At 44.2% G+C, this 72,089-nt stretch overlaps 1 protein-coding gene across 1 annotated transcript; it reads right to left on the bottom strand.

Annotated features, from left to right (window-relative positions):
• Positions 1 to 12,869: 12,869 nt before the first annotated feature.
• PLVAP (plasmalemma vesicle associated protein) lies at positions 12,870 to 64,455 on the bottom strand. The gene is made up of 5 exons (XM_073661061.1): positions 63,964 to 64,455; positions 36,499 to 36,565; positions 21,329 to 21,912; positions 18,937 to 18,981; positions 12,870 to 18,233 (listed from the first exon to the last, which is right to left on the bottom strand). Exons 1-4 carry the CDS (start codon positions 64,339 to 64,341, stop codon positions 18,943 to 18,945), a joined length of 1,068 nt encoding a protein of 355 aa, XP_073517162.1. The 5' UTR covers positions 64,342 to 64,455; the 3' UTR covers positions 12,870 to 18,233; positions 18,937 to 18,942.
• Between the last annotated feature and the right edge of the window lie 7,634 nt (positions 64,456 to 72,089).

Here is a 72,089-nt window from a genome sequence, read left to right as displayed (position 1 = left end):
GAGCACTGTTCCTATCGATTTGGGCAATTTTTAGGCCCTCTGAAGACCGCCGGGGGGAGCCGCCAGAAAAATGCTCGAGTTTCCCATAGACTTACATTGGGCTCGTTACTTGGTCCGAGCACTCGGGCATTCCAATTTTCTCGACCCGAATAACGGGTACCCGAGCATTTTAGTGCTCACTCATCACTAGTCTCCATCTATTGGGCTGGCTGTAGTGGAAGAGATGTCGGTCCCCATTATATTACTTATACTCTGGTGAAATTGATGCCACTTTGGTGGTTTTAGGCTTAATTGTTTTCAAATGGGAATGGGATGCTACTTTGTTGGTGTCTGCCAGTAATTTTTGGAAATGTGGGGAATCCTGATTAGGTCTCCATCTATTGGGTTGGCTGTAGTGGAAGAGGTGTCGGTCCCCATTTATACTACTTATACTCTAGTGAAATTGATGCCACTTTGGTGGTTTTAGGCTCAATTGTTTTCAAATGGGAACAGTCCTGATTGGGTCTCCATCTACTGTGTTGGCTGTAGGATAAGAGGTGTCGATCCTAATTGTTCAATTTCTACTGTACTGAAATTTATGCCACTTCAGTGGTATTAGGCCCTAATTTAGGGAAATGTGACCCTGATTGGGTCTACATGTGCTGGGTTGGCTGCAGTGGAAGAGGTTTTGGTCTCCTTTACAATAGTTATACTCTAGTGAAAATAAGTTTTTGGTGCAGATATTGATCTTCACACAGACTACATCTCAGGTTAAAATTTTTTAGGGCAGATATTCTTCTCCACACAGAGGGGAAAAAAAAAGTTGCGTCCGAGCAGCTTCCTGATCCTCGACTGTACTGTGCTGTCAGGGCAAGAAGAATAGGAGGGTGACTCTGAGGGCGAGGAATGGGATATCACATTGGATGATGATGAGGTTGCACATCCAACTTGGTGTGAGGCCAGAGCCACGCAGCTGAGTAGCTCATATGAGGAGGTGGAGGAGGAGGTTACGTTACGTTTTATGGCGCAGAAACGGAGTGATGCAAGCACGAGGAGCACTACATCCTTAACCACAACCGTTGCAGTGACCAGCAGCGGTCGCTGGTCTGTAGCTCGCAGGGGCAGCAAAGGTTGCCTAGCCTGGGCATTTTAAAAGACCGCAAAGGATGAGCCAACTCACGTTATCTGAAAACTTTACGATAAAAAACTCAGTAGAGGGAAAAAGTGCAATAATTTGACTACTACATGCATGAAACTTCACATGCGCAATCAACATGTGTTACTCTGGCAATCTCACTGCGATAAAATGCGGACCAGCGGACCTTGAGCCATCAGCTGCCCCATCAACCGCATCCACTGCTTCCTCCTCCTCCTCTGTTACCATGCCAAGTATTGGCACGCAGGTCTCCCACTGTAGAACCTCTGCTCCTCTACCTGCTCCAGTCAGGCTGAGTGCTAGCCCATCAGCTGTAACGGAAGCGGACATGCATGCTGTGTTTGTTTCACCGAGCACACCACACGTTTCTCAATCCACCGTAACTTGTCCCCCTGCACCTTACTCACAGTCCAGCAGTTTGTCCGTTTCACCATACTTCACCCTCTCTCAACACCACAGCCAGCCCTCGGTTCCGCATTTTTGGTCACGTAAAAAATTGTTTCCTTCCACACATGACAAAGCTAAGAGGTGGAAATCCACCATCTCCAATCTGTTGGTGACGGAAATGGTGGTGTTAGGCCCTAATTTTTTGATTTGTGAACACTCCTGTATGGCCTTTTTTTCACTGAGGAGGTAACCGGAGAACCTGAAGGAAACCTCCACAAACACGGGGAGAACATACAAACTACTTGCAGATGTTGTCTTCTATCATCATAAATGAGTTAGCTCGTTGTCTAGGAAGCTTGCAAGGTGTCACGGGTTTATTGTGACAGAGAGGAGCCAGAAGACCGCAGTGTCTGATTCCTCCCACCCCTGCAGTCATTAAAAAGAAGCCTTATGCCTTCATATTAATCAGTGCATGGGTTAATCTGCTCAGTTGTGAGCTCCTGGAAGCTTAACGTGATTTAGGCTCTCAACGGATTCATCCCGTGCATCTCCCCTACTTTGATAACGCTGTACCCCAACACATCAGACTCTCGACTACCGTGGAAACCTTGAAAGGAAGCTGAAGACCCACTTCTTGTGACAAATCTGCGGTAAACCTCGCTCCAGCATACCGTTGCATGACTTGCTGTACCCTCACCTACTGTATCCTCACCCATCCCTTGTAGATTGTGCGCCCTGATGGGCAGGGTCCACTCTCCTCTTGTACTAGTCGGTGACCCCTTTTGACATGTAGCGTGCCACGGAATAAATGCCACTGTAATAGTAATAATAATTATAGTACTTGTACTCTAGGTCAATTGATGGCACTTTCCAGGTGTCTACCCCTAATTTGATGTGTTTTGGCAGCTTTTGGGCCGGTTTTAAGGTGTTGCGTATGCATTTTTTTGTCCCCCCGTTGAATCCTATGGCATTCGGTAACGTTCGGCGATCATTCGACTAATAAATCGGCGAATATCGCAAATTCGGCGATCATAATCCAAATCGCATATTGAAACATTAGCTCATCTCTACTAAGGGTTCATTTACATGGACCGACTGTCGACTGTCGCCACAATGCGACTGCTCATTGGCAAACCTTAGAACAAAGTAAACAATGCGTACTATGACAGATTGCTTAGTAAACATAGGCTGCCATCGTTCTCGACAGTACTGGGTAAACAGGACAGTGCAAGCTTTGCTCACCCATTAAGATATGCCACCGAGAACGATGATCTTTTGCACTGCACAAAAGATCATCTCAACAGAAGAATGAGCGTTTTGCTCGTTCATCGGGTGATCGGCAAGCATTTTTAAGAATTAATGTTCATGATTGTCCTTCAGTGTAAATAAGAGGAAGAAGAACCACCGAATGTCCAGTTCAATATTTCCAAAAACATGAACCAATATTTATATAAAAGACCTTTATTGAGAGAATTGGTCAAAGTGGTGCTACAAACACATGAAAAGCCGCCATACCAAATTTTGCACATGCAACATTGCTGAAAATAAATAGCACAATAAATATACAAATAATTGTGATAGATATAACAATTTGCAAACCCACAGAAGATTGTTACATATATGTATATGAAAGGTATGCCAGAGATAAATATTATCCTAAACATAAAACAAGGATGTGTATGTGAAAAGTGAGGACCATTACCATTGTTCAAGAAAAAGTCATTGCAGAGTGCAAATTGCTGGGATATATATAATCGCAGGGTAACTGCACAAACTGGAGAAAAAGAAGATCATAAGGTTGATGGAGATAATGCCAAGTGCAAATTGCTGTAATGTAATGTTGTAAAGTGCTCGGCAAGGGGCAGAGACCATCAAACTGACATACGTAGTTGGTGGGATGCAAAGAGAAGGAATGCGCGGCAGACCCCGACGCACGTTTCGGACTGGGGCGTCCTTCGTCAGGGGATGTGTTGGTCTTTGAGACCGACCGAGGTTAAAAAGAAAGATGTGGCCAATCAGCCATTGCCGTGTGTCCAGGCATAAACCGGAAGTGTCCCATATGTAATTACTATGAGCGGGCAAGCACTTGCCTTATCCAGCATGCAATGTAACATAAGGTCCTGTGTCATGGTTCGCTCGATGTAACTGCGCATGCGCCGTCAGGAGGCACTAGGACCTGCGGGCACCCGCATCATGTGACCCGCCGCGTCAGGTCATATGACCCGAACCGACAGGACACATAGAGATGCGGGACCAGCAGGAACCGGGAGCACAGACAGAGCAGGCTCATCGAACGGAGCAGAGTCAGTACCCGGTATATAAAAAAAGAGAGAGGGGCCAGGATCAAAGGATCACATAGTCCATTCCGCTACATAATATCCAGTTGTAGTGGATTAATATAACATACATGAAATCCCATTCACTAGATATAATGAAATATGAAAAAGTATGTAAATAGCAATAGAAACGAACACTGTGCTGACAAAAACAAGTATATGTAAGTGATTATGTATAAATTAGATGTAATTGAAACAACAACTGCATGTGTGAGAAGGAGTGATAAGACATGAAAAAAGTGTAAAAAAATAATATAAAATAAAAATAATAATGAAAATGATATAAAAAAAATAATATATAATAATGAAATAATAATAAAAGACACATGATATGAATATGATGAGTGCAACCTGTGATGTCAAACTGGACATTTACCTAAAGGAGTGTGTAAATTGACAATGTAAAAAACAGAGTGCGAACAAAAGCTATATGTACAGTGCCTACAAGTAGTATTCAACCCCCTGCAGATTTAGCTGGTTGACACATGCGGAATTAACTTGGCATTGTGACATTTGTACTGTAGATCAGCCTGGAAGTGGGAAATGCACTGCAGCAAATTTTTTTTTTTTTTTTTTTTAAAAACGTTAAAAGTTAATTCAGAGTGTCATTTATTATTCAACTCCTCAAACCACAAGAATTCTGTTTGGTCCCCCAAAAGTATTAAGAAGTAGTTCAGGCACCAAGAATAATGAGCTTTACATGTGTGGATTAAAGATCTCTTTTGCCAGCCTTTTCTGACTATTTAAGACCCTCCCCAAACTTGTGAACAGCACTCAGACATGGTCAACATGGGAAAGACAAAGGAGCATTCCAAGGCCATCAGAGACAAGATCGTGGAGGGTCACAAGGCTGGCAAGGGGTACAAAACCCTTTCCAAGGAGTTGGGCCTACCTGTCTCCACTGTTGGGAGCATCATCCGTAAGTGGAAGGCTTATGGAACCACTGTTAGCCTTCCACGGCCAGGACAGCCTTTGAAAGTGTCCTCCCGTGCCGAGGCCAGGCTTGTCCGAAGAGTCAAGGCTAACCCAAGGACAACAAGGAAGGAGCTCCGGGAAGATCTCATGGCAGTGGGGACATTGGTTTCAGTCAATACCATAAGTAACGTACTCCACCGCAATGGTCTCCGTTCCAGACGAGCCCGTAAGGTACCGTTACTTTCAAAGCGTCATGTCAAGGCTCGTCTACAGTTTGCTCATGATCACTTGGAGGACTCTGAGACAGACTGGTTCAAGGTTCTATGGTCTGATGAGACCAAGATCGAGATCTTTGGTGCCAACCACACACGTGACGTTTGGAGACTGGATGGCACTGCATTCGACCCCAAGAATACCATCCCTACAGTCAAGCATGGTGGTGGCAGCATCATGCTGTGGGGCTGTTTCTCTGCCAAGGGGCCTGGCCATCTGGTCCGCATCCATGGGAAGATGGATAGCACGGCCTACCTGGAGATTTTGGCCAAGAACCTCCGCTCCTCCATCAAGGATCTTAAGATGGGTCGTAATTTCATCTTCCAACAAGACAACGACCCAAATCACACAGCCAAGAAAACCAAGGCCTGGTTCAAGAGGGAAAAAGTCAAGGTGTTGGAGTGGCCTAGTCAGTCTCCTGACCTTAACCCAATTGAAAACTTGTGGAAGGAGCTCAAGAATAAAGTCCACATGAGACACCCAAAGAACCTAGATAACTTGGAGAAGATCTGCATGGAGGAGTGGGCCAAGATAACTCCACAGACCTGTGCCGGCCTGATCAGGTCTTATAAAAGACGATTATTAGCTGTAATTGCAAACAAGGGTTATTCCACAAAATATTAAACATAGGGGTTGTATAATAATTGACCCACACTTTTATGTTTAAAATTTAATAAAATTCAACTGAGCAACATAACTTTTTGGTTTGTAAGATTTATATGCTTCTGTTCATAAAACCTACTCTCGTTTGCAGTTTGAAGGCTCTAACTTATTTGCATCTTATCAAACCAGCTAAATCTGCAGGGGGTTGAATACTACTTGTAGGCACTGTATAAGTGATAAGTGTGTAATAATTGTACGATATGGTAAGTGTCCCATGTGAATGACAACAAGGGGGGGTGTGTGCACATACACACACATACATGCACACACACATATGCATACACACACACACACATGCACACACAAACACGCACACACAGCGCGCGTCTACATGTGCACGCACATACATGTACACGTAAAAATAATAGTAATATGTAACATGTGAAGTGATTATAGTGTGTGCAGCTGATGATGTCCTTTTAGACAACCACAAATATAATGTGTGATGTTGAATTGATGCTGACAGTTTTAAAACAATAAATAAATATTAATTATAAAACTAAATATAACTGTTATAAATAATTACTATAAAAACTGACAAGCACCAGAGTGATGAGCATGTGGGTGTAGTGAACCAAATAAAAATAAGGTGATTAAAAAGTGATGTGAAAAATAAGTGTGCAACATCATATCAAATCAATATTACATATAGTGAAAACAATTATAACACAATAGGACTCAGTCTTTAATGATGTATCAAGGGACGTCCAAATTCAGAAGCCACTTCAGTGTGGATGAAGGTGTTTCACGGGCAATGAAGCTTAGAAAGGCTGACACCAAGACATACTAAAAAATGAAACAAATAAAGGAATATTAATTAATATAAAACTGCAATAAAACAACCTAAAACCAATTAAAATGGTTCAAAGACCAAGAGACAGTTTACAGGAAAGGAACAAAGCTTATATTTTCGTTGAGGCCCAGTGGATATACAGTTTTTAATGTCCAAATCCACCTAGTTTCCAATTTTGCCAAGGGTTTGCTGATTTTTTTTTTTATGATTTTACCGCCCCTGATACTATGTGGGATGTGGTCTATTCCAATAGCTCGTAAAAGCGAAGCGTTACAATTATGGTGTTGTTTAAAATGCCTTGGTAATGTTTTCAATGTAGACATGTCATTAACGTCTTTTGTCGCTTCAATTCCTAGTACATGTTCGCGAATACGAACTTTTAATTGACGGGTAGTCAATCCCACATAGATTAATGGGCAGGGGCAGGTAACATAATAAATCACTGCAGATGTAGTGCAGGTGATGGAATGTTGTATTTGATAGGTTAATGTTCCATCAGAACTTTGGAAATCGCGGGCACGTCCAATATTAGGACATGCAACACATTTCCCACATGGTTTGCAACCTTTTGGTGGCTTGGAATGGGACAAAAAGGTATTACCTTCATTAGTATAATGGCTTTTCACCAAGCAATCATGAAGATTGCGGAACCTCCTAAAGGTAATGCTGGGTCTAGGGTCAAGGTATTTAGCAAGAACTGGGTCAGATAAGAGAATTGGCCATGATTTGCACAAAAAATGACGCATTAGATTGGTTTGGCCGTGATATTGCGTAATAAATCTGACTCGATTATCAACCGATGATGATTTTTTAGAATATAGAGCCATATGTCTCAAGGTGTGTCTGGCTCTGTTATATGCCCGTTTAATAGAGTGACGACTGTATCCACGTTCCAAGAACCTATTTTTCAAATCTACTGCTTGTCTCTCAAAATCAACATCGTTGGAACATATACGGCGCAGCCTTAAAAATTGACCTATTGGTATAGATCGAATCATGGCTGGTGGATGAGATGAGGAAGCCAATAAAAGAGAATTCACTGATGTTGATTTGCGGAATAAATCCGTCTGTAAGCAATTCAATTGGTCTATGCTGATTTTAACATCCAAAAATTCAATGGATTGTTTGTCAAAATGATATGTAAGGTGAATGTTGTATGGATTCTCATTTAGGGTATTTATGAAGTCATGTAATTCATGATCAGACCCCTGCCAGATCAAAAATATATCATCTATGTACCGCGTCCAGAAGAGAACGCTTTCCATAGATGAATATCGATCAGACAGGAAGAGGTCCCTCTCCCACAGCCCCAGGAACAAGTTGGCATAGGATGGGGCGAACGACGCTCCCATCGCAGTTCCCTGGAGCTGCAGATAGAACGACCCCTTAAACAAAAAGAAATTGTGAGACAACGTAAACTGTAATAGTTGTATAATGAAATTACTCATTGTGGAAGAAATGGTCGAAGTACGTAAAAAATATTGGATAGCCTGTACACCGTCAGTATGTCGAATGTTGGTATACAAAGCCTCCACGTCACATGTCACCAGAAGAATGTTACTACCCACATGAAGGCCATCTACCTTCTTTAAAAATTCGCTGGTATCCTTAGTGAACGATGGAAGTAATTCAACCAAGGGTTGTAGCTTAGCATCAATGAATTTATTGACATTTTCGAGGTAGTTACCACACCCCAATATGATTGGTCGGCCTGGTGGTACTTGGCTATTATTATGGATTTTTGGAAGGAGTTACAGGGTGGGAATGGATGGCTCGCCAACCTTTAATGCCTGATGCAACTCATTAGAAATGATTGCATCATTTTTGGCTTCAAGCAGGAGTTCCGACAATTCATTTTGAAATTTAGCCATAGGATTGAATGTCATCTTCCTATATGTGTTGGAGTCACTCAATTGCCGGAAAGCTTCTGCTTCATACATGGTTTTGGGCCAAACCACCACATTCCCACCCTTATCTGCCGGTTTAAAGACGATATCATTAAGATCACGTAACCGAAGCAGACTTTGTCTTTCCAACCTAGTTAAGTTATCAAATGACGGGTATCGAGGAATGTTGACAAAATCTTGGCTCACCATCTTAACAAAAATGTCAATAGTAGGGAAAGTAGACAGCGGTGGGAATTTTTGGGACCGAGGTTTTATTGACATGTAGCGTGCCACAGAATAAATGCCGCTGTAATAGTAATAATTATAGTACTTGTACTCTAGGTCAATTGATGGCACACAATTTGATGTGTTTTGGCAGCTTTTGGGCCGGTTTTAAGGTGTTGCGTATGCATTTTTTTGTCCCCCCATTGAATCCTATGGCATTCAGTAACGTTCGGCGATCATTCGACTAATAAATCGGCGAATATCGCAAATTCGGCGATCATAATCCAAATCGAATATTGAAACATTAGCTCATTTCTACTAAGGGTTCATTTACATGGACCGACTGTCGACTGTCGCCACAATGCGACTGCTCATTGGTAAACCTTAGAACAAAGTAAACAATGCGTACTATGACAGATTGCTTAGTGAACATAGGCTGCCATCGTTCTCGACAGTACTGGGTAAACAGGACAGTGCAAGCCTTGCTCACCCATTAAGATATGCCACCGAGAACAATGATCTTTTGCACTGCACAAAAGATCATCTCAACAGAAGAATGAGCGTTTTGCTCGTTCATCGGGTGATCGGCAAGCATTTTTAAGAATTAATGTTCATGATTGTCTTTCAGTGTAAATGCAGCTTTGGACCATGTGGCCTATGTGACTGAAGTGGGTGGGCACCAGTGACAATACTTACCTGTGTCTGCCTGCCTACACGTGTTGTGAGCAGAGGAAGAGCCATGGAGGATTGAAGACTTTTTTTCCACCACTATCATGTTATTCACCCTTATGTGTGCCTATAGCTTTCCAGTTAGGGAACTTATCACTCCCTTCAAACCTTATTGGCATCTCTTCTATGATTGCTTAATTTCCTGTGTATTGATTTCTGTGTTTTTTTAGCTACTCATCTTAGTTTTGTCTATTCTTCTTTGCATTCTCTGCCTTGTTCTGACTGTCCACAAGAACAAGTATAGCAGAATATAAGGTACTAGCTATTGAACCCGTTCTACGCCCGGGTGGCAAGCATTTTTATTGGTATATGGTCTCCCATGCTGGTATGTGCTGCCCCCCTACTGGTATTTGTGCTGCCCCCATCCTGTCCCCACCGTCCTATCCTGGTATGCATGGCACCCCTCATCCTCATCCTGGTATGCATGGCACCCCTCATCCCTATCCTGTAATGCATGGCACCCTTCACCCCCAATCCTGGAATGCATGGCACCCCTCACCCCCAATCCTCATATGCATGGAACCCCTCACCCCCAATCCTGGTATGCATGGCACCCCTCACCCCCAATCCTGGTATGCATGGCACCCCTCACCCCCAATGCTGGTTTACATGGCACCCCTCAACCCCAATCCTGGTATGCATGGCACCCCTCAACCACAATCCTGGAAGGCATGGCAACCCTCATCCCCAATCCTGGTATGCATGGCACCATCATCCCCAATCCTGGTATGCATGGCTCCCTCACCCCCATCCTGAAATGCATGGCACCCCTTATCCCCAATCCTGGTATGCATGGCTCCCTCATCCCCAATACTGGTATGCATGGCTCCCTCATCCCCAATCCTGGTATGCATGGCTCCCTCATCCCCAATCCTGGTATGTATGGCACCCCTCATCCCCAATCCTGGTATGCAAGGCACCCCTCATCCCCAATCCTGTTATGCATGGCACCCCTCGTCCCCAATCCTGTTATGCATGGCACCCCTCATCCCCAATCCTGGTATACATAGCACCCCTCGTCCCCAATCCTGGTATGCATGGCACCCCTCGTCCCCAATCCTGGTATGCATGGCTCCCTCATCCCCAATCCTTGTATGCATAGCTCCCTCATCCCCAATCCTGGTATGCATGGCACCCCTCATTCCCAATCCTGGTATGTATGGCTCCATCATCCCCAATCCTGCTATGCATGGCTCCCTCACCCCCATCCTGGTATTCATGGCACTCCTCATCCCTATCCCCTGGTATGCATGGCACTCCTCATCCCTATCCTGGTATGCATGGGCCCCTCATCCCCAATCCTGGTATACATGGTACCCCTCATCCCTATCCTGGTATTTATGGTACCCCTCATCCTGGTATGCATGGCACCCCATCCCTCATCCTGGTATGCATGGTACCCCTCATCCCTATTCTGGTATGTATGGTACCCCTCATCCTGGTATGCATGGCACCCCTCATCCCAATCCTGGTATACATGGTCCCCTCACCCCGCAATCCTAGTATGCATGGTCCCCTCACCCCCCAATCCTGGTATGCATGGTCCCCTCACCCCACAATCCTGGTATGTGTGGTACCCCTCCATCCTGGTATGCGTGATCCCCTCACCCCACAATCCTGGTATGCTTAGTATCCCTCATCCCCACAATCCTGGTATGTGTGGCCCCCTTACCCCCCAATCCTGGTATGTATGGCACCCCTCATCCCTTTCATGCTGCACACACATACAAAAAAATAAACACTTAGGCTGTGTGCCCACGATGCATTTTTTAAGCGTTTCCGCAGCGGCAAAAACGCTGCGGAAACGCTTAAAAAACGCATGGTAGAAGGCCTGCCATGTTCCCCAATGATAATCCGCATGTGCTGTGCACATGCTGCGGAGGTTTCCGCTGCAGGTTATCATTGTGGAAAAAAACGCAGCACTACCAATTATTTTGCGGAAGTGCTGCATTTTCGCCGCCATTGACTTGCATTAGAACGCATGGATTACGCATCACTGTATATGTAGATGCGCATTCCATGCGTTCTAATGTGCGGCTGGTACCTAGGTCTAGAGAAGAGGAGACTCTCCTCCGGACCTGGGTACCATTGAAAACTGTAAAAAAAAGAATAAAATAAAAAATAAATATACAGTATACTTACCTTCCGGCGGCCCGCGGTGCGCTCCTCCTCGCATGTCGGCAGTTCGCGATGGACTGAAGAACCTGCGCTGATGTCATAGTCATGTAACGGGTCACGCGACGCTGACGTCGGCAGGTCCTTCAGTGTACCGCTGCCGGCAGCCCGGACGGTGAAGCAAGACTGCGGGGGCCATCAGAATTAATTAATTAATTTATTTATTTTTTATTATGTTACATTCTCTCGGGTCACACTATATAAATCCATGCCGTTTGCATAGATTTATATAGTGTGACCAAGTTGACAAGCTCTTTCGAAGTGATGCTAAAATCGCTTGGAAAGCGCTTGTCAACCCGCATGCGGAAATGCAAGTGAAGAACGCTTCACATCTGCATGTCCCTGGCGGGAAAACGCATGTACAATCCGCATGTACAATCCGCATGTACAATCCGCATGCGTTTTTTTTCTGCCAGGGAGACGCAGAAACGCTCAAGAAAAAATCCTGAGCATTTCTGCATCGTGGGCACATAGCCTTATACCTTTCTTCCCTGTGCTCCAGCGCTGCTGCGTCCTGTTCTGCCAGAGGCCAGGAGAGGAGTGTGGCACCCATACAGTGCTGTGCGGCGCCATTTTGCTGAAGACACACTGCAAATTCACTTGATTTGGGCCAAGCTGGATCAGCAGGATGGGGCCCAAAGTATAGGCTATCCATTTAACAAAAATGGAAAGCCACTTAAATCATCACCAACAGGATGTTGAAAAGTCAATTTATCTTTTGAACTTGGTTTTTAAAATCTAAATGATCCAATGATTTTATGATGTATACTTTGTGCGCCCCTAAATTTCTGTTTGCAGTTGTGTTTAGGGGTTTGGTTGTAATTCCTTTTTGCATTTGTGGTAAGTCAACAACATGTTAAGTCCTTGTTTTATAATTTACAATTTTTGTAAAAATATATATAGAAATGTAACACTATATCATCACATTATTTTATATGGACTACATTTTAATCTAGTGCTGTTACATTTTTACATAATGGAGGTAAATGTTGATGGCATGGAAAATGCACATACATTATTTGACTTTTTTTGGCTTCCTCTGTCACCCCATTGGCGGGGTAGTAATGGGTATCAGAGGTTAACAAGTATTGCAGTGTATTTATTATACCAGTGATTATGTGTGCATGGTGAAGATCGTGAGTGGGGTTGAAAAAAAAAAAAAAAAGTTTAATAACATTGTAACATGTTTTAAAGATAAACAGGAAAAAAATGTTTCACCAATTTACCAGTTTATCATCTAAACAGCTTTCACAGCATATCACCTTTTTTTCCCATATGACCTTGCTCCCACCCTTTTGGCTGCCTTTATTTCAGGCCTTTCCGAGACATTAAATCATGACCACAATCACGAGTGACAGCAATAACTTGAACATTTACTTTTCATATCCGCAAAAGCAAAGAAATATTTACAAAAAGAACAATGTACGTGCGTTCATGTCGCCTGCTAAGAAAACAACAGCAGCACACGGAGGCCAACAGCAGGGTTTCCTGTAATAATGAGTGTATTAATCACAGCTAATAGATTCTAAGAAATATCCAGGAAAGTTCTTGGCAGCAGAGGGGAGCACGATTTCACAGAAAACGGTGCTCTAGGTTAGATCTTCAATTAAGCAGGTTCCTTCAGAGTAAGCTAATGCTTTTGGAGTTTTCTTGCGATATTGCAGATAAACTAAACTCAGCTATGGTGTGTCTATAGTACTTTATACAGAAGGACATCATTACATGTGCAATTTACTGATAAGACCTTAGTGCAGCTTTTAATGCATTTTCTTTAATCCAAAACCAGAATAAATCAAAAAACATAAATGGAAAAATACAAGTTGTTTGTCTTGGTTTCTGCTTAAAGGATATGGACACTATTACTTTACTTAAATACATGTATTTTGGACTAAAATAATTTTTGCTATTTTGTTTTCATGAAAGTTTGCACTGTTTGGCTTTTTGTTATCCTATGTCCCTTCATATTGCAGGCTGCTTAATTAATTAACTAATTAATTAATTAAGAACACTTAGAGAGCTCCCTTCACAGGAGAGTTTGTAACTTTTATCGAGGGTCGGACTAGGGCCCACTGGTAACAATGCCTCTGGGAGCCCACAGTTCAGCTATGTGCAAATATTACATTGTTCTCATTCACAAATGTACCACTCTCCTAAATAATTATAAACTAGGTAGTTTGTTACAGGGGTTATCCGGGACTTTGCTTATTTTTTATATGTGTCTAAGAACTTACAGGCAGGTAGTTGCTGACTACCTGCCAGTTCTGATTGTTGCTGATCTCCAACGGCTCATTTGACCTCATGTCAACAGAGCAGCTCTACCTCTTCTGGTCTGCTCTTTCAACAGGGGGTCATTGTCAACGTCATACTGCTTGACAGCCAGTTCCCTGCATTGGGGAGCCGGCTGTCAGTCATCATAATGTTGGCAGTAACGCCCCATTGACAGAGCGTAGCGGAAGAGAAGGAGCTGCTCTGTCGACGTGACGTAACTGGAATCCACAGACTTGCCAGCAGGGGCAGTCTGTGATCTCTCTGAGACGACAGAGATCGGTGCCTTGCAGAACAGGCAGGTAATTAGCAACTGTAAGTGCCTGCAAGTTCTTAGTCCTATAGGGAAAATAAGCAAAGTCCCATAAACCATTTTAAATGAATGATGTCATGTTGCTTTGGTCTCTCTGTAGTGAATCAAATACAGTGGCATGTAAAAGTTTGGGCACCCCTGGTCAAAATTACTGTCACTGTGAACAGTTAAGCAAGTTGAAGATGAATTGATCTCTAAAAGGCCTAAAGTTAAATATAACACATTTCCCTTGAATTTAGGCAAAAAATATATATATTGTCTTTTTTTTTCATTTCAAGAATTACAAAAAGGAAAATTGGTCAATGCAAAAGTTTGGGCACCCTTGGAGATTTGTGTGCTCAGATAACTTTGACCAAGGTTTCAGACCTTAATTAGCCTGTTAGGGTTATGGCTTGTTCACTATCATCATTAGGAAAGGTCAGGTGATGCAAATTTCCCAGCTTTATCAAAACCCAGTCTCCTCTAACCTTGTGCCAAAAACAGCAGTCATGAGTTCTTCTAAGCAGCTGTCTAGTACTCGTAAAATGAAAATGTTGGAGACCCACAAAGCAGGAGAAGGCTATAAGAAGATAGCAAAGCGTTTTCAATTTGCCCTTTCCTCAGTTAGAAATGTAATTAAAAAGTGGCAGTTACCAGGAACAGTGGAGGTCAAGATAAGGTCTAGAAGACCAAGCAAAATTTCAGTGAGAGCTGCTCGTAGTATTGCTAGAGAGGCAAATCAGACCCCCGTATGACTGCAAAAGACATTCAGAAAGATTTAGCAGACTCTGGAGTCATGGTACATTGTTCTACTGTTGAGAGACACCTGCACAAATATGGCCTTCATGGGAAAGTCATCAGAAGAAAACCTCTCCTGCGTCCTCACCATAAAATTCAGCATCAGAAGTATGCAAGAGAACATCTAAACTAGCCTGATGCATTTTGGAAACAAATCCTGTGGACTGATGAGGTTAAAATAGAACTCTTTGGCCACAATCATCAAAGGAAAGAACATTTCATCATTAAGCATGGGGGTGGATCAATCATGCTTTGGGGTTGTGTTGCAGCCAATGGCACGGGGAACACTTCGCGGGTAGAGGGAAGAATGGATTTAAATTAAATTTCAACAAATTCTCGATGCAAACATTACATCAGCTGTAAAAAAGCTGAAGTTGAAAAGAGGATGGCTTCTATAAATGGATAATCATCCTTAACGCACGTCAAAATCTACAATAGACGACCTCAAAAGGCGTAAACCGAAGGTTTTACAATGGCCCTCACAGTCCCCTTATCTGAACATCATTGAAAATCTGTGGCTAGACCTCAGAATAGCAGAGCATGCAAGACGCCCCAGGAATCTCACAGAACTGGAAGAATTCTCCAAGGAAAAATAGATGAAAATCTCTCAAACAAGAATTGAAAGACTCTTGTCTGACTACAAAAAGCATTTACAAGCTGTGATACTTGTAAAAGGGGGCGCTACTAGGTTATAACCATGCAGGGAGCCCAAACTTTTGCATTGGCCCATTTCCATTTTGTAATTTTTAAAATGTAAAAAAATGAAAAAATATATATTCTTTTTGCCTAAAATACAAAGGAAATGTGTCATCTTTAACTTTAAGCCCTTTAGAGATCATTTCATCTTCAACTTGCTTAACTGTTCATAATAACAGTAATTTTGACCAGGGGTGCCCAAACTTTTACATGCCACTTTATATTGGGCCAACCACTGCTCATATAAAGGAGTGGGGGGCACACTTCTGCACTGGTGCCCAGTGAGAAATTCACTTGTTCCCCTGTGGGCTAGTCCAAGCCTGTTATTATCTTTCTTTTTCTGAGCTTTTCTCAACTGATTAATGATCTCAAAGTTCAGCTCAGCTTTCATATAAGTCTGCTGCCAAATAGTGCAGCACAGAACATATAACAGGTAAATTGTGCAAAATGTTTAATACAATCCAATGTGAATTTGTTTAGCCCAAAATACATGCAGTTAAGTATAAAAAATTCCCCAAAGGTATCCATATTATTTATATTAATCTTTGCAACAAATGTGTCAAATCCACATTATCTGTGCAAACGTCCAATATTATCGGCATATACTTGGTCATAAAATTAGTTCAAAGTAAAAGCAATGGTTTAGTGTTATCACCTATTACCAATATCAGCAATAACCTTTCTGTCAATCTGTTCAAATTCTAATTAGTATCTTTATCTGTTTCTTTGATTTATTTACGTTTTCACACCATAACCTGTAGCTATTTCCTTTCTGTTGGAATTGAACTTTTTAATGTGCTTTGGTAGATACTGGCAATTCTGCTTGGGTATTTTACAAAACTGATGACAACCAGTGCTGGATATAGTCTATATCAGTTTTGACAACAGCAACTTCAAGAATTTCATGATCAATATTAATTCAACACAGTGGTAGCTATGAAATCCATACGTGACCCACCCAAATATATCGGAAAAACACTGAAAAAAAAACCTTTAACAATATATTCTGCAGTAAAAATCTACATAAAATGTTGAATTTCTTGCTACTACCTTTCTGTGCCTATATAGTACAAGTATATTGCATTTTATCTTCCATATTCATAGATTAATTCCTGTTACTACAGAGTAGTGCACTGTGTGAGGTGAAATAAGAGATACACATTTCTAGAATAGTAAAAGAGTGATTCTCTACTCTCACTTGTGTCAAGGTTTCCATCTCTTACACCACCATGCTGCATTACCGGATCTATTGTACAACACATACTACTGGCATCTGACAGACCCCATATGAGCTTATGTACAATGGGGTCCATCAATTACCACCAAGTTATTTGTCGTTTGGAAGAGAAAAGAATGGCACTACATGGAGCACTATTTTCCCTGGCAAATAGGGGATTTGCTCCAGAGCGCTAATGCAGATTGATATGGCGCCCCCACATTTGACTAATGTCGGTCGAACATGTCAGTCGAACCGATATCAACACTGTATAGGTGCTCCTTGTGCAGGAGATGTCGATTGGGCATGTCCGATTTTGGACTGCCTATCGCTTTTGTTCTTCCAGAAATAAGCTGCGACAGAGATGTCTGTTGGTCACTTTGTCATAGAGGACACAGGGGCTCTCAGCCGAACGAGTGTTCATGTGTATGGGAGAGATGACCGAGATGTCTGGCCAAACGATGCCATTTAATGTGCATGGGCAGCTTTAAGCTGTAAGAAAAATGTGAGCAAACTGACAGAAGAAGGTAAATCTGATTTGTTGTTATTTAGTAGATACAACTGCTCTAAAGGGAATCTGTCAGCAGGTTTTCGCTATGTAATCTGAGAGAACAGTGATGTAAGAGCTGAGACCCTGATACCAGCAGTGTGTCATTTACTAGGCTTTGTGTTTTTGTTTAAATAAAATCAGTATTTTATCAGCAGGAGATTATCACTATAGGACAAACTGCCTCATGCCGCCAAGTCCAACCATGCCCCCAGTATTGGTTTTCAGCATTTTGAAAGTTGCTAAACAGCAGTGTGGGCGGGATACACAGCGCTGAACCTTCCGACCTCTGCTAGACCTGCAGCAGAGATATCTATTATTCTAACACAACTACTGCACCCAGTAAACTAAGTGATACATAACTGGAATCAGAGTCTCTGCTCCTACATCATTCTGCAGGAGCAAAAATCTGCTGACACATTCACTTTAATAAACTCAATACATATTCCATTGTACTATTTCTCAGGGCATCTGGTAATGATAATGAATTGAGATCTGCTTTGCTGAGCTCATAGTCTAGGAAAGACAAGTCATCTATGATATTTTATATACAACATTCTATACAAAATATAATCATCTTCAATGATGAATTAGTAAAATACAGAGTAATGGGGATATATGCATTGACAACATTCTGTGGTTTACTAAAACAATAAACATATTAATGGAAAGATATTTATATGACTTTTAACTCTTAAACAATACAATGCAACACAATTTTATGTAACTTTTTTTTCCTGGGTTGAAGAATTTTATTCTACATGACGAATGTTACTGTGTGGTTACTGATAAATGAAGCAAAACATAACACTCGACTTCTGCAATTATAAAAACTGCTAGCGCAGGTTGTAAGCATCTTCTTTTCTGTGAACAGAACACCTTTCTTTGTATCTTTTAAACATCTGCATAAAAAAAAGAAAAAGTCAACTATTAATGCAGTGCCATTTTATTTATAATACTAGCGACTGACATATTTATAGTGGTGGATTCATCTATCGTGTTGGATTTATCTTGTGTTGCTATTTGTTTTTTTGACCTTGAGAATGGCGCTGGTCCAGCACCGAAACGCGTTGGTACTAATAAAAACCTAATCTGAAGCTCCAAAGCTCCTCATTTCCCACAGCCCACCTAACGTGATTTTTCTCCATTTGGTAAATTTTGTGTTACTAAAGACTTTAATTCACGATTTCCTTTTGAGTGTAGAACAGCATTAAATTCCACAGAAGTGAACACAGATAATTCTCTAGATTCTTGTTTATAACATTATTTCCATATATCCGATATACACTGTAAACACTAGGGCTAAATCCTCCTTTACTGTTGGTATGTGTTTGGTCACAACATGTTGGGGTTCTGAAGCCCCAATTTTATTGAAAAATTTTTATTGCTATTTTTAACTGGCAGTCAATGGCAGACTATTCAGGTTTGGCTCGACCAGTTCAAGTACTCCCAGTTACTATAAAAACTGAATCTATCCCTAGCATTTTTTGTGTGTGTAATTAATCTAAATTCTACTCACATTTTATTAACTACTCACTTTTGTTAACTTCATAATGACATTTTTAAACCGCTCTGTAAACTGTATCATACATATGATATACTTACCTAGATTTAATGTCTTGAAAATACGCCAGGCATGCGTCCCCCAGTCTAAGTTAAAAAGAAAATAAAGAGAATAGTACATTTATTAATTCAATTTATATTAATAAGTTCGTTGAGATATGTAAACTTCAAAATCCTGATTAGTTTTTTTTTCTCTAAATCTGTATAGAAATCTTAAAAAAAATTAAATATATTTCACCTTTTGGGAAGCAAAAATAGGGTATAACAATATGTAGTTAAAGGAAACGGTTTGTTGTGGTGGAGTTCTCTGAATAAACTGTTATAATGATGTCAGTGAGCTAGTCAAATTAGCCTTGGGAGTGAGGAAAGTCAAGAAGAACCAATCCTCAAATAAAGCGGTCACGCCTGCCCATCAGATTCATCATAAGTTACACCACTCTAGTGGCGCAACTTACTCCACAAATGTACTCCAGCCCACCGGCTGACGTATATTTCTGGTGACGGCGTACGCTGGGTACTAGACGCACCTCATTCACTTAATGAATCAGGTCAGTGTACTTCAGCGACTGCTTGATTTAGACTGGCGTTTGTTATACCAGTTGTAATGCATCGCCACCAATCTGTTTATCTTAATTTTGCGCCACAAAGGGACAAATATATGCTTTGATTTATTAAAGATTTACCTCCAAAACATATTGTGTCAGAGTTCTTAAAGGGGTTATCAGGGACTATATTTTTTTTTACATCTTACATGCAGATAGTTACTAACTACCTGCCTGTTGTGCCCGGCGATGATCTCCATGAAGCAGCAGAATAGCTGCGATTGCTCTGAGCTGGCGCTGGGCAGAACACACAGGCAGCTAGCAACTACCTGCCTGTCAGTTCGTAGCCCTGTGAATAGTAAAAAAAAGTCCTGGATAACCCCTTTAAGTTTAATCCCACATGTATGTTCAATGATCCGCATATGACATCAATATCAGATTGGTGGGGATCAGACTTTCAGCACCCAGGGTGCTCAGTTATTTTAAGGGGGTATTAGTGATCGCGCAACTGCTAAAGCTGGTCCATTTTTACATTAAAGGGAAGCTGTCAGCACAGAATGACTGTTCAAACCAAGTACAAGCACTCTGTGCACCAAGGCAGGGCCAATCATTTTAATCACCTTCCCACTCGCTTGTTTTCCCTCTATCTGTACCCCCCTCATCTTTGATTGACAGCTCTGGCTTCATAGAGCCAGAGAAGGGCAGAGATACATGGAAAACAAGCAGGTGGGAAGGTGCACTTAAATAATTGCCCCGCCATGGTGCACCGAGCGCCTGTACTTGGTTTGAACAGTCATTCTGGGCTGACAAGGTCCCTTTAAGCAATCAAAGTGGCCATTTAGATAGGCGGATAATCGGGAAATTAATGTTTGTCACCAATTAGCCTATCTAAACAGGCTAGAAAAACATTTGGTCCTTGGGTGCAATGATTTTTAAACTGACTTAAAAATTACCTGTGTAGATAGGAGATGGGATGCTGGTAACACGGTATTCTATGTGCACAAAACGACTGTATTAACAAACGTTCTGTGTGCACAGAAGTGTTGTCGATCATTAAATGGCCATTAAAAGACCGCCAATTAGTTTGCCATGATCAAACCATGTTGTCCTGGCATGACTGCATGTTATACCTGTCTACTTAAAAGAAAGCTATCAGCAGAAAATAACTCATTGATTAAATCAAGTTTTTGTGTTTAATGTAATTTTTTTTTAAATTTTGCCAATTGTTTTTCTTTACATGGTTCACACTGGCCACAGGGGCCTTTTTAGACTCATACTTCCTTTTGTTTCAGGAAACAACACAATGTTCATAGCCACAATGGTCAGATCCTGACCCTATCTTTTGTATTGAGGTGTCCAATGAGAACATAAAGAGAGGTGAGCAGAGTCAGCTGTGACTTCACCTACTGTAATTGGTGAATCCTTTATCAGCTGTGTCATTGTAATCCTGTCTCTACTTATTAGAAAATTCCTTTAAACTCTCCCTGAAAGGCATTAGAGTCTAAAAAAAGCCCCAGTGGCCAGCATAAAAATTAAAAAAAAAATAAAACTTGTAATCTAGCAATAAGAAAAAAAAATAGTCAACATTTCTAAAAAGTACATGCAATACAAAAACTTTGATTTAAAAACAGTAGGTCATTTTCTGATCATAGCTACCTTTTAATAGCAGCTTGGTTTTGCGATATTATCTCATAGGAGGGAATAGAATAATTCCGCAATACCCTGAACCACCACTGCTAAATAGATGACTTACAACTAGAAATAATGGTGTAAACCACTGTCTCTGACTGACCAGCTGGGATTTGGCGTTCAGCAGTCCCATCAATCAGTTGTTTGTAGTGACAGCGCTTTTGCTGTTCACGCCGTTACCACCCACATAAGGTGCCACCCACCTGTATCCTACGACAGTTCTCCAGTTCTTCTTCCTTTTTCATATATTTTGAGTAAGACTTTGAAAGTTCTTCCTTTTTATCAAACAGCTGCTTTCCCAGTTCTCCCCTTTCTTTGGACAGATTACTGTTCTCTGCAATTACAGCCATCTTTTCTTGGCTGCATTTCTGAAAGTTATCGGTCAGTCGGTCTTTGTCCGTCTTCAGCTGACTGTTCTCAAACATGACATTGTTCACATCTTGCTTCATCCTGCTTATGGTTTGGTCTATATTATTTTTAATTTCACCATCAATGTTCCAGCATTTTGAATAATGCATAGGTTCATTGGAGCTGATAATGCTAGAAAAACGATTTCTCATACGGTCTAGTTCATTGTCAAACCTCTGATTTATATTTGTACAAACAGCCTGTAAGATTTTTGCCTGGCTTTGCAGGTCCTTCCTCTCATTTTGAAACTTCTCCTTCTCAGAGGTGGCCTGAAAGAGTTTGATTGTAAGTGTGGCATTTGTCTGGTCGCAGTTCTCTTTTAACCGGTCATAGTCCCTCTGAAGAATTAATTGTCCATGCTTTAATTGAAGTGTTTCAACTGCCCACAAAAAAAAAAAAAAATTAGATAGGAGCACATGTACTGTAACAACTCAAGAACGAATAATAATATTATTTCCACAGTTATCATCACCTGGCCATTGGTGTTCCCCAAGTTTACCATGCACTGTTACTATTTTAGTAGGAATTCCAGTATAACAACTTACCATATGTACCTTCCGATGACCCCCGGTCTTCCGGTCTTTTCTCCGCTGCGTCCAGTCTCTTGTACGGCTCGAGATGGTCTAAAAGGACCTGCGGTGACGCCGGCGGTTGCGTGACCTGTCACATGACTAAATGACGTCATGGACGGTCCTTTGAGACCATCACGAGCTGTACAAGAGACCGGACGCATCGGAGAAAAGACCGGGGGCCATCAGAAGGTGAGTATAATGTTTATTTTTTATTTTTTACCATTTTTATTCTTTTTTTAACTATTACTAGTCATGTAACGGGTCACGCGACGCTGACGTCGGCATGTCCTTCAGTGTACCGCTGCCGGCAGCCCGGACGGTGAAGCAAGACTGCGGGGGCCATCAGAATTTATTTATTTATTTATTTATTTTTTATTATGTTACATTCTCTCGGGTCACACTATATAAATCCATGCCGGTTGCATGGATTTATATAGTGTGACCAAGTTGTCAAGCACTTTTCCAAGTGATGCTAAAATCGCTTGGAAAAGCGCTTGATAGCCCGCATGCAGAAATGCATGTGTAGCGCCCCGAGGGTTCGGCCGCTACAGGGGTATTGCACCTCAGACCAGGTAAGGATGGAGTATGGACCAGGGCTCAGTTAGCTGCATACAGTACACACACCCCATTTCCGAGGGACAGCTCAACGGTGCTCCCACTAGACAGAAGTGCAGGCACGACCGACTATGTCCCTGTCTGGAGTGGGGAGGGGGGTGGAACACCCAGTGCTGTAGGGGCAGATAGGGGTTGGTTCCTGAGCATAGGAAGGAGCCCATTGGTTGCTGGTCACCTGGGCTCATGGTCAGAGGGAGGTATAAAAGGTGGGCACCATCTTAGATCTAGGTTCTGTCCAGAGAGGAGAAGACAGGGAGTAGAGGCTCCATAGGAGCTCTACTCCAGGAGGGCCTAGTGAGAGGCCGAGGAGGAGGTGAAGGGGAGCTGTGGTGCCACCTGAGCCCAGCTCCACGAGAAGGGAGGATAAGAAGGAACAGGAAAGACGGAGGAGAGACAGAGAAACCGAAGGGCTCAGGAACAAGAAGGTGGAAGGGACCCTAAGAACCCACGAGAATCCAGGGTGAAGGGTCAGGCAGATTAAGGGTACTGGATCCCAAGTTGGTGGAGGAGAAACTACCCTCAGCCAAAGACCGGACGTCGTGATCATTTATTGGTGCGACACCTCATCAAACCTGCTAGGAAGGCACCATATAGGACAGCAGAGGACGGGGCCCACGTTTAACCGCACAAGTCCGCGGCAGCTGGACAAAAGTGGGTCACTGGTGAGGCAGGCCAGAGAAAGGACAAAAGGGGGTCCTGAGCCATACTCCTGAATTGCCTGGGAGTTGACCGAGCCCCACACCTGGTGGACGCAGCACGGCTTGGGCGGTCACTACGTGTACAGAAGTGACCCGGAGTACCTGAACTGTGAGTAAAAGACATTGGACTGCAGTACGTTGTCTGTGTGCTCTTTCGCTCCTCCAGCACTAACGGTACTGGGACTCTCACCACCATCACTCCCACCATTCACCACACTGCCCTGGGGCCGCACTCTTCCCGTGGGGAGTCACACCATCCTAGTTGCATCCATCATCGGCCCCAGCAGTCTGCCCTGCAGCGGCGGTTCCTAATAACCGCAATCCACGGGTGGCATAGTTGGACATTATCTGAAACATCTAAAAGACTGCCACTGGTCTGACCACCCTGAGCCTCGGAACCGGGTTGCCACTACTACTCCCATCGTTCCCCTACTGCCCGAATCCGAGTGCCCCATGGCCCAGGGGGTGAGTCAGCTTTGGCGTAGTCGGCAGGATTTCGTGCCTGCTAACAACGGGTACTGCGCGCCTGAAAAGAGACTGTTTCATTGTACTAAAGATGGCGCCCGCCCCAGAAGAACGAGCGCCATAATGTGCACGCCAAAAGACCACAGGAGGCCGCCTCCCATCGTGGGCCGGGTCCCAGAATGGCGCCAAAGAGGAAGCCCGCCCCCAACAACCATGTCCGTCAGCGTGGGGGGGCTGCCCCTGAGAGTGATTGTCAGCAAAATGCCCCAGGACCACCCTGTTATGTTCTGCTACCAGAGCTAAGGAAAGAGAGGAGATCTGTCCCTACGATAGAACTCAGCTGAATCCCTACGATGTAACAGGGAACCTGATCCTGCGATCAGACCTGCTAAAGTCCTAAGCTAGTCTGTACGGAGACCTATAGATGTGGGGAAGGAATCCCTACAAGTACTAAGGACTGGGAGGAAAATGGGACACCTCCTAACAGAAATAGTAGCAGACAGACGAACAAACAAAATATATAGAACATAGAGGTCCGTAGACCAAGCAAACTAACAGAGTTAGATACAGAGCACAGGCTAGCTAGAAAGTAGTTATACAATGAAGTCCAGCAAAGCCAGAAGGGCGGAGCAGGAATAAATAGTCCAACAAGGTCATGTGACCAGCAAAGGAAAAAACCTAAGAGCAAGGTTCTAACAGTACCCCCCCTTCTAAGAGGATCCTCCGGATCCCCTAGGACCAGGCTTATCAGGAAATCTCCTGTGAAACGCTCTGATAAGTCTGGACGCGGAAACATCATCCGACCTCACCCAAGAGTTATCCTCGGGTCCGAAACCTTTCCAGGCCACAAGATACTGCAAACTACCTCTATACCGTCTAGAGTTAAGGATGCGAGAAATTTCATATTCCCCGTCCTACACCACCGGAGGAACAGAGGCAGAGGCGTCACAATCCGATACAACCGCTTTTTTCAACAGAGAGACATGAAATACCGGATTAATTCTCCAGGAGGTAGGAACCTCCAACCTAACAGCAGATTGGTTGACAACCTGAAGCACATTAAAGGGCCCTACAAACTTGGGACCCAATTTCTTAGAAGGAATCCTCAACCGCAGATTCCTAGAGGACAACCAAACCATGTCACCAACAGCGAACAAAACCTCCTGTCGTTTCCTATCAAAGTAGTCTTTAGATTTTCTGTTGGCCTCCTGAAGATTACAACGCACATCCGTCCAAACTCTCTCTAAATCACCGGAAAAATTCTCCTCCTCAGGCACGGCAGATCCCAACTTGGAGAACGACCCAAACGACGGATGTCTCCCAGAACAACAAAAAAAAGGCGAACAACCAGCAGAAGAAGATGTATGGTTGTTAAGAGCAAATTCAGCAAGTGGCAGAAACTCAGACCACCCCTCTTGATTGTCTGCCACAAAACAACGCAAGAACTGCTCAACATCCTGGTTTTTCCTTTCTGTCTGGCCATTAGATTCAGGATGATATCCGGACGAGAACGACAAATGAACTCCCAACCTGTCACAAAAGGCACGCCAAAAACGAGCCACGAACTGAGGACCCCTATCAGAAACAATGTCAGTAGGAACGCCATGAAGTCTGACAATTTCCTTGACAAAGGCCTTAGCGAGAGTTTTAGCGCAGGGCAGTTTGATGAAGGGAACCAAGTGACACATCTTGCTAAAACGGTCCACGACCACCCAGATGACAGTAAAACCCTCAGAGGGGGGAAGGTCAGTTATAAAGTCCATAGCCAAATGTGTCCAAGGAGCACTGGGAACCTCCAATGCACAAAGCAACCCCGCAGCAGGAGTATGTGAGGACTTAGATCTAGCACATATAGTACATTGACGCACCCACTTAATGACTTCCTTCTGCCATCCAGGCCACCAAAAACTGCGACCCACCAGTCTCTTGGTCTCAGAGATTCCGGGATGACCTGCCAACTGAGATTCGTGACACTCAACAAACAAATCTCTCCTAAAGGTCCCAGGCACAAACAACCTCCCATGAGGAGTGTTAGATGGGGCATTCTCCTGTGCTTTAAGAATCTCATCTTCCAAAACGGAGTCTAAAGCAGCTATCACAACACCTTCTTGTAAAATGTTCTCCTCTTTCTCAGCACCGACTATGGGAGAAAAACTGCGAGACAAGGCATCCGCCTTAACATTCTTAGTACCAGGGATGTAAGTAACGGAGAAATTAAACCGCGAGAAAAACAGTGCCCACCTAGCCTGACGGGCATTCAGGCGCTTGGCAGCATCAAGATATATCAGATTTTTATGATCCGTAAGAACCTGAACGGGAAATTCCGCACCTTCCAAGAAGTGGCGCCAGTGTTCAAATGCGAGTTTAATAGCCAATAATTCCCGATTACCAATATCGTAATTCAGTTCAGTCTCCGAAAATTTTTTGGAAAAAAAGGCACAGGGATGTAATCCATCCCCGTTATCCTGAGACAATACTGCGCCAACCCCCACAGAGGAAGCATCAACCTCAACCAAAAACGGCTTAGTCACATCAGGCTGCATAAGGATGGGAGCAGAGGTGAACCTCTCCTTGAGATACACAAAAGCTTCAATGGCCTCAGAAGACCACTGAACCGCATCAGCACCTTTCCTGGTGAGATCGGTCAGAGGTTTGACAATACTAGAAACATTTTTTATGAATTTTCTGTAATAATTGGCGAAACCTAAAAACCTCTGTATCGATTTCAAACCAATAGGCCTAGGCCATTCCTGTACAGCTTGAACTTTAACCGGGTCCATCTCAAAACCTTCGCTGGAGATAATGTAACCCAAAAAACTAATTCTCTGTACAGCGAACTCACATTTCTCCAGCTTAGCAAAAAGCGAATTGTCCATTAATAACTGTAATACCTCACGTACGCTCCGCCAATGAGACTCCAGATCCGGCGAATAAATCAAAATGTCATCCAAATACACAACCACATTTTTGCCGATCAAAGGTCTAAGGATGTCATTAATAAGATTCTGAAAAAATGCAGGAGCATTAGTAAGACCAAAAGGCATAACCAGATTCTCAAAATGACCCACAGGAGTGTTAAAAGCAGTCTTCCATTCGTCACCCTCCTTCATGCGCAACAGATTGTATGCCCCCTTAAGGTCAATTTTAGAGAACCACTTGGCCCCCATTAACTGGTTAAACAGATCAGGAATCAATGGCAGTGGGTAAGGATTGCGTACAGTAATTTTGTTAATCTCACAAAAATCCAGACAAGGACGTAAACCGCCGCCCTTTTTTTTTACAAAAAAAAATCCAACCGCCACAGGAGACGTAGAGGGCCTAATGTGACCGGCGGCCAAACTTGTCTGTATGTATTCCTCCAAAGCCTTCCTCTCAGGAATAGTAAGGTTAAATAAACGACTTTTAGGAAGAGTCGCTCCAGGGACAAATTCAATAGAACAATCATAGTCTCTATGGGGAGGCAAAACCTGCAATTCCTTCTCAGAAAAAACTCTCCAAAAATCCTGAATAGGAACAGGCAATTCTCCCCTATCCAAAGCTGCAATACGCCCGTTACAACACTTGTCATAACATTTATGGCTCCAGGATTTAATTTCACTGGTAGACCAATCCAGTACAGGATTGTGAAATTTTAACCAGGGCAATCCCAATATTAAAGGAGAAGGCAAGTTATTCAAAACTACCAAATCCAATTTCTCATGGTGAACACCATTAATAGTGAGAGGAAATTCACAGACCTTGAGAGTAATATTCTTCAAAGGGGAACCATCCACAGAAACCACAGCAATGGGGGATGATAAAGGTTCGGGTTTTAAATTGAGTCTTTCCAAGAATCCCCCATCAATTACATTCAGAGTAGACCCGCAATCAACAAACACCCGAAATTCCATTAATTTTTCTTGAGCAATCGTGGAAGCAGCTAAAAATATACCCTTGGAATTTAAACAGGCAATACGGGCATGACTGACCATTTTTTTTTCTTTCTTCATACGAAGCTCACAGCCTTTAATCAAATGACCAGATTTTCCGCAATAGAAACACAAGCCTTCAGAAAATCGACGGTCTTTTTCTTGAGAGCGAGGTGCCACCGATCCAATCTCCATCGGTTCACCACTGTTAGTACACACATTCTCATAACCAGAAACTGACATAGCAGAGGATTTGCTCTCATTAACCCTTGCACGCAGTCTCCTATCCACCCGTATAGCTAATTGCATAGCCTGTTGCAAATCTTCAGGTGTAGGATAAGCAATTAGCAGGTCTTTAACCCTTTCATTGAGCCCAGCAAGAAATAGACTTTTCAGAGCAGAATCGTTCCACCCTGTTTGAGTAGACCAACGACGGAAATGAGTACAATATTTTTCCACATTACCTGATCCCTGTCTCAAACGTCTCAACTCAGTCTCAGCTGATGCAACACGGTCAGGATCATCATATAATAGCCCCAAAGCAGAAAAAAAACTATCCACTGATCTGAAGCATGTATCACTAGGTTGCAAAGAAAAGGCCCACTCCTGAGGCTCTTTGCGCAAAAGTGACATTATGAACCCTATGCGCTGGGATTCATCCCCAGAGGACTTGGGTCTCAAACGAAAATACAATAAGCAAGCATTTTTAAATGAAAAAAATTCTCGGTGTTCACCAAAAAATAAATCCGGCAAACATACCTTAGGCTCCAAGAAATGTGCTCCAGGACAGTTACTCACGTGCTGATGGAGCTCGGCCACCTCCAGAGAGAGTCCCTGCAGGCGTTTAGCCAAATCCAGAACCGACACCATGATGGAACAGAAAAATCTTTCCTTAGAGAATTTGCAGGCTGGACTTACTGTTATGTTCTGCTACCAGAGCTAAGGAAAGAGATTAGATCTGTCCCTACGATAGAACTCAGCTGAATCCCTACGATGTAACAGGGAACCTGATCCTGCGATCAGACCTGCTAAAGTCCTAAGCTAGTCTGTACGGAGACCTATAGATGTGGGGAAGGAATCCCTACAAGTACTAAGGACTGGGAGGAAAATGGGACACCTCCTAACAGAAATAGTAGCAGACAGACGAACAAACAAAATATATAGAACATAGAGGTCCGTAGACCAAGCAAACTAACAGAGTTAGATACAGAGCACAGGCTAGCTAGAAAGTAGTTATACAATGAAGTCCAGCAAAGCCAGAAGGGCGGAGCAGGATTAAATAGGCCAACAAGGTCATGTGACCAGCAAAGGAAAAAACCTAAGAGCAAGGTTCTAACACACCCCACATGGGGGTGGAAAGAGAAGAAAACTGCGGGGCAGGGGGTGGTCTGGATCAGTCTGGCCAGGCCGCACCCGGAGATGGAGAAAGGAACCAGCTCCAGCACTTTGGCAAGGGGCCTGCTGCAAGCCACACCACCATGCAGCCTCACAGAGCTGCTAGCCCATCTCCCCAAGGAGGACCCCGAGTATGCGCGGGCAGCGCTGGAGGAGCTGGACCGGAGGATGGTCCGGGCGCAGCAGGACGTGATAGCCGGGTGGAAAGAAGAAGTGGCTCGGCAGGCTGTGACCCTGCAGCAGGAGGTGCCGTCGACGTCCAGGAGCACACCAGCCACCGAGGGCAGTGAAAACAGAGCGGAGGCCGAGGACGACGCCGCGGAGGAGGCCGCGACAGCAGAGGCAGGTAACGGAGACGCCCCTACCCCGAACCCTGGGGCCGCCGACCTGCCCTTGCACCCTGTTGCGGAGCCCAATGTACCTGGACCCGCCGTCGACACCGTGCCTCCACCGCCACCAACCAGTCCCCAGGCCGTCGACGCTGCCAGTGAGCCCCGCTCCACGCCGTGCCCTCTGACCCCGGGCGTGCTCAGTAAACCACCACCGCAGGCCCGGCCGCAAGGCCTAGCGCCCCTGGGCGCCGCAACCCCGACGGATCCCCCTGCACCGTCTGTACCACCCCTGGGAGCAACTAGGAAGCGACCAGCGCGGGCCTGGTCGCAAGGCCACGTGCCCCCGGGCGCCGCCAACCCGCTCGCGCCCCCTGCCTCTGCAGTACCACCACTGGGTGCAGATCTCTTCACCCAACACACCAGTCCGGATGGGCTTCCTTTCATCTGGCCCCCCGAGTATGTGAACCCCCGCTTTCGGAGGAGCCCGCCCGCGGAGGTTGAAGTACCATCTGAGCCCCTCATCCCTGCTCCGGCGCCTCAGGAAACCCCCCAGCTACCGTTGGAGGACGCCCAGTTTGAATGGGACCCCACTGGGGGGGACCTAATGGGGTTCACGAAGGAAACGCGGGCAGACGCAGCCGAACGGCGGGAAGCCTGCCGCCAACAGCTGGAAATGTTTGAGAGGGAGCAGCGAGAATGGCGCGTGAAGCAAGAGAAGCTGCAGGTCCAGAGCGCAGAACAGACAATGAAGGCCCGGCGAGATCCCCGAACTGCCCGCAGTCCCCGAGTCACCGGGACTGTTGTGAAGTTCCAGATGGAGCGCGGCTGGGGTTTCATCCGGGACCCTGAGACCATCAGCGATGTGTTCGTAACGAGGAGAGATGTGAAGAGCCACCTGCCGGAAGGTCATCGAGGGCGATATCTATTTCCAGGGGATGTGGTGTCTTACACCCGGCACCAAGGCGTGAAGGGATGGTACGCCCTCCACGTCCACAGAGTAGTAGAGGAGGAGGAACAGCACTACTCGGACGCTGAGTACCAAGAGGACCCGGATGGGCCTGAAGATGACGAGGAGGAGCAAGGCGCATATGGAGGACGACGATAGAGAGTAAGGAGAAGCGCCAATGTAAATAGTTACCCGTCAGGATACAGAGAACTGTGTGGGACTGTTTCAAATAAAGTGTGGTCCCCGTTGGGACTGATATAGGACTGTGTGAGAGTTATCCCCTACATCCCCTAGCAGGCTGAGGACTGTGAGCAGCCATTTCCCTTCCCAAAACTGGCCGAGGACTGAGAGCGGCCACCCCTTGTATATAGTTGCGCTTCTTAAAGCGCCCCCTACTGGTTTTATAAAAAGACTGCAACGTCTACCTCAAGACAAGTTTACTGGACTGTTGCACCTTTAAGAAGAAAGAACACCTGGTCGCAAGTTGCACCGCGGCCATGACCCAAGAATCTAAGAATGTGCTTTACTTAAAAATGTTTGACATAAGAAAGTTTTACATGCTGCTAGGTGATAATGCAAGAGTTTTATAAGGTGTTTTATACAAAAGAGTTCCGGAAGTCTTGAAAATGCTTTTATAATGTCTAGTGAAAAAGAAGAGTGTGTCCCATAAAGGGAATTGAATAATGTCGTCCGTTTCTGATGTAAAAAGTTGTGAAAAAGTTTGCATGTCCTGTAATTAACTGTTTTTGCTCTTTTCCAGCCCGAGGACGTGCTGTGCTTTACCAGGGGGGAATGTAGCGCCCCGAGGGTTCGACCGCTACAGGGGTATTGCACCTCAGACCAGAGGTGTGATATTCCACTCCCAGGTAAGGATGGAGTATGGACCAGGGCTCAGTTAGCTGCATACAGCACACACACCCCATTTCCGAGGGACAGCTCAACTATGTCCCTGTCTGGAGTGGGGAGGGGGGTGGAACACCCAGAGCCGTAGGGGGAGATAGGGGTTGGTTCCTGAGCATAGGAAGGAGCCCATTGGTTGCTGGTCACTTGGGCTCATGGTCAGAGGGAGGTATAAAAGGTGGGCACCATCTTAGATCTAGGTTCTGTCCAGAGAGGAGAAGACAGGGAGTAGAGGCTCCATAGGAGCTCTACTCCAGGAGGGCCTAGTGAGAGGCCGAGGAGGAGGTGAAGGGGAGCTGTGGTGCCACCTGAGCCCAGCTCCACGAGAAGGGAGGATAAGAAGGAACAGGAAAGACGGAGGAGAGACAGAGAAACCGAAGGGCTCAGGAACAAGAAGGTGGAAGGGACCCTAAGAACCCACGAGAATCCAGGGTGAAGGGTCAGGCAGATTAAGGGTACCGGATCCCAAGTTGGTGGAGGAGAAACTACCCTCAGCCAAAGACCGGACGTCGTGATCATTTATTGGTGCGACACCTCATCAAACCTGCTAGGAAGGCACCATATAGGACAGCAGAGGACGGGGCCCACGTTTAACCGCACAAGTCCGCGGCAGCTGGACAAAAGTGGGTCACTGGTGAGGCAGGCCAGAGAAAGGACAAAAGGGGGTCCTGAGCCATACTCCTGAATTGCCTGGGAGTTGACCGAGCCCCACACCTGGTGGACGCAGCATGACTTGGGCGGTCACTACGTGTACAGAAGTGACCCGGAGTACCTGAACTGTGAGTAAAAGACATTGGACTGCAGTACGTTGTCTGTGTGCTCTTTCGCTCCTCCAGCACTAACGGTACTGGGACTCTCACCACCATCACTCCCACCATTCACCACACTGCCCTGGGGCCGCACTCTTCCCGTGGGGAGTCACACCATCCTAGCTGCATCCATCATCGGCCCCAGCGGTCTGCCCTGCAGCGGTGGTTCCTAATAACCGCAATCCACGGGTGGCGTAGTCGGACAATATCTGAAACATCTAAAAGACTGCCACTGGTCTGACCACCCTGAGCTTCGGAACCGGGTTGCCACTACTACTCCCATCGTTCCCCTACTGCCCAGATCCGAGTGCCCCACGGCCCAGGGGGCGAGTCACATGTGAAGAACGCTTGACAAATGCTTCTACCTGGCAGGAAAAACGCATGTACAATCCACATGCATTTTTCCTGCCAGGGAGATGCGGAAAAAATCTGCAGCATTTCTGCATCGTGGGCACTTAGCCTTACAGTTAGGAAGCTAGAGTCTAAAATAATCCCAGTGGCAAAATTTCAAGATTAATAATTTTGTTTTGTTTGTTTTTTAATAAAGATCTTGATATGAAAAAAAAAACAATGCTAGTTTTTTATTTTTAAAATACAAATAACACAAGAATCTAAATTGAATCCCTTAAGGACACAACCAATTTTCATTTTTGTGCTTTTATTTTTTCCTCTCATATTTCAAAGAGTCTAGATAACTTTTGTCCATGAACAGATGCATGAGGGTTGATGATACTCTCACTCCATACACAGCAGTCATGTGATTGCTGTGTATAGGGAGAGAACAGGAGCTGGTGGGTCATAGGAGACCAAGACAGATCTGCTATGCTGCCAGCAGACTGCATTTCCCTTGTAACCAGTCCTTGCTACAAGGGAAATAAGAAAAAAAAAGATTTCAATACTTAAATGCCCTCCAAAATGTTATCACGTTACGGGGGCACAATGTGTAAAATATATATTACAGGTAAAAAAATAAATAAAAAAAACGTCATTGTCACACCAAATAATTGTTATTAGCACCGCCATGATATTCCACAAACAGTTTTCTTCTTTCAGGCATTATCTCCTTGTGATGGGATCATTTAGTACAGGGGTGTCAAACTCAAACACACAGAAGGCCAAAATGAAAAACTTGGACAAAGTCGCGGGCCAACCAGTATACAGTATAATGGGCCCCACATAGTCCTCCATACAGAATAATGGCCCCACATAGTCCTCCATACAGAATAATGGCCCCACATAGTCCCCCATACAGAATAATGGGCCCCACATAGTCCTCCATACAGAATAATGGCCCCACATAGTCCTCCATACAGAATAATGGGCCCCACATAGTCCTCCATACAGAATAATGGCCCCACATAGTCCTCCATACAGAATAATGGGCCCTACATAGTCCTCCATACAGAATAATTGACCCCACATAGTGCTCCATACAGAATAATGGGCCTCACGTAGTCCTCCACACAGGGTAATGGCCTCATATAGTCCTCCATACAGAATAATAGGCCCCACATAGTCCTCCGTACAGTATAATGGACCCCACATAGTGCTCCATACAGAATAATGGCCCCACATAGTCCTCCATATAGAATAATGGGCCCCACATAGTCCTCCATACAGAATAATGGCCCAACATAGTCCTCCATACAGAATAATGGCCCCACATAGTCCTCCATACAGAATAAAGGGCCCCACATAGTCCTCCATACAGAATAATGGGCCCTATATAGTCCTCCATACAGAATGAGGGGTGCCATGCATACCAGGACAGGGATTAGGGGTGCCATGCATACCAGGATAGGGATTAGGGGTGCCATGCATACCAGGACAGGGATGAGGGGTGTCATGCATACCAGGATAGGGATTAGGGGTGCCATGCATACCAGGATAGGGATTAGGGGTGCCATGCATACCAGGACAGGGATGGGGGTGTCATTCATACCAGGACAGGGATTAGGGGTGCCATGCATACCAGGATAGGGATTAGGGGTGCCATGCATACCAAGACAGGGATGAGGGGTGCCATGCATACCAGGACAGGGATGATGGGGTACCATGCATATCAGGATAGGTATGAGGGGTGCCATGCATACCAGGATAAGGATGGGGACCACATATAAAAGGAAGGGGGCGGCATATATACCAGGATGGGTGATATTGTCAGAATTGAGGGACATTACCCCTATACCAGTGTCAGCAGAAGACCCCCTCCCCCTTAAAAGTGCATCATGACCACATTTTTTGCTTACATTTTTATTTTTTTATTTTCCTCCTCTAAAACCTAGGTGCGTCTTATGGTCCGGTGCGTCTTATAGTCCGAAAAATACGGTAGTTCAAGACTGGACCATTTACCCTTGTTCTTGACCAGGCACATTTTAGATTTTGTTTTCTTCATACATAGGATTTTAAGAGCTATAAAAAAAATTCTCTCAGATTTTCAAGAATTTTTTTTCATGTTACATGGGGCTTCATTTTTAGGTCATTGTCATATTTTCTTCTTTTTTTTTGTTTGCTGACAGGTGATACTGGTAGATAAATAAAGGAAATAAGTGTTTGTTTTTCTCACTTTTAATTACCGTATTTTTTTTATGACCACTAAAATTTAAAAATGTGTTCATCATTCTGTAACAAACATATTTTATTTATTTATAAATGTAATTTAATCATGTTTGACAAATAAAAGTTTAACGAATGGAAGTGCTTGCATGAATCTGAATTGGGGGCATTCGGTCTATATATCAAAGTCTGGTGTTTAAGCAGTTTTCTGCCCTAAAATAGTATTGTTTGTACTTTTTGATGCTTTCTTTCTGTCATAGTGATGCATGTGAAAATGAAAACATGTGAAAACATTATTAAATGTTTGCATTTCCTCCCAACCTGCATAACAGCATGATGGTTATGGAAGTACAAATTCCCAATATATTTGAATTTTGGATTAAATTTTTTCCCTTTTCTTTAACCATCTCTGATGCTAAGCACTTCCATTCATTAAACTTGTATTTGTCCAACCTAATTAAATTTAATTTAATTTAGCATAGATTAAATTTACAGTTGCGGTTTCTCTTTGGGTGGGGAGACTCTGGCACTCATTATACAATCATGACAGTATTCATCTACCACTGCTTAATCTTATATTGAAGATATGGAGAGATAATAACACCTATTATATTACTATAACAGCAGGTTTACATTTTGTTTAGTGTCTATTTATTATTGCTAAATTATCGATATATGAATTGATATTTTTCTATACTATGCTTTTTGTACTGTAATTATTTTGTTCTGCTTCAGATTGAGCGATTATCTGATTCACTTGTCATAGCTTCGTTCCATACCCTCCATATATATGTGCTAATAGCCTCTACCATCTATTGGATTACATTATATTGTTATGCCCCCCCCCCCCCTCCTTTTGTGTCTCTATTTCTATCCTTATATCATTAAGAATTCTCCAACCTTTTTTCACCTTCTAGTTTGATTTTATTGTGTATTTTTGGTATAATCATGTTTAATAAAGTATTAGATTTGATTTATCGTTCCTGCTATATCCCCTTGTTTATTTTTTTTCTCAGTTCTATATGTCATTTTGGGAGATGCCTTATGGAGAGGAACTTTCTTTCGTGTTCTAAATTTACAGATGCTTAGGTAACAAAAATATGACTGATAGAAAAGACACACTAGGAGCATTAAAGGGTTATTCTCATGATTGTTGTTCAGGATCACACTGCTTCCCAGCCTCTCGGCTTCCTGATGGCTGGGGTGCGGTGCGCTCCTGCTCTTGCATTTTTTGCGTCATTGGCCTGAACTGTACGTACTTTGATGCTGCAAGCAGATGTCTTTGCAGCAATGAAGGAGCATAGTAGCACTGACCTCCAGCGCCAGTGGGCTCCAGCTATCCTGGCTAGTCTGTGCAGCGCTTACTAGCTCTATTGCAAAGAGACAGCAGCAGTGCCTGTGACTTCGGTAACTATTGCAGCCAATTCAATTTCTTTCTTAAACACTGTGATATTTCAGAGAAAACATATTTTAAAGAGTCAGCCGGGGAATACAGGGACGAGACTAGTCCCGCATTGTCCCTATCCGGGTTCTCCCGGCACCACTCCAGTTGATTGACACGTCTTGTCGATCCATTTCAGAAAAATATATACCTGGCTGCAGTCGTGCCAGGATCTGATTCATACTGCCCAAGGTTGGGCAACATAACTCAACTGACAGGTTCCCTGTTGAGAATAACCCTTTATTTGCTGAAATATACAAAAATATATACCGTATATAAAATTTCCACTTATACAAAGATGTCTATTTAATCTGAAACAATTACTTACTTATGTAGGTTGTGTTACATCGGTCTAGTGCACTTTGGTAAACTTTACAGACTTCTGGAAATAGGGGCTAAAAAGAAAAATATCTTGTGAATGTTAATATTTATTGATAAGCATTATTTTTTTAAATAATGGAAAAAAATGACTAGTAACATTTAGTGATATTTTTACAAATGGGATTTTCAGTTTTATTCTATAATTAGAATGATCTACCTTACAAACATAAGCATAAAATTATAAGGGTTGGTTGGTCTAGAATGACAAGTCACTCTGTGTGACTGCAGACTTGTGAATCCTCCCAGCGCACGCATTGCGCGCTGCGAGGGTTTGCCAGTGTCAGGGCTGTGAACAATGGTCAAGTAAGGAAAATGTATATCCCCGGTCAGAACCCGTCTAGTGGGTGTGCTGGGAGTATTCACAATTCTGCAGTCACACAGTGTATTGAGCGAGCCTGCACCCAGTAGACGGGTTTGGCTCGGAGTATACATATCACATACTCGACCGTCATTCCTGGCTCAGACACCGGTGAATCCTCGCAGCACACAGTGTGGGCGCTGGGAGGATTCACAAGTCTGCAGTCACACAGACTTGTCATTGTCTACTGGACAACCACTTTAAAGCGCACCTGTCAACAGGATTGTGCTTAGAAAACCACATACACTGTCAGGTGGGCGCCGTTATACTGAGTAAACTGATACACTGCCTTTGTAATTTTACAAGCAGTATTTAAAATAGTAGGCAGGTCACTGAAAGCACAGTGACCTGTCAGAAGGCAGAGATAGAAATACATGAATACATAAACAGAGCACCAGAGCACGAGCATATCATTATGTCAGAAATGAAAGTAAAGATTATAAAAGAACCACTGGACAGATTTCATCAACAAAGGTATCATTTTACTCAGTGTAACGGCGCCCACCTGACAATGTATGTGGTTTACTAAGCACAATCCTTCTGACAGGTGTGCTTTAAGCATCAAACCTATCAGAGGAGAAAAGAAGAGTTTGCATTTAAATAAGTTGTCCAGTGAAAGCAAATTATCATTTTTTCAATAGAATAGGTGATAACTTGCTGATTGGAAGATATGTCACTATTGGGACCCTCACCAATCAGTAGAACAGGTATTATCCCTGATGAGAATATTTATCTCCTTTACAAGATGGCACAAAAGGCTGGATACCTGCCAACTAAATTCATTCTCTATGGGCTGCCAGGGAAAGTTGAGCACAGTGCTTTGCATGCCCATAGGGAATAAATGGAGTGCATGTCAAGCATGCGCCATGGCACTCCATTCTAACATTAATAAAAGTTCTAGGTTCTGCTGTTCAGTCTTGGTCCCTGATTCCCCCTCCCCCACCGAACTAATTTGCTTTACCTGGACAAGCTCACAAAGCCCATGCAATTGTTTTAATTCCTAACTATCGGTGCAAATGCAAAGTAATAATTTCATATGTAAGGTAAGCTCAAAATTGAAACTTATGGTTTTTATTTTATACTTTTTTTTCTGGTTCATGATGACTATCATAATGTAATCAATAAAATAATATATATAAAATCACTAGGCGCTCCTATCTTAGAGTGCAATTGCTGCACAATATCACATTAGTCAACAAAAATGTGCATAAATGTGTAAAACTAACAAAAAATTTAGTAATTACTATCGACACATATGGATTACATATATAAATAATGCAGCACTTTGTACCGATCTTTCCAAGGTTTTGTACTGAATAATGGTTTAATAGTCTTCAATAAAGCTGTCAGTCAGGGCCAAGGCATGGTTACAGGAGCCACTTTGTATTCTCAGAGCAGTGACTGAACCGGCGCCCCGACCCCATGACTGAAGCTTAACCGGCTGAGCGTGAGAATAAAGTTAACTTCCTCCCTGCTGTATTCGGCTGTGTGCAGGCGCTGGGCAGCATAATAATGCTATTAACTTGCAAATTAACTGCATATCTGCAGGTTAATAGCATTATTTCTGTTGACAGGCTTCCTTTAACATAGCACCAAAACGTACCAATAAAAATGCTCGCCACCTGGGCGTAGAACAGGTTCAATAGCTAGTCCTGGTATATGCTCCCCCCAGCCTGGTATATGCTCCCCCAGCCTGGTCCCCCATCCTATTATATGCTTCCCCCTCCTGGTCCTCCATCCTTTTATATGCTCCCCCAGCCTGGTATATGCTCCCCCAGCCTGATATATGCTCCCCCATCCTGGTCCCCCATCCTATTATATGCTCCCCATCCTGGTATATGCTCCCCCACCCTGGTCCCCCATTCTATTATATGCTCCCCCAGCCTGGTATATACTCCCCCAGCCTGGTATATGCACCCTCATCCTGGTCCCCCATCCTATTATATGCTCCCCCATGCTGGTCCTCCATCCTATTATATGCTCCCCCAACCTGGTATATGCTCCCTCATCCTGGTCCCCCATCCTATTATATGCTCCCCCATCCTGGTCTTCAATCCTATCATATACTCCCCCAGGCTGGTCCCCCATCCTATTATATGCTCCTTCATCCTGGTCCTCCATCCTATTATATGCTCCCCCATCCTATTATATGCACCCCCATCCTATTACATGCTCCCCCAGCCTGGTATATGCTCCCCCAGCCTGGTATATGCTCCCCCAGCCTTGTCCCCCATCCTATTATATGCTCCCCCATCCTGGTCCTCCATCCTATTATATGCTCCCCAGCCTGGTATATGCTTCCCATCCTGCCTGCTCTGCTGTTGTTCAATACATACATACAAAAAAACAACAATAAACACTCCTACTCATCTTTCCCCTGCTCCCCTGCAGCGCCTCGTTAAATATTTAAATAACACGGCGCCTGAGTCAGCGCATGCACATACCATGATCTCTGGCACCATTTTGTTGAACACACTGTGTATAGTGTCTTCAATAAAATGGACCTGGAGATCGCGATATGCGCCCACGCTGACTCCAGTGCCATTTTATTGAAGTATTCTACTACGTCAACATAGCAGTGTACACGAGCCGGTACTGCTATGTTGATGTTGCATTCAAATACTTCAATAAAATGGCGCAGTAGTCAGCGTGTGCACATACTGCGATCTCCAGTGCCATTTTATTGAAGATCCTATACACAGTGTCTTCAATAAAATGGCGCTATAGTGCGGTGTGCGCATGCGCTGACTCCGGTGCACACTCCGCAGGCACCGAGGCTTTGGACAGAAGAACACATCTACAGTTATATTATAGATTGGAAGCGTGTCCCGTCCCGAGACGCTCTTTAGACACTGAAGTAGGGTTCAAGCTTCCTTCTTGAGTCCTGTTTTGTGTGACGCTGCAAACGATAGAAAAGTGCATGGACCAACTCAAGATCCTATGCGTTACAGAAAATACATTTTCGTTCGTCAGGGACGCTTCTGAATATCCTAATAAACACACACCGAATGGGAGTAATCTCTATCCAAACTCTGGATCTATTTGTGGATTATGCATTTACCTTGGACTTATACATACCAAAACAGAATTCTTGTGACTATTAAACTATTACTCAGTACGAAACTTTATATGTATATACACATATATATATACTGTATATCTAATCCATATGCACCGATATTAATTACCAGACTGTTTGTTAGCATTTTTGACTATCATAATGTGACTCTAGTGACTCTAATACTACTGTAAATGCTAACTGATGTACTATTAGCATGTTGGCAAAGATGATACATACAATATAGATTAACTAACAAGCCATGTACCGGTAATTAAAAATGTGCACATAATACAACGTGTTATAATTGTTTCTGTCCAATTGTTTTTCATTGAACGATTGTCAAGAAATTGACTTTGAGCACATACCAAACAAGTACGCAAGTCATCAATGAGAGACTGGTGGTCACAGCATTGACTTCAAATGTAAAAATGGAAATGGACATATACTCTACATGTAGGTTATAGAAGGCCAACAGTGATAGCATGCCACAAATGTGAGGTCACCAGTCTATTGGGAGTTAGGACTTATTCAGTAGAAATATTCAATATGGGCATAACACTTATGATGACCTAATGTTGAAAAATTCAAAGGGTGATAATTGTGCATTTGTGTAGTGTGGATGCTAGTATGAAATGTCACGACAGAATAGGTAATCATCCAATATTGTTATGTAATGGTATATTTATAATTCAGCTCAATTTGAGGAATAAATCAGATTTTCTTTATACCATTTATGCTGTTCCTGGTCTGATACAGCATATTGTTGTTAGTTTGAATTCAATTTGTTAAAGCTTTATTGCTATAAAGCACTGTTGGATCCACATATGATAGTGATAGTCTATAGTGATGAGCGAGCATACTCGCAAGTACTCGGTACTAGCCCGAGCATCTGAGTACTCGAGATGCTTGGAACTCCCGAGTACTTGCGAGATGCTCGGGTCCCCTCCCTGCATGTTTGGCCCTCTTTATAGCACTAATCAACATGCAGGGATTGCCTGCCACTCATTGTAATGCTGCAGCCATGTTGGTTGTGGCATTACAGTGATTGGCTGACCGCACAGCGTCATCAGGTCTATATCAGACCTGCCGCCGCTGTACTCGTCAGTCTACTCCGCAATCAGGCAGTGTAGGGAGAGGTGCTGCTGAGCTAGGGAGAGATTTGGTTGTGTATTAGGTAGTGTAGGGAGAAAACAAGTACATTACACATATCCATCTCAACAAACAGTCCTTCTGAGGACTAATCCATCTGCAGAGATATCAGGCAGGCAATGTATATAGGCAGGCAGGCAGTGTATATAGCAGACTGCAGTGCATATAGCACAAGAGGCTCCATTCCAGTTCTGCCTTCTGCTGCTGTTAGATATTTCTAGACAAAGGTCCAGGTCTCGGGGGGCCAGGAATAATTCTTTTGGGATCTTAATACTCATTATTTGCTTAAAAAGCAATCCAGAGAACACAGTTTTTCTGCGCCATTTGCTTGTTGGCACTGCAGAATACAGCTAGGCCCTTTCCATATTACAGCGCTAAAAATCCAGCTATTTAAAACTGTGGTTTGTCCGTTACACGGATCACATATAAGTGGGCTGAAAATACTGCCATTTCTGGCCTCCATTCAAATTTTTTTTCAGTGTGTCAGCAAAGTTTTTGACACCGGTTTGCTGTTCAAAATAGTTATCTACAGGCCAGGTATTTAGATCTGTGGTTTCTCCGTCACACGGATCACATATATTTGCGCTGAAAATACTGCCATTTTTGGCCTTCATTCAAATTTTTTTTCAGTGTGTCAGCAAAGTTTTTGGCACCAGTTTGCTGTTCAAAATAGTTACCTACAGGCCAGGTATTTAAAACTGTGGTTTGTCCGTCACACGGATTACATGTACGTTTTCTTAAAATTCTGCCATTTGTAGTGAGCGTGGAAGATATTGTCCTCCATTTAAAATGGGCAAGGCGCGTGGCAAAGGACGGGGAACTGGACGTGATGGTGATGGTGCATGCAGAGGCCGATGCTGAAGTCGTGGGCATGCTGAAATTGTGCCACAACAAACACCCATATCTTCTCGCCCGACTTTCCTGTCCCAATTCCTAGGGGACCGCAGCACACCACGATTGAACCCAGAGCAGTGTCAAAAGGTTGTTGGTTGGATAGCGGATAATGCTTCCAGTCACTTAGTCACCACCACCATGTCTTCCACACGGTCAAATCTCAGTAGCTGCGAGTCTGGACTGCATATTCCTTACCCTGATCCTCCTTCCTCTCACCATGCCGAGTGCCTGGAGACAACTGATCCCACACTTGGACACTCTGAAGAGCTGTTCACTTTTCCATTTATAGATTCGGGCCTCTGGCCCGGTCCACTTGAAGCGGGGCAAGAGGAGATCGCATACAGTGATGCCCAAATATTTCAGCAGCCACGGTCACACGAAGGAGACTGTGGGAATGTGTCACAAGAGGTGGACGATGATGAGACACAATTGCCAGAAAGTCAGCGGAAGTGGAAGACGAGGTGGTGGATGATATAGTAACTGACCCAACCTGGCAGGAGGACATGCAGAGCGAGGACAGCAGCACACAGGAGGAGGGAGGCAGGAAGAAGCAATGTGATGGCCTCAGACAGAAGGTAGGCAACCGTTCCCCGTAAAACCAACACAAAGGAAGTTGTCAGTACAACTGTTAGATCTTCCCGAGTCTGGTTGTTTTTTAAAGACTCTGCCGATAACCCCAAAAAGGCCATTTGCACCACCTGCCAGGCCTGCATCAGCAGGGGTGGCAAAGCTAGCAGCCTGACCACCACCAGCATGATAAGGCACATGGCAGCAAAGCACCCGACTTTGTGGGCCAAACCCCAGGGTCCAGGAACAGTGTCTGCGGGTGGCACCATTGCTTCTTCCGTTGTTGTGCATGCAAGCCAATCCCCTGTCCATAGTGCATGCGAAGATGCCTCCTGTCCTGCACCTGTCGTTGCACACTCTCAAGTAGCAGCATCAGGAAGCACGTTCATGTCCTTGTCCCAGCGCAGCGTTCAGTTGTCCATACCCCAGTCCTTGGAACGCAAGCGCAAATACGCAGCCAACGCCCCACAGGCCACACTACTAAATTTCCACATTTCATGACTGCTTGCGCTCAAAATGTTTTTAGGCTCATGGAGACGGAAGCATTCCGCAACCTGATGGTGGCGGCCGTCCCTTGGTACTCGGTCCCCAGCTGCTACTATTTCTCCCGGTGTGCCGTCCCCGCATTACACAAGCACGTGTCCAAAAACATTAGCCGTGCCCTCAACAACGCAGTTACCGGGAGAGTCCACCTAACCACAGACACGTGGACCAGTGCTTGTGGGCAGGGACGGTACATCTCGCTGACGGCTTTCTGGGTTAACATAGTGGAAGCCGGGACCCAGTCGGACCTTCGGACGGAACACGTCCTCCTGACACAAAGGATTGCGGGCCCTAGGTCAATCAAGGTTGCCCCCACAGTCTACAGCTCCTGCATCTCAGCCTCCTTCTCCTCCTCTTCAGCCTCCATCTCCAAAATGACAACATCAGTCGCAAGTTGGAAGCACTGCAGCACCTTCCCTTCCAAGGGGCAACAGGCTGTGCTGAAGCTAATATGCTTAGGTGATAAACCGCACAATGCTGAAGAGTAGTGTTGAGCCACCCCCGTAGTGTTCGAGTTCGGTTCGGTTCGTCGAACACCCGTGTGTTCGCCAAACTGTTCGTCGAACTGTTCGTCGAACACCTTCGAACACCGTTAAAACCAATGGCAGGCAAACAAAAACACATAGAAACACATAGAAAACACCTTCAAAGGTGTCCAAAAGCTGACAAACTGCTCAGAAGACACAACTAACACATGGAAAAGTGACAAGTACATATAGTCATGCGAAAAGAAAAGAGGTGGAGGAGTAAAAGGAGGGGGAGACACAGATATAGGCATGTCATGCCCTTCTAAAATCCAAAAAGTGAGAAGCCGACACGGCCAGTCCGTTCCTGCCCGTGCCACCTCTGTGTCGCCGGGTTTGTGCCAGAGCCGCGGTGGACCCTGACGGCCAGCCCCCCTATCCCAATACTGGTGCCTGTCCGCCGGTGGGTCGAGGCCCCCCACGGTGGGGAGGGAGTAACATCTGCAGAAGAAAGACCATCTTCCAGCCAAACTAAGATGTCGACTTCTTTTCGTGGACAATGTGATACGATCCCATTCTTACGGACACGCCCATCGCTACAAATTCTAAATGAGGCACAAAAACAGCAGGTGCTTCAACGGATATCAAGTGCTCCTTCAAGTGGGCTTTCCATCACCTCAATTTCAACATCACAAATACTCCAGTCCTCAGAGGTGTCACCCCAATCGCACTTGCTTCCTCACAGCTCCCAAGTCTCCAGCTGCCCGTCTGAGTATGGGGTAGCACAGATGGTTGAGTCTGCACAGTTGTTTACTCATACTATAGCCTGGGAAACAGAGGTCTGCTCCAGAGCTTCTGTTAATCCAGATGAGGAAATGATCTGATCTGATGCCCAGAATCTTTATAAGTCGGATGCAGGACCAGATGAAGAAGGTTCTGAGCATAATGTAGACCCTTGTTCCCAAACTGTAACTCCTGTTGGTGGAGACAATGATGAAGACGATGATGAGACTCAAATACCTGATTGGAGCGACAACTTGACTTTTCGGTCAGGGCAGGAAGAGGTTGGCTCTGAGGACGACGGGTGTGATAACACACAGGGTGATGATGACGAGGTTGGAGATCCCACTTACTGTCAACCCACAGTCAGCCAGTCGATGAGGTCAGCAGAGGAGGTAGAGGAGGATGTGACTAGCCCTGGGGATGGGGATGACTCGGTACCCGGGCATTTGCCTGGCCTTGGGGATGTCGCGGTGGTCGGCTCCCTGGCCCGTACCCTGGGGTCTCTCTTTAAAAGGGTGGATAATTGTTAATTTTATAAGAGTTCATGACGCCACCTGTGGTATCTGTTGACAAGCACCAGCGCTGCAGCAGTCCACTGAGGCCGGTGATAAGGCAGCTCGATGGTATAGCTCCCCACAGGTGGACCTAGGTCTCAGAGCAGCGTATGCAGGGGGAATTCAGGACAGGCGAGACCCAGCTGGGTCAGAGCAAGAACGGGAACGGACACGGTAGTCACTTCAGTACCTTTTACTGGTGGAAATTCAGGCACATCCCGGAGCACTGTAGGGTAAAGGGTGCATATCAGGATCCTCCCCAATGAGCGGGTGTAGGGCCTCCTGTTTCTTGCCTCTGCGTAGTAAGTTTCTGACCTGCCTGGAGCTAGGCCTAACTTTGTCTCTGTCCTGCGCTGGCTGACCTTGTGGTAGGGCCTTCTCTTGGAGTTCACGCTCCCAGTATGCGGGGCCTAAGCGTCTCCTGGCTCTGTTACATATCAGCACCTTAGCGATCCTGGGACTTGTAGTTCTCCAGGGATTCCGGTTATGCCTTACTGGGTCATAGAGATACCGGTAAGCTCGGATCCTGTGTCCGGTAAATGCTTCGGGGTGAGCTGGTTAAGCTCCTCTGCCCCTTATGTACTAACTCGCCACTCGCCTTCGGCCTACTCGGGCCCTCACTAGGCTATACACACTAACGGCAGCTTGCCGCGCTTCACTAATCTTACGGCACCGGCACACCTTAAGCTCTATCTGGGCTCCCTGAATCTAGCAAGCAGGAGCCTCGTGCTCCACTGCTGAACTATTAACTGCGTTCTCTAGACTAGACTGAGCTCCACTGCAGACTGACCTCTCTTAGGCTTCTCTACTGCAGGAACTCTTCAGAGGAACTGAACTGCCTAGCTCCACCTTCCCTATTTATATCCCTAACGGGCTCCCTCTGCTGGTCTGAGGTGGAAGGTGAAGATGTGTGAATGTTTATGGGGCCCTCTTGTGGAGGATTCCATCAATGCACTCTTCTAGGATCTGTGATACCAAGCGCAGCGGGGCATCACAGATGCTATTGACGACGAGGTTAGGTTGCGCCTTCCTGAACAGAGACGGAGTACTGGAAGCACGTCAACAACTGCATCCTCAACCACAACTCTGCCTCTGACCACAAGTCGTAGTGGCTCTTCAGGTCACATGGGCTCTAAGCCTTGCATAGCCTGGGCATTTATTCAGATCGATAAGGATGACCCAACTCGTGTTATCTGTAATATTTGTCAGCAAAAGCTAAGTAGAGGCCAAAAAATCCATAGTTTGAGTACTTCATGCATGTACCGTCACATGGATATGAAGCATAAGTTGCAGTGGGAAGCTCACTGTGCTACAATGCGGCCTAGCCGGCTGGGCCAACCACCGTCTGCCCCATCTTGTGCATCCGCAGCCTCTTCATCCTCTGTGACTGGGGGGACAGCAGTCACACATGTTTTTGGACGCAGACCTGCCACCTCTTTGCCCGCAACAGCCAGTGTGATTGGCAGGTCGTCAGTTCATTGGGAAGTGGAAACACCTGCTAGTGTTGAGCGCTCTCCGACATCGAGAGCACCACCTTTGGATCAAGGCAACCTAACATGTCCGCCTGCATCTTCCTCACAGACCGGCAGTTTGCCGGGGACACCCTACTCAACACCGTCTAAGCACAACAGCCAGCCCTCGGTCCCTCAGATGTGGAAAAGTAAAAGACCATTTCCTCCTAGCCATGAGAAAGCTAAGAGGTTGAATTTCACCATCTGCAAGCTGTTGGCTACAGAAATGCTGCCTTTCCACCTGGAGGACACAGAGGATTTTCAAGACCTTATGTCTGTCACAGTGCCCCAGTACCAGATGCCCAGTCGGCACTACTTCTTAAAGAAAGGTGTGCCTGCGCTCCACTAGCATGTCGCACACAACATCACCGCTTCTTTGAGAAACTCTGTGTGTGACAGGGTGCACTTCACCACAGACACTTGGACGAGAAGGCATGGACAGGGGCGTTACATGTCGCTGACTGGGCACTGGGTAACTATGGTGACAGCAGGACAAGGGGCTGCTGTCCAAGTCTTACCGTCCCCACGAGTTGTGCGTCAATCCTCTTTATCTCGAAGTTCCTCCACTGCTTCTGCCTCCTCAACCTCCTCTTGGTCCTCCACCTGCACCCAAAGCCTGTCTGGTAATGCCACCTGCTTTCTAACTGCGCAGAAGGAATCCTGCACACCTCCTTACTATGCTGGCAGCAGGGCTCAACGGCATCATTGTTTACTTTGAAATGTCTGGGAAATGTGAGTCACACAGCTGAGGAGTTGTGGTCAGCTCTGGAGACCCAGTTTCATGAAAGGTTGTCTCCACTGGACCTGCAACCAGGGAAGGCCATGTGCGACAATGCTGCAAACCTGGGTGCGGCACTTCGCCGGGGCAATGTCACACACGTGCCTTGTATGGCTCACGTGTTGAACCTGGTTGTCCAGCAATTTTTAGCCCACTATCCCGGACTAGATGGCCTTCTGCAGAGGGCACGGTCGCTGTGTGCTCACTTCCGCCGTTCGCATCCCGCAATTCAACGACTTACATCTCTACAGAAGTCGTTGGGCCTGCCAGTTCACCGGCTGAAATGCGATGTGCCGACACGGTGGAATTCAACTCTGCACATGTTGCAGCGACTGTGGCAGCACCGACAAGCCCTGGTGCAATACGTTCTGACGTATAGCCTGGGCCAACGAGATCCAGAGGTGGGGCAAATCACGCTGCAGGAGTGGTCTCAGATCAGGGACCTATGAAGTTGACGCGCCCCCTGGGCCATGGGGTACCCTGAGCCGGGCCGGTAGACGCTGGGGGTTGTAGTCACTGTGGCGGTGACCCAGTCCGTGACCCAGGGCGGTCAATCCAAGGGTAATTTGTATATATGGATTTTATAATGTCTGACTACGCCACCTGTGGAGTGCGGCCAAAGGGGCCGTCGCTGCGGAACAGTCCTCTGAAGCTGGTGGTTTTGCAGCAACGGTATTATTACTCACCACAGGAAGAGTGTAGCTTCAGGACAGTGTGGGTGGATGATGGTGGTTGTAGTGCAGGGAGTCAGTAATGAACACAGAGTCCGTGTGATGCCGTCTCAAGATATTACTCACAGTTGTTGTAGTCCAGATTACAGGTACCAGAGCAATCTCCCCCGTCGTGCTGTGCATACTCAGTGAGGGGCTCAGTCCACCCCGAGATAGCTCCGGAGTACTTAGCAGGACCCCCTTCTGTGTGTCCTTTCTCTGGCCTTCTCCCTGCACCTCACACCCAGTGACACTTCTATCCGGTATCCTCGGGCCTTGGCGGGTGACGTGTGTTCCGTCCCCTGGGTCCTATGTGGCTACCTTCTTAGTGAGACTGGTGTGGACTTTGGCTTGCAGTACATGAAATGCAGCAGCCTCCGGTTTCTAGTTGAGCCTTGCTGTTTCTCTGCTAGTTGAGGGACCGGTTCCCCTTATCTGGCCTGACCCCTCTACCTCCTGGTAGCAGCGGGAGTACGGGTGGCCTTCTGCATGGCCCGTAGCCGTAGGGTCCCTTCGGTTCCTGGAGCCTTCCAGCTCCCACTCCTCTCTTCTCTCCTTCAGTCCTGGGCCTCCCAGGCTAGGCCCGCCTCCGGAGCAGAGCTCATGCCTAGTCTCTGCTCCTGTCACTCTTCCTCCTCTGTCTGGCTTGCTCTTTCTAAGATGGCTTCCTATTTATACTCTCCTTGTCATGTGCTCCCCTAAGCTGCTCCCCTAAGCACCCACTACATAGGACCCTCAAACCAGCTAGGGACCTGGGACTGTGCTCTCCCTTAGGAGCAATCTCGCCCTACCCCCACTGCGGGTATGTGTTGGATGCAGGAGTCAGGGTCCCGAGCCATACGCCTTCCTTACCTGAGGGTGAGAAACCACACCTCTGGGTGAGATGCAGTAACTCTGTGGCGACTGAACCCTCAGGGGCGCCACACACCCTTCTGCACAGTTTTGAAATGGCAACAAAGATGTTTAGTGCTGACGACTATGCCATTATCAGCATGACTATTCCGGTGATTTACATGCTGGAGCACACATTAAACAGAATTCAGAGTCAGGTGGTGGGACAAGAGGAGGTGGAGGAAGTAGAGGAGGAGTCGTATGCGGAAGGGATAACATCTCCAAGGTCCAGACGGTTGGCAGCACCAAGGCGGCAGGCATGGGAGGGTGGGGGAGAGGGATTAACCAGGGCGCATGGTAGCAGCCAAACTGTTGAGGAAGGTGCAGGAGCCGAGGAAGAAGTGGAGGACGAACTGGCGATGGGCATGGAAGACTCATCAGATGAGGGAGACCTTGATCACATTTCTGTTGTGCGAGGTTGGAGGGAGAAGGCAGAGGAAGGAAGCATGATTCTTACCTCGCTACCAACACAACAAGGACTTGGTACTTCTGGATGCGCAAGACACATGAGTGCCTTCTTGCTGCACTACCTGCAACATGACCCCCGGATTGTCAGAATTCAAAGTAATCCCGACTACTGGGTTGCCACACTCTTAGATCCCCGGTACAAAAGTATATTTGCCGAAATAATTCCTGCCATAAAAAGGTATTGACGAATGCAGGAGTATCTGCAGACGCTGTTGCAGAATCTTACATGTGCTTTTCCACAAAACACCAGTGGTGCACGTAGTGAATCTCACAGTTCTAACTTGCCAACGGTGGGACTGTCGAGTCTTCATCACTCAAACAGTAACAGTAACACAGTATCTGCTGGTAACAGCAATTTTGTGGAATCGTTTCACCACTTTTTTAGACCATCCTTTGCAAGGCCACAGGAGACAAGAAGTCTGACACATAGTCAATGCCTAGAGAGGATGGTACAGGAGAATCTCCAAGTGAACATCGAAGCCATGACTGTGTCACTGGACCCTTGCTCATTTTGGTATTCCAATCTGGAATAATCGCCGGAGCTCGCCACTCACGCCTTGGAGATCTTGTCATGCCATGCAGCCAGCGTTCTCTCTGAACGTGTGTTCAGCGCTGCTGGTGGTGTGCTGACAGATAAGCGCACGCGGCTGTCCACTGAGAATGTAGACAGACTCACGTTCATAAAGATGAACAAATCATGGATTCGCAAGGACATTTCTACCCCTGTGTCATCCTTGGGAGACTAAAAGCTTGGGGATTTGGTAAAATCACCTCACCAACCGTTTTAAGCAACAGTGGGGCAATTGATGCCACTTAACCCTAGAACGCATGACCATAAAAATCTACACTTTCACATACCTGGGGCCCTTTAGGCCCGTGTGCAAATAACATGGAATAACTCAAACTCAAATGACAAACAACTATATACATGAAGAATACCTAGAGTTTCAAAATTCTAACTAAAGTAATCTTGCAGAAAATAGAAAACAATTAACTGGGCGGGCCTGCAAGGCCACAGGTATGCGTTCTAGGGTTAAGTGGTGTCTGTGCCACAATTTTGGGAGTCCCCTTGCTGTGTCTTACGTGACGTTGGCATCGTCAATTCCAGGTGGGTTGGGTCGCACCCCCCCCCTTTTAACTGTAAGAAACTACATACACTATGGCTTGGGGTAACACAGATGGTTGAGTCTGAAGAGCTGTTTACTCAGAGGTCTGCTCCAAATCTTCAGTGTCTGCTAGTCAGCGTAGAATTTTTAACTGCATCTAGCCTAGGCAATACTTTGGGCGTAGTAGCCCAGCTGCGAAGCAAGCTGCACCGCCTGTGTATCTAATAAGAATTTTTAAAAGAATCTAGCCTAGCCAGACTGTGGGGACCCCCAACCAAACCCAGACGCTCAGCCCCCCTACCGCCCCCCTTTCATGAACAATACAATAATGTAACTCTTACAACTGGATGGGTGAGGAACGGTCACAGCTTTATTAACTCTTTATACTCATTCCATTAGAAAGGCATTTTATTTCTAAAATAATTCAGCTTGTTGCAGCATGCCCTGGGTCCCCACTCCGGCAAGTTGGCCAACAAGTGTAACTCTCCAACATGTCCTTTCTATTTCCAGGCCACGGAGGATCCAGCGTACTCGTATGCAGGACTCTGACCCCCACCCATCACTCTTAACGCTTGTTCCACTCCGTCCTGGAGTCCTGACAGGAATATGTCCTGTCAAATATCTATTAAGTGAACACTGTCGGGCCGTATGAGGCCTGCTTTATCTCCTTCCAGTTGTCGGTGTCGTATCACTACACCGCCTCTGTCTCTTCTAAATTTTGCCATCCGAATATTTATTACCCGCCTTGTCCATTCGATGGCCGTGATGTCTCGCGCACCTTGCCATACCGCTATCGGCACAATCTCTGACCATACTATAGCTAATTTTGTGAAAAATTCTCTGAAGCGCTCAGTGTCTAGTTTCATTATTGCCATTAGTTATGCGCTCTTGTGATGACCTAGGTTGTTTCCCCTGGCCTGTATAACTAAGATGACCGGACCTCTTGCCTCTCTCCCTACCTTGATTACCTCCATTAGTACCTGTGGCCATAGCAGGCCTCTAATACCTCTCCAGTTGAAATATGTGTTATGAAACTCTAATTTCCTCCCACCTGGGCGGACTTTCGCCCTTTTTTGTGCCAAATATATATACGAGTGGCCTATCACTCACACTGTTGGCTTAGCGTCACCTGTAAAAGAAACAAACCACGTTAGGATAACAAGTCCGGTCTTATGTATCTCGCCAAACACGTGGATTGCCATCTCCCTATCCTCTGAACTTCCGTTTCTGACAGTCCTGCTCTTGCTGCTTCCGTGGCCGCACCTATGCGGAATGAGTGTGTCTCGTAATCTTTGGGGTGGTTCCCTGCCGATGTTATGCATTTATTAAATATAGCTTGGAACAGGTATCTTGATAATGGCGTTCCATCAATGTGTGATAGGAAGAAATTACTTTGTGATCTGATGGTTAGATATGTTTTTACTATTGTTACCCGACTCAGTGTACCGTTTGTGGGTTGTAGAAGTACCCAAGTACCCCTGCCCGCTGGAACCGTTTTCGATTGGTGTATGCGTAGACGTATTGCATTATTGGCTATGACTACGTCCTGGTGTAATAAGCCTCCACTGGTGGTAATTTTGGATTGAGGGACTAATTCGCTTATACATAGCGCCCCGAAGAAGGCGATCACAAATGCAGTAGACATTAGTGTTGCTTCAAATTGTGAGTGTCATGTTAATGGTGTTAGGGATATGATGTGAGAAATCAGTTTTAGTGACACGGGACGGGACGTCTACATTCCTGACTTGGCTGACCCCTTTTCCACCCTTTTATGGATTGCCTGATGATGAATCTTTGTCACATCTCCCCAATTCAGTAGTTGGAAGTGAAATGCTACTCCGGTCAGACACCGCTGCGCTGACGCTCCTGATATGCCCCTCATCATTAGCTGGTGGAGAAATTCTATGGTGACTTGTGATCTGGCTTGTTCACATTGGTCAACCCGTCTGCCTGCTACTAGTCGTGTCCACTCTTCCCATGCCTTACCGTATGCTTGCCACGTTGACGGGGCAACTAACGCTCTGATTAATGGCATCAACTATTCGCCACTAGATCCCATAGGGAGGGTGGGCAACTGTTGCCCGATGGGTGGGCGTTGTGGAAGAGCTCTGTGAAAATCTGCCAATTGAATTGTTATAAAGCGTTAGCAGCAGCTTTATACCCCTCAGCATAGTGGCTAGCGCGGACCCATACATTGTGTTTTAGGCACAGGAATGCTAGCCTGCGTAGTAGGCCTAGCACTGGGAGAGACGATGATGCCATCTTATTAATGCAGTGCGCTAGGCTGGTGTTTTGTGTTATGAAGCGTATATTTTTGTTAGCCAGGCGCGCGCCCCATATTTCTATTGCTACCACTATTGGGAAAAATTATTTTCAGGGCTAGATGCAGCTAAAAATTATTATTAATTTCAAAGCTGGTGGAGCTTGGTATAGATGGCCTAATACAATGAGTCCCACACACTGCTAGAAGCCCAAATATTTTTTCAGAGCTAGATGCAGATAAAAATTATTTTTAATTTGCAACCTGATGGAGGTCAGTATAGATGGACTAATAGACCAAGTCCCACACACTGCTAGAAGCCCAAATATTTTTTCAGAGCTAGATGCAGATAAAAATTATTTTTAATTTGCAACCTGATGGAGGTCAGTATAGATGAACTAATAGACCCAGTCCCACACACTGCTAGAAGCCCAAATATTTTTTCAGAGCTAGATGCAGAAAAAAATTATATTCAATTTGCAGCCAGATGGAGGTCAGTATAGATGGACTAATAGAACAAGTCCCACTCACTGCTAGAAGCCCAAATATTTTTTCAGAGCTAGATGCAGAAAAAAATGATATTCAATTTGCAACCTGATGGAGGTCAGTATAGATGGACTAAAAGACCAAGTCCCACACACTGCTAGAAGCCCAAATACTTTTTCAGAGCTAGATGCAGATAAAAATTATTTTTAATTTGCAACCTGATGGAGATCAGTATAGATGGACAAATAGACCAAGTCCCACACATTGCTAGAAGCCCAAATATTTTTTCAGAGCTAGATGCAGATAAAAATTATTTTTAATTTGCAACCTGATGGAGGTCAGTGTAGATGGACTAATAGACCAAGTCCCACACACTGCTAGAAGCCCAAATATTTTTTCAGAAGTAGATGCAGAAAAAAATTATATTCAATTTGCAACCTGATGGAGGTCAGTATAGATGGACTAATAGAACAAGTCCCACACACTGCTAGAAGCCCAAATTTTTTTTCTGAGGTAGATGCAGAAAAAAATGATATTCAGTTTGCAACCTGATGGAGGTCAGTATAGATGGACTAATAGAACAAGTCCCACACACAGCTAGAAGCCCAAATATTTTTTCAGAGCTAGATGCAGATAAAAATTATTTTTAATTTGCAACCTGATGGAGATCAGTATAGATGGACTAATAGACCAAGTCCCACACACTGCTAGAAGCCCAAACATTTTTTCAGAAGTAGATGCAGAAAAAAATGATATTCAATTTGCAACCTGATGGAGGTCAGTATAGATGGACTAATAGAACAAGTCCCACACACTGCTAGAAGGCCAAATATTTTTTCAGAGCTAGATGCAGATAAAAATTATTTTTAATTTGCAACCTGATGGAGATCAGTATAGATGGACTAATAGACCAAGTCCCACACACTGCTAGAAGCCCAAACATTTTTTCAGAAGTAGATGCAGAAAAAAATGATATTCAATTTGCAACCTGATGGAGGTCAGTATAGATGGACTAATAGAACAAGTCCCACACACTGCTAGAAGGCCAAATATTTTTTCAGAGGTAGATGCAGATAAAAATTATTTTTAATTTGCAGAATGATGGAGGTCAGTATAGATGGACTAATAGAGAAAGTCCCACACACTGCTAGAAGCCCAAATATTTTTCAGAGCTAGATGCAGACAAAAAATTATTTTTAATTTGCAACCTGATGGAGGTCAGTATAGATGGACTAATAGAGAAAGTCCCACACACTGCTAGAAGGCCAAATATTTTTTCAGAGCTAGATGCAGATATAAATTATTTTTAATTTGCAACCTGATGGAGGTCAGTGTAGATGGACTAATAGAGAAAGTCCCACACACTGCTAGAAGGCCAAATATTTTTTCAGAGCTAGATGCAGAAAAAAATTATATTCAGTTTGCATCCTGATGGAGGTCAGTATAGATGGACTAATAGAACAAGTCCCACACACAGCTAGAAGCCCAAATATTTTTTCAGAGCTAGATGGAGATAAAAATTATTTTTAATTTGCAACCTGATGGAGATCAGTATAGATGGACTAATAGACCAAGTCCCACACACTGCTAGAAGCCCAAACATTTTTTCAGAAGTAGATGCAGAAAAAAATGATATTCAATTTGCAACCTGATGGAGGTCAGTATAGATGGACTAATAGAACAAGTCCCACACACTGCTAGAAGACCAAATATTTTTTCAGAGGTAGATGCAGATAAAAATTATTTTTAATTTGCAGCCTGATGGAGGTCAGTATAGATGGACTAATAGAGAAAGTCCCACACACTGCTAGAAGGCCAAATATTTTTTCAGAGCTAGATGCAGACAAAAAATTATTTTTAATTTGCAACCTGATGGAGGTCAGTATAGATGGACTAATAGAGAAAGTCCCACACACTGCTAGAAGGCCAAATATTTTTCAGAGCTAGATGCAGATATAAATTATTTTTAATTTGCAACCTGATGGAGGTCAGTATAGATGGACTAATAGAGAAAGTCCCACACACTGCTAGAAGGCCAAATATTTTTTCAGAGCTAGATGCAGAAAAAAATTATATTCAGTTTGCAACCTGATGGAGGTCAGTATAGATGGAATAATAGAACAAGTCCCACACACAGCTAGAAGGCCAAATATTTTTTCAGAGGTAGATGCAGATAAAAAATATTTTTAATTTGCAGCCTGATGGAGGTCAGTATAGATGGACTAATAGAGAAAGTCCCACACACTGCTAGAAGGGCAAATATTTTTTCAGAGCTAGATGCAGACAAAAAATTATTTTGAATTTGCAACGTGATGGAGGTCAGTATATATGGACTAATAGAACAAGTCCCACACACTGCTAGAAGGCCAAATATTTTTTCAGAGCTAGATGCAGAAAAAAATTATATTCAGTTTGCAACCTGATGGAGGTCAGTATAGATGGACTAATAGAACAAGTCCCACACACTGCTAGAAGCCCAAATATTTTTTCAGAGCTAGATGCAGAAAAAAATTATATTCAATTTACAACCTGATGGAGGTCAGTATAGATGGACTAATAGAATGATGCTATGCCCAAAAGATTTTACTTCACTAGGTGCAGTAAAAAAATTGGTATTCTATACACAGGTGGTATGTCTTGCAACACAAATAGGCTACTCCACTGACTAACACACTCTGCAATAGGCCAAAAAGGATTAGCTTTGCTAGATTCAGCCAAATGCTGTGAAAAAAACTTGCACAGCACTGGCACAGACCTGCCTGGCAAAAACTGATAGGAACTGATGTAACCTAGTCCTGAAAAGGACTGCAATTACAATTAGTCTTTACTCCCACAATCTATCTATTTAAGAGCACAGACCTGCCTGATAAAAGTCATAGGAAATGCTGTAATCTAGTCCTTAAAAGGACTGCAATCACAACTATTCCCTACTCCCAAGCTATCTGTAGATTTGTGCGAAAATTGGCTTGAAATTAACAAGGTATAGCGCACACAGCAACAGCGGTGCCGTCTAACACGCAGCTGCAGCAGTGAGAAAATGGTGGCGACAGGGAAAATGGCTGGGTCTTATAGGGCAAGGACATGTGACATAAACTGCCAATGACACATGCCCTTGCTTGTGTGAAAAAAAGCACTTCGCTCCGTGTGTGCGCTGCTGATAGGCTGACAGATTGCACCTCCCCACTGTAAATGCGGGAAAGAGAAAAAAAAATGGAGTTCTTCATTATTCCTGCAGAGATCCATCCCCTGCCCCTCCCCCCACCCCGCTGTACACTCAAACTGCGTATTAACATTAATTTTCATCATTACTGAGAAAAAATCCAGTTATGATTTTGGTGCACGAACAGTTATCGAACATAACCTCGAACAGCCGAATTTTTCTCAAATCGTTCGTGTTCGCCGAACGGCTCGAACACCGCCCAAAACAGCTCGAATTTGAGATTGGCGAACAGTTCGAGTAGAACAACGCTCATCTCTACTGAAGAGTTGTGGACAGCTCTGAAAAAGCAGGCAGATCTGTTGCTCACACCGCTGAACCTACAGCCAGGCATGGTCGTGTGTGACAGTGGCCGGAACCTGGTGGCGGCTCTGAGGAGAGGCTTGCTCACACACGTACCATGCCTGGCCCATGTGCTTAACCTCGTGGTTCAGAGGTTTCTCAAATCCTACCCGGAGCTGCCGGATCTGCTTGTTAAAGTACGCCGCCTGTGTGCCCAATTTAGAAAGTCACCTACAGCTTCCGCCGCCCTTGCCGTGTTTCAGCAGCATTTGCAGCTTCCGGCTCACAGACTGGTGTGTGATGTCCCCACGCGTTGGAACTCTACACTGCAGATGTTGGGAAGGATTTGTGAGAAGAAGAGTGCAGTTGTTGAGTACCAGGATCAACAAGGCCTTTGGTATTGAGGTCAGACTCCACACATAAGACCTCAGGAGTGGACATGGATGTCAGACATATGTACCGTCCTCCAAAACTTTGAGGACTCCACCAAGATGGTGAGTGGCGATGACACCATAATTAGCATCACCATCCTGCTTCTCTGTCTTCTGAAATGCTCTCTGCTCACAATCAAAGAGGATGCATTGCAGGCGGAGCACGATGAGATGGAGCAAGCAACCATACAGGGTGATTACACACAGCCCAGCCTCATCTCATCCCAAAGTGGATTGGGTGACAATGAGGAAGAGGAGGAGGAGGAGGAAGAACAGGAGCTAGTTTCATGCGCTATAGATGGTACTACCTGCACAACTGTCATACCGTCTGTCCAGCGTGGATAGCCACAGGACAGAGAGGAGGAGAAGGAGGAGAGCATGGTCAGTCATCCTCTTGGTGAGGACACGGAAGTCTTGCCTGTTAGCAGTCTGGCACGCATGGCTGAGTTTAAGTTACGCTGCCTTTCCCATGACCCTCGAGTTCTCAAAATTTTGGGTGACAGTCATTACTGGTTGGTGACACTTCTAGACCCACGCTACAAGGAGAACTTTATATCTCTTTTTCCTGAGGAGGACAGGTCTACAAAAATGGGGCAGTACCAGAAGGCCCTTGTTGCGGACAACCAAGGAGTACAGGTGAGAGAGACACAACTTCAATCCAGCAGAGGCAGGGGAACACTGTCAAAGTTCTGGGAGAATTTTCTCAGCCCCTCCCATCGCACAGGCCCTGAGGCACGGGATACTCTCACAAGGAGTGCAAAGTTTGCAAAGATGCTGAGGGAGTACCTTGCCGACCGTACCAACGTCCTCCATGATTCCTCTGTTTCTTATAATTATTGGGTATCCAAGCAGGATACGTGGAATTAACTGGCTCTCTACGCCTTGGAGGTCCTGGCCTGCCCTGCCGCCAGTGTATTATCAGAGCGGGTTTTTAGTGCTGCTGGTGGAATTATAACTGATAAGAGCATCTGTCTTTCAACTGAAAATGCTGACAGGCTGACTCTTATAAAAATGAACAAGGGCTGAATTGGGCCAGACTTCTCAACACCACCGAATGCTACCAGCGTAACATAAACTCTAATCCAGTGTCTTTTCTTGGGAGGTGTATTGCCATGCACGTTTTCATACCCAGACATGGGTATACGCTTCCTGATTTTGGCTATTTGCTCTTGTCCTCCTCCTTCTCCTCATCCTCCACCACCATATCACCAGGGTGACCGTGGTCCATGATGCAACACCCACATAATTTTTTTAAAGGGTGTTTATGATGCCTGTAACATTTTTTTTATACAGTATGTTCATGTATACATACCCCCCAGGGGTAAATGTTTGTCAGCCCATACATTTAGGGCTCCAAATTTTTTGCAACCCTTGCATTCACTGCATAGGCAAACACAATAGGAGACCTACTTCCTAATAATGGGAACATTGTTTTCAGGAGGCCCTCCTCTAAGTCTCTTCCAAGGGGTTATTGGGGTGCGTCCAAATTTTCAAAGTGGTATTGGGGTGCGTCCAATTTTGGGCAGCCCTGCCACTCACTACATATGCAATAACAGTATAGAAAATTCACTCTTTAGTAATAGGAACAATAAAACATAGCCGGCTGATGGCTCTCTAAGAATAGTGAGGGCCGACTGCTGGCCCTTTAAGAATAGTAAAGACCGCCTGATGGCCCTATAAAAATAGGCTTTGTGACTTTCAAAGTCCCTCCTTCATAAATGAAACACAATGTGTCTGATGATATCTCACACACCACATGGCCAGATAAGGTTGTAAAATGTTAAAATGACATTTCCTGGTGAATGCATTTGTCACCGTTGAAAGCAATGCAAAAGTGAAAAAACGCATCAAAAACACTACGTGGGAACATAGCCCAAGGTGTGGAGGAGAATTTTTGTTTTTGGTTATTTATTTTGCTTTATATATAAGTCATTACCCTGGAAAGGATGTTCCTTAACATATTTCCCAGGAAAATCCATTTTGATTTGGTTTTTTATGTTTCATTGTGAGTCCGTAAAAGTGGCGTAATACCTCTGACAATGTCTTTGACAGAAGTGACCTGAGAGTCAGAAATGCTTCCAGGGGTCTTCCCCATGCTGTTCCCATGTCATTTGAGCACTGTTCCCATCGATTTGGGCAATTTTTAGGCCCTCTACAGACCGCCGGGGGGAGCCGCCTGAAAAATTCTCGAGTTTCCCATAGACTTACATTGGGCTCGTTGCTCGGGTCGAGCACCCGAGTATTCCAATGTGCTCGACCCGAGCATCGAGCACCCGAGCATTTTAGAGCTCGCCCATCACTAATAGTCTATTCTTAAAGGGGTTGTGCAGTCTTGTGATGAAAGTCTGCCATCACTCTATGCGACTGTAGGCTACTTCATCCTTACAGCATGTGCACAACACACTGTCAAGATTCATCAAGGTTGCCAACTAGAGGGAGTGCAAGTATGCAAGTTGCATACTTCTAGTCACATTCCTACTAGACGTGCTCGGCCACGCTTGGTTCAACCTCATTGAGCAAGGACAAGCACGTCTCTTTAGCATGTCACCACATGTATGTAAATTGCATACTTGCAGTCTCATGAACACACTCTCTCAACAGCAACAACAGAGAATCCTGACAGTGTACGGTGCACGTGCTCTAGGGATTCAGAAGCCTGCAGTCACATAGAGTGACTGTGGACTTTCATTAGAGGCCTGGACAACCCCTGTAAACATTAGGGAACAGGTTTTACTCTTTCCTATAAAAGTATTCTTAAGGCTTATCCTGGGATGTCCAACCAAAATGTCTAAAATTTATAATTTTTAGCAATGTTTGCCTTGAGGTATATTGCTTTCTCATAAAATAGGTATATTTTACTGAATTATAGGGGTTTTTCACGGCATTGATATTGTTGACCTATCCTTATGAACGGTCATCAATTTCAGATTTAAGGTGGTGTGACACCTGGCACCCCCACCAATCAACTGTTATTAGTGCTTGCAGTAAATAGTGAACATCATCGCTCCTTAATACTGTTTATTGGCCACTGCTGGTTACCGCAGATCAGATCCTATTTGATAGCTAATCAATGAGGTTCCAGTCCGACATCTGGCACCCAAACTGATCTGATATTGATGACCAATTATAACATTTATTCATCAATATCGTTGTAGTGAAAAATGCAGAGACTTTAAACTGATGACACAAGTCTATGAGTTTCAAATATCTAATAAATAATTTATCCTCTATGTATCCAATTTCTGAACCAAAATGCTGAATTACAATTCCTTACTAAAACCTGATAGTAATTGTTTGGTATTATGTTACAAATATGCGACCAAAAAAAGGAGAAAAACTTGGTGGAAATCAAAATTTTCAAGATGGTGCTACCAGTAGCTTAGCTACGGGGGGGCAGAGGGTGCGGCCGCCCTGGGCCCCATGCTCTATAGGGGCCCACCCAGAGGTACGCTACGTTTAACTGTATTAGCGTGTGCCAATACAGTTAAACTCTGCAGCAGAGCAGGGAGACACAATCTCCCTGCACTGCCACTATGGGGCCCATGAGTTGGGCCCCCCCCGCAAGTTCAACTGTATCAGCATCTACTGATACAGTTGAAAGCGATGGAGAAGGGAGCATCAGCTGAAGCTTCCTCCCCCATCAATCTTCCGCGGCGTCTGATGTCTCAGCGCGATTACGTCACTAAGTGGCATCCTCTACGCTGAGATGTGCGATGCTCACATCACAAGCTGTGGCCGCGAATGAGGAGGAGAGGTGAGTATTGTATTTTATTTTTTTTAGAACAATTGTGGTGGCCATTAAACTGTATTGAGGACTATGGGGGTGCATAATACTATAAGTGGGTGCAATTATACTATAGGGTGTGCATTGTACTGAACGAGGGTGCATTGTACTGAACAGGGGTGCATAATAATATAGGTGGTGCATAATACTGAATGGGGGTGCATTATACTGAATGGGGGTGCATTATACTATATGGGGTGCATTGTACTGAACGGGAGTGCATTGTACTGAACGGGCTATGGGGTGCATTATGCTGTATGGGCTATGGGGTGCATTATGCTGTATGGGCTATAGGGTGCATTATGCTGTATGGAGGACTATGCATGGGCTTTAAACTATATGCAAGCAATTGTACAGTATGAAGGTTTGTGTGGGGTCCACTATGCTGTGTGTAGAGGTGGTGGGCCATTATATGGTATGTAGGCCCATTATACTGCATGGAGGGCTGTGTGGGGGTCTCAGTTATGGGATCATACTGTGTTGGGGTCACTATACTTTTCCGGGGCAGTTGAGGGGTGGGGTACAGTAGGGCCATATACTTTATGAATGCAATGAAAGGGTAATCTAAGACTCCAGTACGAGTACATGCAGTAATAGGGACACATGTTTCAGCAGCGGATCAGTATTGGGGTATCAGCAGGATAAGGTGTTTGTGCAGGTTGGGGATAATAGTGCCTAAAATGTGAGAAGTCATATGTGTCTTTGCTGTAATCTTTGCAGCTGAGTCCTGGCTGGAAGAAGTTGCCATGTCAGTCTGGGCCAGATGGAAAAGACGGGAAAAGTGAATAACTCCACCAGAAAGATCGTCATCTGTAAGTCACCATCAATAACTGTACTGTGATCTCTTACATGTTCTGCAGGACTAGTATCTACCACTACAGGGTGGGCCATTTATATGGATACACCTAAATTAAATGGGAATGGTTGGTGATATCAACTTCCTGTTTGTGGCACATTAGTATATGGGAGGGGGAAAACTAATCCCCCCCCCCCCCCCGACCCAAACCCCTAGCTACGCCTCTGGGTGCTACAGATCTAGTTAGAGAAAAGAAAACCAGTAGTAAACAAAAGAAGATGGCAATGAACCTGAAGCACAAGGATCCTAGCAAAGATCCCTTTGTATAATCATCAATGAGATAGTTAATAACTACCGTATATAATTTTTTTAATCCTTGTTTAAATACACGTGATTTAGCAGTTGTAATGCTGTTAATATACTTATTATGTCACTTAACATTTGCTGAGGCTCAGTCACCAGTGGCAGCTAAACAGAAGACTTTAGAAAATACAGAGTGTGTTGTATATACTCTGGCGCAAAGTGATAGTGACCATATATTCTTAATTCCCTTACTGCTTTGCTGATTTTTAAAGGGAACTTTTCACGTCTGAAAACGCTATTAACCTGCAGACATGGTGTTAATTTTCAGGTTCATAGCGTTCTAAAGCTGCCCGGCTGCTGCACTGAAAACCTGGCTACAGGGATGAAATTAGCTTTATTCCTCCTGGTAGCCTCTGGCTTTCAGTCGTAGGGGCGGGGCTAGCACGGCTTGAGTCACTGCTCAGTACATAGTGAGTGACGCCTGTAACCACACCCTGACACTGACTGACAGCCAGCTCTGCACTGATGCACTGCTGCGCCAGCTGTCGGTCAGTGCCAGGCACGTGGTTACAGCCGCTGCCCACTATGTACGGAGAGGTCACTTGAGCAGCTCCGTCCTCTATGACTGAATCCATGAGGCTGCCAGGAGGCATACAGTTCATTTCCTCCGGTTAGCGGGTCTTTCAATGCAGCGGCTGGCAGCTTTAGAGCATTATTAACCTGCAGATTAACACAATATCTGAAGGTTAATAGCATTTTGGGGCGTGACAGGTTCCCTTTAAGTTCTTATTGTATAATTTTTCTAAGCAAACTAACCTAACTTTACTAGTTGTAAAGTCATAAAAGTTTTGATGTGTTTTGTATATTGACTCATTTAACTTAAACTAATTCAATAGAACAAGAATGGAGTCATATACCAAGAAAAAAAATGACATTTTGTTTTCTTTTTGCCTTGATGTTTTATGTCTACCTTAGGCTCTGTTTACACTACCATCCTTCTATAATACATTGAGCTTTAGGTTCTTTCAGGGACTGTAGTTTGTGCTATTTTTGTTGTGAAAACAGTTGGTGGATCAATGCGATCCGTCATGATTTGTTGAGATCTGTTTTAGCTGTTGATCTATCTATCTTAGCTGTTATGGCTATGTTAAGAACAGAATTCTTAGTGTATAATCAAAAGGCAGATTTATTGCAGGCATTTCTGACACTGTCAATTCACCTTCAAAGGGTTTCAAATATCCATGTTCTTCCCACAGACACAAACCTATTCATATGATTGAAGCAATTTACAGTGGAGGAAATTTCTGCAACAAATTTGCCGTGTGTGATCAGAAATGAAGAAACATATTTTCACATAGGAGCACAAGTCTAAAATGTCAAGTCAACAAGCCTGGGTTTTTTAAATGTTGTCAACAATGCCCATAAAATAGTACTGGACATTACGGCAACAGAAAAGCACTTGACAGTACAGGGAAACATATAGACATACTGAAGATATCTGCAGCCCTTTTTTTGTCGTCCTGCAGAAACATCCCCAATATTGATTAAATTAGGGCTTCATATCAAAGGTTTGATATTAATAAGAACCTTTTGTGAATTAACACACAATCCCTACAGTATCCATGCTAGTACATATGAGAAAACCTAGAAAAATAAGTAAGCTTGTTTATATATTTTATCAATATCTTTACTAGTTTTTGATGGAGAATTTGGCCGAGATATTGATTTTATATATAAAATATGAATTTTATATATAGCTAAATTTCAATGATAATATCAATGTGTATCAAGGCACAAGATACATGGGTTGTACTTACAAAAATATATATGTTGCATTATTAGCTGTACTTATCAAAATAGTTCTGTTAGATACACTTTTTTTGATTAGTTTATTTTTGTCCAAAATTATTCACTTACACAAGTGAAAGTGTAAGTAAATAGTTTTACAGTCAACATTTGATTGAGCATCAATGATAATTACCACGTCTTAAATAGACCAAAATTGTTAGTACTCACCAAGGGTATCATAGGTCTTACAACTGAGGTTCTGTTTTGTAGTTGCTTTAGTGCTATAGTTAACATGTTTGAGCAGTTTAGATTTTCCTTCTCCATGCTCGTAAGTTTGCCTTTCAACAGAGAGAAATTGCCGTTCAACCAGTTGTAATCGAGGGTCAGGTTTTTATAGCGATTCTCTACACTCGTCAGGCGCACTTCTGTGCCAACATGGGCATTTCCATACAACATGAAAAGAACCAGACCAAGGATAATGAGGAACTGGATAATGGATAAGAAAAAGAAGAAATATTTGGTATAATACCAGCAGCCTCTGTGCTTAGACTTGAGGGTATCCTTGGACTCCAATCCAAACTTGGCCATTGCATAGCTTGGGTCCATGGCTGGTTCTCAGCTAATGTCTCTCTTTGGCTACTGATAGCAATCAGTAAGCTGTGATCCTTCCTCACAGGAGACTCTGTAAATTTGGCATCTTTACACTTCATCTAGAAGGGGGTTGTAGGACAGGGCGGGGTCAGTCACAATAAGTTTTTGGACATACTGTTTATATTAGTTTTTTTAAGTTCCCAAGTCTGGCTCCTTCCTGCTGCTCAGGATGCATCCAGCTTCCTCAAATTTGTCATAACAGTAAGACCTGTGAAAAGACCTGGATTTAATGAATGGCACTCAAGCAAGCAATGTGGTACCAACTGTAGCATAACCTATGGTTTTAATAATCCAGAATGTGTGCCTTGTATATTAACAGATTGTACAGTGGCATTCCTTTCTGAGATTCCAGAAAGTTTGATGATTATGGACTGTATTGTAGTACAGGGCTACCATTAATCCCCTAAAAGCAAAGTTTCTAGACTATTGGATAAAATAGCAACAAAGACAAACACAAAAGTATTTAAATCCTCAGATACAGATACCTTCTGTTGTGAGTTTTGCCTGTGAGTGGCGCTATCGCTGACCGCTCACCAGGCATCACATGACCTGGCTGCAGCCGGCTTTGACATCCACTGATGTCAGGTCAAGTTTCGGCTGCAGTCGGGCGTGACCCAGTGACGCGTTCCCCGCTGATTGATGGGCTGTGGGCGGGGTTTCTGATTTTGACAGCTGACACCCAGTGCCAGGAGTGGTTCCTGCACCGTTCCCAGCACTTTAACCCCCTAAAAGCTGCAATTGCAGCATTTAGCGAGCAGGCAGAGGGACAGAAGCCTATTTGCTCTTGGATCTGAGACCCTGCGACGTCATCGTGGGGTCCTGATTGTTGCGATGGTGACCCAATGTCATCATGATGACATCCAGGTCGCCAGGCACTAGCAAGGTAGTTAGATCATGCGCAGTGCATGATCTAACTAACTTGTGTCTGCAGGGCTAACAGCTATAAGGCATAGCAGTGATCTTGCATTACTATGCCTTGTAACTGCGATCAGACTGCAGAAAGTGAAAGTCCCATAGTGGAACAAAGTAAAAAAGTAAAAAAAAGTATATACGTGTGTGTGTATATACCCTGCTCAAAAAAATAAAGGTAACACTTAAACAGAATATAACTCCAAGAAAATCAAACTTCTGTGAAATCAAACTGTCCACTTAGGAAGCAACACTGATTGACAATCAATTTCACATGCTGTTGTGCAAATAGAATAGACAATAGATGGAAATTATTGGCAATTATCAAGACACCCTCAATAAAGGAGTGGTTCTGCAGGTGGGGACCACAGATCACATCTCAGTACCATTGCTTTCTGGCTGATGTTTTGGTCACTTTTGAATGTTGATTGTGCTTTCACACTCGTGGTAGCATGAGACGGACTTTACAACCCACAGAAGTTGCTCAGGTAGTGCAGCTCATCAAGGATGGCACATCAATGCGAGCTGTGGCAAGAAAGTTTGCTGTGTCTGTCAGCGTAGTGTCCAGATGCTGGAGGCGCTACCAGGAGACAGGCCAGTACACCAGGAGACATGGAGGGGGCCGTAGGAGGGCAACAACCCAGCAGCAGGACCACTACCTCCGCAGTTGGGTAAGGAGGAACAGGAGGAGCACTGCCAGAGCCCTGCACAATGACCTCCAGCAGGCTACAAATGTGCATGTGTCTGCACAAACAGTTAGAAATCGATTCCATGAGGTTAGTATGAGAGCCCGACGTCCACAGATGGGGGTTGTGCTCACAGCCCAACACCGTGCAGGACACTTGGCATTTGCCACAGAACACCAGGATTGGCAAAGTCGCCACTGGTGCCCTGTGCTCTTCACAGATGAAAGCAGGTTCACACTGAGCACATGTGACAGACGTGACAGCATGACCGGTTTGGCAGTGGGTCAGTAATGGTGTGGGGTGGCATTCTTTGGAGGGCCACACAGCCCTCCATGTGCTCGCCAGAGGTAGCCTGACTGCCATTAGGTACCGAGATGGGATCCTCAGACCCCTTGTGAGACCATATGCTGGTGCGGTTGGCCCTGGGTTCCTCCTAATGCAGGACAATGCCAGACCTCATGTGGCTGGAGTGTGTCAGCAGTTCCTGCAAGATGAAGGCATTGAAGCTAAGGACTGGCCCGCCCGTTCCCCAGACCTGAATCCGATTGAGCACATCTGGGACATCATTTCCCGCTCCATCCACCAACGTCACATTACACCACAGACTGTCCAGGAGTTGGTGGATGCTTTAGTCCAGGTCTGGGAGGAGATCCCACAGGAGACCATCCGCAACCTCATCAGGAGCATGCCCAGGCGTTGTAGGGGGGTCATACAACCACGTGGAGGCCACACACAATACTGAGCCTCATTTTGACTTGTTTTAAGGACATTACATCAAAGTTGGATCAGCCTGTAGTGTGTTTTTCCACTTTAATTTTGGGGGTAACTCCAAATCCAGGCCTCCATTGGTTAATAAATTTGATTTCCATTGATGATTTTTGTGTTATTTTGTTGTCAGCACATTCAACTTTTTACAGAACAAAGTATTCAATGAGAATATTTCATTCATTCAGATCTAGGATGTGTTATTTGAGTGTTCCCTTTATTTTTTTGAGCAGTGTATATATATATATATATATATATATATATATATATATATATATATATATATATATATATATATATATATATATATATATATATATACAGTACAGACCAAAAGTTTGGACACACCATCTCATTTAAAGATTTTTCTGTATTTTCATGACTATGAAAATTGTACATTCACACTGAAGGCATCAAAACTATGAATCAACACATGTGGAATTATATACTTTACAAAAAAGTGTGAAACAACTGAAAATATGTCTTATATTCTAGGTTCTTCAAAGTAGCCACCTTTTGCTTTGATGACTGCTTTGCACACTCTTGGCATTCTCTTGATGAGCTTCAAGATGTAGTCACCGGAAATGGTCTTCCAACTATCTTGAAGGAGTTCCCAGAGATGCTTAGCACTTGTTGGCCCTATTGCCTTCACTCTGCGGTCCAGCTCACCCCAAACCATCTCGATTGGGTTCAGGTCTGGTGACTGTGGAGGCCAGGTCATCTGGCGTAGCACGCCATCACTCTCCTTCTTGGTAGCCATGCTGGTTCAGTATGCCTTCAATTTTGAATAAATCCCCAACAGTGTCACCAGCAAAGCACCCCCACACCATCACACCTCCTCCTCCATGCTTCACGGTGGGAACCAGGCATGTAGAGTTCATCCGTTCACCTTTTCTGCGTCGCACAAAGACACGGTGGTTGGAACCAAAGATCTCAAATTTGGACTCATCAGACCAAAGCACAGATTTCCACTGGTCTAATGTCCATTCCTTGTGTTCTTTAGCCCAAACAAGTCTCTTCTGCTTGTTGCCTGTCCTTAGCAGTGGTTTCCTAGCAGCTATTTTACCATGAAGGCCTGCTGCACAAAGTCTCCTCTTAACAGTTGTTGTAGAGATGTGTCTGCTGCTAGAACTCTGTGTGGCATTGACCTGGTCTCTAATCTGAGCTGCTGTTAACCTGCGATTTCTGAGGCTGGTAACTCGGATAAACTTATCCTCAGAAGCAGAGGTGACTCTTGGTCTTCCTTTCCTGGGGCTGTCCTCACGTGAGCCAGTTTCTTTGTAGCGCTTGATGGTTTTTGCAACTGCACTTGGAGACGCTTTCAAAGTTTGCCCAATTTTTCAGACTGACTGACCTTCATTTCTTAAAGTAATGATGGCCACTTGTTTTTCTTTACTTAGCTGCTTTTTTCTTGCCATAATACAAATTCTAACAGTCTATTCAGTAGGACTATCAGCTGTGTATCCACCTGACTTCTGCACAACACAACTGATGGTCCCAACCCCATTTATAAGGCAAGAAATCCCACTTATTAGACCTGACAGGGCACACCTGTGAAGTGAAAACCATTTCCGGTGACTACCTCTTGATGCTCATCAAGAGAATGCCAAGAGTGTGCAAAGCAGTCATCAAAGCAAAAGGTGGCTACTTTGAAGAACCTAGAATATAAGACATATTTTCAGTTGTTTCACACCTTTTTGTTAAGTATATAATTCCACATGTGTTAATTCATAGTTTTGATGCCTTCAGTGTGAATGTACAATTTTCATAGTCATGAAAATACAGAAAAATCTTTAAAGGAGAAGGTGTGTCCAAACTTTTGGTCTGTACTGTATATATATATTGTACCCACAAATAAACATTATTATGAATAAATCCCCCCAAAAAACAATAAAAGTACACATATTCGGTATCGCCGCATCCAGAACGACCTTATCTATAAAAATGTCCCACGAGTTAACCCCTTCAGTGAACACCATAAAAATAATAAATAAAAAACGAGGCAAAAGACTATGCTTTATCATCATACTGCCGAACAAAAAGTGGAATAATACGCGATTAAAAAGACAAATATAAATAAAAATGGTATTGCTGAAAATATCATCTTGTCCCGTAAAAAACAAGCCACCGTACAGCTCTGTCCGCGGAAAAATTAAAAAAGTTATAGCTCTCAGAATAAAGCGATGCAAAAATAATTATGTTTTCTACAAAATAGTTTTCATTGTGTAAAAGCACCAAAACATAAAAAAGATATGTGTGGCATTGCTGTAATTGCACTGACACGAGCAGTAAAGCTACTTTATCAATTTTACGATATTCGGGGCGGCATAAAAAAAATCCTCATAAAACAATACCTGAGTTGTTGGTTTTTGTTTATTCTGCCTCCCAAAAATCGAAATAGAAAGCGATCAAAAATGTCATGTGCCCAAAAATGGTACCAAAAAAAAGTCAACGAGTCCCGCAAAAAACAAGTCCTCACATCACTCTGTCGGCAAAAATGTGGAAAAATTATAACTCTCAAAATATGGTAATGCAAAAACTAGGTTTTGCAAAATAAAAGTGCCTTTTAGTGTGTGACACCAGCCAAGCATAAAATCCCAATATAAATCTATCTCTGTAATTGCAAGTCCTCACTCAGGTTTGACATCTATAAACGGAAATATAGGGGGCTTCCATGTTACTGTAGCACAAAGGCTCTGGAAAAGCGACATGGCCCTTGCCCCCCAAAAGAAAATCAGCAAATTCTGTGCTCCCTTCTGAGCTCCAGTGTGCCTAAACCACAGTTAGCGTTCACATGTTTGCCATTTCTGTAGTGATGAGAGCCTGCCTAATTTACGGGTGCATGTCTCCAGAAGCACGAGCTGGGCATAACGTACCGGTCGCTACAATGGCAGTTTGCAATTTTCACTCAGCAACAGCCACTGCTGCTTGTTTCTGGAAAACACGCTCACGAGAAATTGCACAACACATTTTGTGGTCCATTTTTTCCTGGTACTCTTGCAAAAATAAAAAAATTTGGGGCTAAAGTAAAATTTTTGTGAAAAAAAGTTAAATGTTAATTTTTTTCTTCCACATGCCAAAAATTCCTGAGAAGCAGCTGAAAGGTTAATAAACTTATTGAATGTGGTTTTGAGCACCTTGAGGGGTGCAGTTTTTAGAAATTTGTCACTTTGGGGGTATTTTTTTGTCATATAGACCCCTCAAAGTCACTTCAAATGTGATGTGGTCCCTAAAAAAATGGTTTTGTAAATTTTGTTGGAAAAATGAGAAATCGCTGGTCAACTTTTAACCCTTATAACTTCCTAACAAAAAAATGTTGTTTCAAAAATTGTGCTGATGTAAAGTAGACATGTGGGAAATGTTATTTATTAACTCTTTTGTGTGACATATCTCTCTGATTTAAGGGCATAAGAATTCAAAGTTTGAAAATTGCAACCATTTTTAAAATTTTCGCCAAATTTCTGTTTTTTTCACAATTAAATGCAAGTGATATCGAAGAAATTTTATCACATTCATGAAGTACAATATGTCACGAAAAAACAATCTCAGAATCAGGGGGATCCGTTGAAGCGTTCCAGAGCTATAACAATTCTGATCACTGTCACTTTATCGAGGCATATTTGGCCTGGTCATTAATGTGCAAACAGCTTTGGGAGGTAAAGGGGTTAAATCTCACCATTTACTGATTGTGGGAAAGTAGCCTAAATTGGGAGTAATGCATGTAAAAGTCCTCCAGGGAAAAAGTACTCTAAGAACAGTGACACCCAATCAAACAAATTCATAAAACAATAAATCACATGCTTTCCAAGATAAATGATGTAATTAGTTATTAAAAATGTATTGTACTATGTATTATGATTGGCTTACGTCTATGTCTTATTTGTCATACCTGCCCATACTGTGATAAAGGCGGTACCAAAGGTTTGGCCGCCAGAGAGAGACTTCAACTTACACATTGTGTGTCAGTGAATTTTGTTTCTCTGGCCGGCCGATAACTTACTCTTTTAATTTGGAATCCACGGACAACAGGCTGTATGGGGCTTTATAAAAATACCATTTCTGGAGCCCACCGTATTTCTGCAGCAACAATAGTCACTCGGCTTTTACAGGCTGAACAATAATCGCACAAATGACTAATGACCTGTTTCATAATCTGAAAAGGCGTGTTCCCTCATTAGACAAATTCGGGAGATAAAGGGTCTGGAGTTGATTTCAAGAGTTGAATTTGCATTTGAAAGGTATTTATGAGAACTCTCAATATGCAGTTCAAAGAGGTATCAGTTTAGGTGAAGGAAAAAATCATATAGACAAGCACCTCCTAAACAATAGGAAATAATTGTAAAGGCGCATACTGCTGTGAATGCATTGCTATAGAACTCAATCAAACAGAAACGTCCTCACTCGGAGCATGAAAACATTGAATATACCAATTTTGAACTACTATATAGCCTTTAGTTATAAAATTAGAGCACAGTTTGATCATATTGTGTGAGCCCATCTGGCAGTTTTAAGGCCTTGTCTGCTCTATCCAGGGCTGTTTTTAAATAGAGCTGGCTCCTATTGACCCCTAGATTATATTGAGGCCCAGGAGAGCTAAGTTTGTTAAGGCAAGTTCCTTTGTCGCTGGTAGACGGGACAAACTATTTGATCAATTTGTGTGCTAAATATGGATAGTTTATGACTATAGTCTATGCAGCAGGATTACTTCACAGTACAGATAGATAAGGGACAAAACATATCACAAAAGCAACCTTATAGCTTCTAAAGGTAAAGTAATAGAGTATATTTAATGGCTAAGTCAGGCTGCAGTAAAAGCATAGCAAAGTATTATTCAGAGTCCGAACAGGGCTATGGCAGGATTAATTACCCAGGGATTTTATTATTAATCCAATATTCTATAATACTAAGGAAAGACTCATGAAAGGAACAATATCTAATGATATCATTGCAGGCTATGGACATGTTCTGGGGCATTGTTTTTCTCAAATGCATGAATGTTGGTATAAAAATAATTTTTGCAGTAGAGTTTCATTAATATGTTCTCAATATTTCATTTTTACAAGCTCTTTGTTTCCCTGCTCATCACTGACTGTAGAATTGCTGCTGAGATAACTGAGACTAAATATGATGGCGAACTTGTAACTTTTATCTCTCATCTGCTTTATGACCACACCAAAATTTAGCTCAACATAGATGTGGTCTGTGTCATAAATCAGCACCAATTTCCTCAGAAGAAGTAATATCAGCCATAAAATCCGCCAAGTCATCCAGCACCCCTGGACCCCATGGATTTAGTGTTTATTTCTGGTAAAGAAATTATAATTCCCCCATTTACCCTGTTTT

This window comes from Phyllobates terribilis, unplaced genomic scaffold (genome assembly GCF_046119375.1).
Source record: "Phyllobates terribilis strain yellow unplaced genomic scaffold, ASM4611937v1 Scaffold_1__5_contigs__length_1240528914, whole genome shotgun sequence".
Classification (NCBI taxonomy): Eukaryota; Metazoa; Chordata; class Amphibia; order Anura; family Dendrobatidae; genus Phyllobates; species Phyllobates terribilis.
Note: the sequence above shows the minus strand (reverse complement) of the source record. Positions and strands in the feature narration are given on the sequence as shown.

Coding starts and splice junctions, on each gene's coding strand:
- PLVAP (XM_073661061.1), bottom strand. CDS start 64,341: ATGGACCCAAGCTATGCAATGGCCAAGTTTGGATTGGAGTCCAAGGAT. Junction 21,913..36,498: donor ATGTAACACAACCTACATAA/GTAAGTAATTGT, acceptor TTTTGTGGGCAG/TTGAAACACTTCAATTAAAG. Junction 18,982..21,328: donor AGAACTGTCGTAGGATACAG/GTGGGTGGCACC, acceptor TTTTTAACTTAG/ACTGGGGGACGCATGCCTGG.